The following is a 72,089-nucleotide window of genomic DNA, read 5'->3' on the forward strand; positions in this document are numbered from 1 at the left end:
TCCAGGGAACTATCATTGCTTTGTTGCAGAATCATAAAACCCAACGAGATCTTGACCTTGGTCCGAAGCTATTTTAATCTTGTCTCTTTTAAAGTGACTCGTTTTTCTTTAATCCTTTAAATCTTCCAGGGTCTATGATCGAGTGGGCTCTTATTATATCGGAGTGTCTACGTTGTATGAAGGCACATTGTGTTCCTGTTGTGTTTATATTATGCTGGAGTGATGGCATTGTGGTTACGTATTAGATTTATACATTTGCCCAGTGTGCATTATGTTATATATATTAGGATACACATAGATTTAATGAAAACATAATATAACACTAGGCTATAGTAAGGACTGGATAGATAAAATATGTTACACATTATCTCTCTAGTCCCTACTATAGCTTAGTGTATATGTTTATATTAAATCTATATTTATGTGACAGATGAGTCTCATCTGAATGTTCATAGTATGTTTTTACTATATATGTTTCTACTATATCTGAGTGCAAATATTTTTCTTTTATCCTAAATGTACATTGTGTTTCTATTTTGTGTGTGTGTGGATCTGTCATATTTCTATTAAATCTGATTGTAAATCTTATGGTTTTGCGTATATCTGACTGCAATTGTGGTAATTATGCTGTTACATCTGTGTGTGTCATGTTTCCATTATATCTGGGAGTCAATATGTTGTACCCGTTATCTCTGACTGTTTATTATCCTCTCTCCCCACCACCACAGAAGAGACCTATGGAGTCTCTGTGAGCCAGACTGAAGGGAGCCGTAACATCTCCCAAGGGCACCCGGTGCTTCTGAATTGCAGCTACGAGACTTCTTTCACTGCTTTCCCCTTCTGGTACGTGCAGTACCCCACTGGGCCCCCCCGGTTCTTCCTGCGGGACACGGGAAGGGAAGACGGGGATATGGGGATAGCGAAAGGGTTCAGCGCTACACACGATGAACAGAAAAAAACCTTCCACCTGGGGAAACGGTCCAGCGAACTGAGCGATTCCGCCACTTATTACTGCGCCGCGAGCGACACAGTGACACGGACCGGCAGGGGAGCTGCGCAAAAACCGCGCCGGGTCTGTGCGGAGCAGCGGGGATGGGGGCTCTGGGGTCTTGGGGCGGCTCGGGGGCAGAAGGGAAGGAAAGTCTGCAAACACTGAACTTGGAACAGAACCCCCGCCCCCTCTCTCGTTAGGTCTCTTCCTTCTTTGCCCTAATCCGGAGTTGCACCATCTCAGGAAAGATGGTGAATGTCATGAATCATCCATTAAAGTAAAATCTGAAAAGACCAGAAAATATCCACCCTCTCCTGAACAACTCCGGTGAAAGGGGACTTCCGCCTGTTCTTGAAGGAAAGTGCCGCTTGTGCAGGGAAAGCCCCTGGTGGGCCGGCCGGTTTGTTTACCTGCCCCGTCCGCAGGTCTGATCACGGCTCCCACTGGCTGCAGTTCGCTGCTCCAGGCCAATGGGAGCTGCTGGAAGCGATGGCCAGTAAGTCCCTCTGTCTGTGCCGCTTCCTGCAGCTGCCAGTGGCCCGGAGCAGCGATCCGCGGCCAGTGGGAGCCACGATCCGATGGGGCAGTTAACAAACTGGCCCGGCCTGCCAGGGTCTTTCCCTACGCAAGCGGTGACCCCAGTTTGAGAATCCCAGTGTTACTGCATAAATACAGGTGGTTACTCTTCCCTTTGTATTGATGACAATTTGTAACAGTATGAAACCTCAGCCGGTGGAAGCCTGTGTGGATCCATTTATCTCAATGAAGCTATGGCTCTTTAGGCCGTTTGGGGATATGGTACATTAAATACCAATCCTTGTGGTGCCTATTTTTGATTATTTCTCACCTATCTGCGTTAATGCAGGGTTTTCTCTGGTTTGTAAATTGAGGTTTAACGTCACAACCCCCCCCCATTTTAAATGAAATGAGGGAATGGGAACAGCTGGTTTAAATGCTTATGGCAGAGTCAAGGGACCTGCAGCAATCCACACTAGCTGAGGATTTAGCCCCTAAAGGTGGCAATTCTGGAAGGGACCCGGGGTCACCTGTGATTATGATAACACGTAGGCGCCCCCTGCTGTGCCAGGCAAATACAGAACAAACACAGGCGGTGTCTTCCCTGACTCCACTTACACTGCAAGTGGAAGCGGAGACAACATGTGGGTGCAGAGAAACAGAGGGAGGAACACAAAGGAAACACAGAAAGGACATTGGGTAACACGACAGGCTGCGGTCTCAGCACAACAGCTGCCTAACCCGGCTCAGCATCACACCAGGCAGGTTTTACAGCTGGCTAGTATGGCTGGGGTGTTGTAAAAGAAACCGTGTTAGCGGCTGAGCAAGTTCCCCCGCGGAAGTGCCGCAAGAGGGCCCTGTTGTACCAGCCCCTCCCCCAAGTGCGGAGCTGTCATTTCACAGCCTGCTGCTTCACATGGTCTCGGATTCCCCGCAATTCCCTCCCCCCCAGCTCTCAGACACCCCGCAGAAGCCAGGGAGCCTAGTTCACGGGCAGTAGCAGGCTGCTGTGTGGTTAGCACCGTAGGCACCCAGCAGAGGAGAGCTGCACCGCAAAGAAAGCGGTGGATCTATATTCTACAGACATCTTTCCCCACTTCTCCTCACGGCTGGGGAAGGCAAGGGAGCAACTTCTTTCTGCAGCTCGGGAACAAGGTTCTAGCTCACCTGATCCCCTGAAGATGTTCCTCACCTGGGTCTCAGTTGTTGCAATATTTTCTACTCTCGGTGAGTAAAATCTCAGGTCTATTGGGCCAGATCCTTAGCTGCTGTGAATTGTCACAACTCCGTGGAAAACAGTGTGGAGTTACAAGAAGATGCGGAGTTAGCCCTAATTTCCTGTTTATAAATCGCCAGTTTATAAATCTTAGCCCCGTCGCCTCAGTTTTTCGAAGCTTGGACGGTAGATAAACATCCCAGGGCTGCTTCTATAGGTTTAATAACTCTCCATTTATGCTCAGTTTGAAGGCTTTTTACTTCTGGTTAAACAGATGTCAACAGCATGAGGGGACATCGAAGGTTTAATAATCATAAGGAAATTTGGGGATAGAATAAGCAATATCCTCAATAAGGTTCAGTTGAGAAGTATATATTAATCGTATTATATTGGAGATATGTTGTGCTGTATTCTATTCTACAAAGGAGACTAAGGGATTTGGTGCCAAGCTGTGATAGAACTGGCTTTTGAGTGCCCAACGCCTTTAAGATCCTCAGAAAATCCCATCCACAGTCAACCATTTTTTTCATTCACAGAACAGACCTATGGAAATTCGGTGACACAAACTGAAGGCACCATTACGGTCTGTGAAGGAAAACCGGTGCTTCTGAATTGCACCTATAAAGCGTCTGGGTCTCCAGTGCCCTTCTGGTACGTGCAGTATCCAAACGAATCCCCTCGCCTCTTGCTGGCAGAGTATGAAGCAACAGACGAGGAGGAGAGAAAGCGCAGGAGAGGCTTTTCTGCTAAACATGAGAGAAACCCAATATCCTTCCATCTAAATAAAAACTCCAGCGAAGTCAGCGACTCTGCTCTCTACTTCTGTGCCTTGGGTGACACAGTAACTGAAACCCACAGGGGAGCTGCACAAAAACCCACTGAGTGGCTGATCTGATAAGTGCTTGTTTGTCAGACGGAAGACCAGCCTCTCAGCTGATGTGTGTCGGTGTCACTTCATTGTCAGGAGTGGGTCAGTCGCCCATTTAAGACACGGCACCTATCAAATCCCTCTCCTTCCACATGAGAGGATTAGGATTGCAACTGGTGATTTGACTTTAGCGGAATGGTTGGCATTGTATTATCTCCCGAAGGGCTACAGCAGCATCAACCAGTGACCAACCAGCTTTCACAAAGCACAATACAGTATTTAGGCCAAAAGCACGACAGAGAAAACCTATAATAAAAACAATAAACTGCCTGCATGGAGAAACTTGATATAGGCTCACCCATCTTCCACATGGAGATCCCTCAGATACCTGCAGTAGGGTTTTGCCTTCTTGGTTAAAGTCGCATGTCAAGTAATGTTTCACAAATGGAAAATTAAAGAGTCACCTAGAACAGGCCATGGAACTTACAATACTCCTGGGGGAATTTTGCACCACTGCGCACGTGCAGAATTTATGTGTCCTGCAGAATTCCTCTCCCTCAAAGAAAATACATTCTGCCCCAGAAGTGCTGCAATTTTGCCTTTTGCTCACCAGAGGCAACTGTAGTGCCAGAAGAGTCAGCAGCATGAACACAGAATTTTTTGGTGCAGAATTCCCCCAGGAGTAAATATAATAACTCAATGCCCAATTCACACATAGGAAGGAGGCATCCCAGCCATACACCCTGCTAGTCCAGATGCAGTTATCTGGCTTCACCATCTAAATGTCAAATTATAGTTGTTGCTCTACATTTACATCAGCCATACCAAGAAGAGGATGGATCAAGTGAGGGCCAACCCTTGAATTAATTCAGGTTGACACTTCACACTGTTTGGGGCCTCTGTTCCACAAGCCTCCTGAAAAGAGGTAAAACCAGACATTGCCCCTTTCCCCAGGGGGACAAAATTTCAAAGGCTAGGGGTGTTGAGACTGGGTATTAATTATTCTGCACCAGAGGAGTAGCGAGCGCCCTCCGTACCCTCCGACCGGAGTGGGCCCTGCAAGGAAGGGGGCCCCTAAAAGTGGCAAAAATTGTTTCTGCATTGTAAGGGGCCCTGGACATATGTTCGGAGGGGGCCACGTTCTTTGTTGCTACGGCCCTGTTCTGCACTGATGCCAGATTTCTCAGGAAACCCGCCTAGTGACCCAGAAACACAAAGAGACACAGAACACTTAAATGAACCAAGTGTCTGTGAAAATCCTAGGAGCCCATGGCCTCTGGCACAGCTCAACAGAAGAGTCTTGGAGGGTTTTGCAGGCTCCAAGATCTCACTTCTAACCCACTTGGTTCCTCCGCGCCCCCCTCCCATCAGAAAAGAAAGAGGAAGTGGTTCTAAATCCTTTTCCATAAGATCAGGCTGGTTTTGCAGATGGGAGAAAAGTTTCTTAGCTGGGTCGCAAACTTTCCTCTCTTCCCACAAGGTAGCGCTCTTTCACCAACTCACGGTTCATGCCGAGGTATCAGACAGCATCTTCCTCAACTGGGCCTCTGATTCCCCTGAAATCGCTCCTCCCCCTTCCTTACAAACACCGTGTCTAAGCCGGGGACCCTACATTAAAGGCAACAGCAGGCTGCTGTGTGGTTACCACCCTAGTGTCATTCAGCAGAGGAGACCAGCTCCAGTAATACAGGAGGTGGGTATATATTAAGGCATCTCCCAGAAGAGCCATTCCTTCCCACCTCCTCTTCACAGCTGGAGAAGGCAAGGAAGAAACTTAATTTCTGGGTGTGTTGGAGCAGGTTCTACCCCACTTCATCCCCTGAAAATGTTCTTCCTCTGGGTCTCGGTTATTGCGATACTTCCCATTCTAGGTGAGTCAGAGTTGAGCAATATTACAGATCTATTTCTCCAGATCCTCAGTGGGTGTAAAGCAGTTTAGCTTAATAGAAAATCACTAGCATTTATAGGCTTTACATCAACTATGCATTTCCTTCCCTACCTCACCATGTTTTATAACTCTTCCCTCTCCTCCTTTACCTGGGAAGTTTGAAAGGGAAAACAAAATATGCTCCTGCAGAGTATAAAACAACCTGTAGTTGAGGGGAGTTTTGTTTTCCAAAGTGGTTGGTTTTTTTTAACTGAAAAAAAATTAATGAATTGTTGATGATTTTTTTTTCAGGATCATAGAATTTTTCACAGGAATGAGACAACCACCCAACCCTCCAAAAACAAACACAAACTACATACAACGCTAAAAACAAACAACCCCTCGCCCCAAATAGGTCTGGCAGTAACCTATTTTACACCCACTATCATCTGTCCCTAAATTTCTGTCAATGGCAGATATTAATGACCGGATGTTTCCTAAGAACTCCAATTTTACTGCATTTGAAGAGGATTTAGGTGCCTAAATCCTTTAGGATCCTTTGCAAATCCTAACCCTAACCATCTTTTATATTTAAGGTGCGAATGGCAATTCTGTCACACAGACCGAAAGCAGCGTGGCTTTATGCGAAGGGGAACCGGTGCTTTTGAATTGTACCTATCAGACCACCGGCTACCCAACTCTCTTCTGGTACGTGCAGTATGGCAGCCAAGCACCCAGGCTATTTCTGAGAGATGGTTCCGCTGACCCGGAGGAAGGTAATAGGAAAGACTTTTCTGCTCATCACAAGGATCGAACCTATCATCTCCGCAAACTTGCCTCCCAAGTGAGCGATTCCGGTGTCTATTACTGCGCCATGAGCCCCACAGAGAGTCATATGCACTCACTGGCAGCACAAAAACCAATTCACAGTGTTTGCCAACAACTCCTCTCAGAAACACAGGCGTTCCCTGGCTGGATCAGACCAGGTTAAAAACAGTCTCCTCGTAATGGAAATGGCCAAAGAATGAAACAAGTGAAAGCACAAAAAACTCTTGAATTGGGATAATCTGGCTCTATGGAATATCTCTCCCTAACTCCTACTGGCTAGAGGGTGGTAAATACCTTAAAGCAGGCAGATTTGTAGCCAACCCAGACGTCTAGAAACCTTTTAAATGTAACCAGGGATATTCTCATTACCGTTAGATAATGAGATAATATTGCCTGGACGGGCACTGATCTGGGGCTCAGGAGACTGAATTCCTGGCTCGGCCACTTGCACAAGTCACCTCACCTCCTTCTGTCTCAGTTCCCACCTCTGTAAAATAGGAATAAAATTACATCCCACTTATGTAAAGCACGTTGAGATCTAAAGATGAAAAGACTATAGAAGAACTAAGCATCACCATCACCGAGATGGGGATATAAAAATTAGAAGAGGAACAAGGACTAGAATAACGTAGAAAACAATAATCCTTTTCGAATTATGCTAAAGTCTTGACACCAATTACATCTTGTAGCAATGAATTCCACAGGCAAACTGATGGCCACGTTATGGTATTTCCATGATATAAGGTAAGTTGTCTTGGCAGAATTCGATTTCTATATATCGTTTAAAATCTCACTGTCATAAACAGACAGTTAAGGGTTAATGCCTCTTTTACCTGTAAAGGGTTAAGAAGTTCCCTAGCCTAGCTGACACCTGACCAGAGGAACCAATGGGGAAACAAGATGTTTCAAGAGAAAGGAGGGAAGTTTTCCTTTGTCTCAGTGTTAGTTTCAGTTTTGTGCCTGAGTGAAAAGACCCAGGAGTCAAACAGGGTAGTGAGTATTAAAGAAGGAATAAATTAGTTTATTTTCTTTTGTGACTTGTCTTGTGCATTAGAGGGATAATCAAACTGGGTCTTCTTTTCTGTAACTAAGGTTTTGCCCAGGGGAACATCCTTGTGTTTTGAATCTGTTTGTCTGTGAGAGTAGCTTGTATGCTAATCTCTCAGAGGTATTTCTTTTACCCTTTTTCTTTAATTAAAAGTCTTCTTTTTAAGAACCTGATTGATTTTTCCTTGCTTTAAGATCCCAGGGGTTTGGATTGGTGTTCACCAGGAGTGGTGGAGGAGTCTCTCAAGATTACCCAGGGAAGACTTACAGTACTTGGGAGGCAGAGATTTTTTGGGGGAAGACAGAGTTTCCCAAATGACTCATAAACAGCTGTTTGAAACGATGTGGGTGGTGGCAGCAGACTGATCTACGCTGGTAGTTAAGCTTAGGGGTTCTCATGCAGGTCCCAACATCTGTACCCTAAAGTTCAGAGTGGAGGTGAAACCTATGACACTGACAATGAACAAATTCTTAAAAGTAAACATTGATATTGTGTGTATATATATTTACAGTTTATTTTTAAGCATTCTTCATTGTCAGCTTAAATTTTCACTGAAAATTTTCAGGAAATTCGTGGGGGATGGGGTGGTCAGACAACTGGTGGGTCAGACAATAATTATTTAATGACAGTAGAGGAGAAGATTCAGAAAGTTAAATCTTTAGAAACATTGAAACACAAAAATTGTGATCACATGCCAAAATATTCACAATAAATATCCTTAAATAAAACTCTAATGAGTTCTCAAGAAGCATCTTTTCTTACTTTTCTTACTTACTTCTTACTCTCTGTACATTTCAACCATCATGGATGGAATAGTTGTCCTGTGCAAAGCTGTATATACTTACAGATAGATTTTTAGCATTTGTGTGCATGTGATGTGAATACCCACTCTTCTCTTTTTGCAAAAGAAGGGTGGGTATTCACTAGCTCTCATGCAAAAAAATGTGTGTCTGTCTATCTAGCTGCCAGATTCTTTGCTGCTTTTACAGAATCAGACTAACACGGCTACCCCTCTGATATTTTTAGTTGGTTTGTGTGCCGGTGGTATCAACATTTACCCATAAAAATCTAATTCTTCCAACTCTGAAGATAACCCTTATAAATGCCTCCCCCATTCTTTGATATATCCTAATATTAAGGGATCAAACTCTCAGCTAGTGCAACTCAGTGCGGCGCCCCGGGAATCAGTGGGGAAGACATCCCCCATCCATTCTCTCTCTCATTTGCTCACTAGGTCGCAGTGTTGCATCCGCAAAAATACATCCTATCAATGGAGCACATTGCATTTCAGCCACTATCCATTTCTGAACCCTGCCTTCTACAGTCCCCACCTCCTCCTGCAGCTCAGAGGCTGTGAGAAAGAATTCAAGGGAAAGTGCTCATAAGAAAGAGACACTTGCATATGCTTGCAGAATGAGCATCTCGAGAGATGCAATATAGGTGCTAAAGGCATCGCCACAAACACAAGAGTTTCACCTTACCCTTGTTTTTTTCTGGTAAAGGAAGAAGTCGCAGCTTCCTTTTTGTGCATAGGATCAGGGGACGGGGATTATTAAAACACCAAATTATTACAATGAAAATGTCTCTTACTTTCTCTCTGCTGATTGTATTTTTTTTTGTTTAAAGTGAGTATGGTTTCATTCCAGGGCATTAACTATTTTGTTTTCATTTTATAATTGGTGGTTCTATTCTCTTTTCTTTTAATCTATTCTAGTCTATTTCTTACACCTGTCAACCTGCCAGTGGCCAAATGGGAAACTCTGAGAGCTGGGAAAGACCAAAGTGGAGGTGTGTGTGTGGGGGGGTCCGAAATAAAATTATTTACTAGGCAAAATGAAAAAAAATAGATGGGATTTCTTTTGAGTAAATGGTTCTTTATTTCTGATTTAAATAAATTTCAACAATAGAAAGAAGCTGGGCACCCTGTTTTTTGAGGGGAAGGTAAGTAATTGTGGAAGTAAACTGAATGAGGTCTTTGCGAATGGGGTACACTTGAAAGGATATTTTGTTATGATAATGTCGTGTTTGGCTGAGATTTTGAAAAGATTTTAAAGCAGTGAGGAGCCCTTTTACGGTTAAATTTGGGCTCCACCTGCCTTAACATATGAAAATTCCAGCCCTAACCAATTTTGCTTTCTTTTGCAGAAAGGACCTGTGCAAACCCAATGAAGGAACCCGAACGCATCATCACGATCCATGAAGGAAAACCAGTACTTCTCCACTGCACTTATAACTCCTCTGTGGTTCAGTCTCTCTTCTGGTAGGAGCGGTATCCCCAAGAAGCCCCTCGCCTGTTGCTGACACAATATGAAGCATCGGACGAGGAAGAGAAGAGACATTGTCATAAACAGACAGTTTAGGGTTAATGCCTCTTTTATCTGTAAAGGGTTAAGAAGTTCACCTAGCCTAGCTGACACCTGACCAGAGGAACCAATGGGGGAACAAGATGTTTCAAAAGGAAGGAGGGAAGTTTCCTTTGTTTAGTCAGTTTCAGCCAGAGTGAAAAAGATCAAGGAACCAGCCTCTTATCAGAGTAGTAAGTTTAGAAAGGAATAAATAGGTTTATATTTATTTTCTTTTGTAACTTGTCTTGGTGCAATTAGGGGAATTATCAAATTGGGTAGTCTTGTGTGTATTAAGGTTTTGCCCAGGGGAACATCCTGTGTCTTCAATCTATTGTCTGTGAGATTAGCTGGTATGCTGTCTCCCAGAGTGTTTTTTCTTTCTTTTACCTTTCTTTTCTTTAATTAAAAACCTTCTTTTTATGAACCTGATTGATTTCTTCCCTGTTTTTGAGATCCAAGGGAAATGAATCTGGACTCACCAGGATTGATGGGGGGAAAAAGGGAGAGGGAAGGAGTAATTCTTCCTTGTTTTTGAGATCCAAGGGAATTGGATCTGGACTCACCAGAGAATTGGTGGAGGAGTTTCTCAAGGCTACCCAGGGAGGGGAAGGTTTTTGGGGGAAAGAGAGTGTTCCAGGTACTCAGAAAATCTGGATGGTGGCAGGAGACCAGATCTAAGCTGGTAATTAAGCTTGGAAGTGTCCATGCAGGTCCCCACAGCTGTACCCTAAAGTTCAGAGTGGGGGTGAGACCTATAACAGACGCAGGCAAAGGTTCTCTGCTAAACTGAAAAAAAACCTCCAAATCCTTCTCCCTGGAGAAAACCTCCAGCGAAGTGAGCGACTCTGCTGCCTATTACTGTGCCATGAGAGACACAGTGAGCAAAGCCACCTGGGGAGCTGTACAAAACCCCCACTGGCTGAGAAACACAAATGACTGAAATAGCCGAGACTTTGGGTGTCCCAGGAGCTTGAAGTGCAATGTTCTGGATCCAGAACTGGACACAGAATGCAGATCCCTATTCTTAAAAACTTTCAATAACCCTGACATGTTCTAATCCCCATTCTTTATTCTAGTCCAGGTGAGGGGTAGGGTAAAAGGTTAGGGGTTAAGAGCTTGGGTTATTGCGTGTATGGCAATGAGTTAGAATTTAGGGTTACATTTATTGTTATTGGTAAGGATTAGGGATTAGGGTTATGGCTATTTAAGGTTATGGTTAAGATTCAGGTTGAAGCTTTAGGACTGAAGCGTGGTTAGAAGCTAGAGGATGGAAATTGGTGTTAGGACTATTTTAGGGTTAGTGTTTTAATTTTGGGTTTGGGATTAGTGCTAAGCAGTTAGTGCTAGCAGTAGGTTAGGGATAGGATTGTGTTTGTAGTTACCCTTTTCTCTTATGGTTACGGTTAGATAAATTGTTGTGGCAGGTTAGGATTTAGGGTTAGAACTAGGATTAGAATTAGGATTGGGTTTCCATTTAGTGTTAGGGTCAGAGTTAATTTTTTTTGTGAGGGTTGGGGACAGGATTAGAGGAAATTAGGATTAGAGTTAGGAGCTGGCGTTAGGGTTAGGTAAGGGTAGTGGTACAGCTAAGGTTAGAGTTAGGTTAGGGTGAGGGTTCTGGCAATTTTTAGGTTAGGTTTAAGGTTAAGGTTTATGTTCTGTTTAGGGTTAGGATTTCAGCATTAAGTTTTGACTCTGGGGGAATTAGAGTAAGGGATTGGGATAAAGATTCAGAGTTAATAGCAGGGATGGGGGATAGATTTAGCGTAAGGATTTTGAGTTAGGATTTAAGATTATAGTTAGGGTTGAGCACTAAAGTTGATCATAGTTTTAAAGGAAACTAGGAAATGCAGGTTCATAGTGGATCAGGCTCCACTTTGTCCAGTATTCTGTCTCCAGAAGTAGCCAGTACAATATGCTTCTGTGGAGGTACAAGGGACCCTTCGCTGAATGGACATGGGGCAACCTGTCCTTAGGAAAAATGTCTTTCTACCTCCCCCCATTCAACATTATTTTATTCCCTGGAGCAGGAAGTTTACTTCCTCAGATAATATTTTAATTAATACCTCAGTTTTTATTTTGAGTAAAACAAAGTGACCCTAAAATCCCCTCTGCACTGGTTAACAGATTAGCACACAGAGGGTCGCTGTTACACCTGTGAGACCTATTCCATTTGTCTGTGATACAAAGAGTCTTTCCTTTCATGACCTCTGCAGTCTTCTCCTGTAACTCTTCTCCTCAAAGTTCGAGGGGTATTGCAGACAGACAAGGGACCAGCATACCGCTAGCACAACTGCTAAGCCTTTACAAAAGCAGAGATATAATCACTTTCAAAGGCATCACATCCAAAGCAAACTTTTGTCTTTGCTCTTCTGTGCATCAGGGAACGAAAAGGACACAGCGGTGGATGTGGAAAAGGACAGATTTTGCAAGATTATTAAACAAATTATTAAAACGGACATGCCATTCTCTCTTTCTCCTTCATGGTTTTGATAATTTTTTGTTCGAGTATAATTTGTTTTAAACTATTTTATTGTTTTCCATTTTATAAGTTATATTTTTGCAGGGATCAAGACAGTCTATTAATTTTTTCTTACCTTTCAATCTTTCAGTGCCTAAATATGAAACTGAAAGCTGAGAGAGATGCAACATGAAGGACATATAACATTATTCACATGAAAAATGAAAAAGAGATGGGATTCCTTCTGTAAATGGTTATTTCTGATGTAAATAATTTAAGAATAAAAGGAATTTTTAAGGATTGGGGAGATAGGTAATTGTAGTAGTAAATTGAATGAGATCTTTGGACATGAGGAATACTTGACAAAATGTTTCATGTTATGTTTGGCTGAGATTTTGGAAAGATTTTAAGGAAGCGAGGACCCGATCTACAGTTCAGTTTGGGACCCCAAATGCCTTAAGATATTATGAAGCCCCTGGAGAGCTGCACGCAATCCCCACTGAGTGAGAAACACAAAGGGCTGAAATAGCTGAGACTTCAGGTGACTCAGAGTGTAATCTCTATTCCTTAATATCTCTCTTTTATTCTTCACCTCCCCCCCTTTTTTTACCCTAGACCTAGGTAGCATTTAGGTTACAATTAGGAGAAAGGGATTAAAGGTTACTATGATTACACGTCTTGCTTAGAATGTAGGTTAAATGTATTTGTATTATTGAGGTTAAGGATTAGGGTTGGGATTAACACTTTGGGTTGGGGCGCAGTCAGGAGCTAGAGGGGTGGAGATTGGAGTTAGACCGATTAAGAGTTAGTATTTAAGATTAGGGTGTAGGATTAGTGTTAGGTTCAGGTTATGTATATAGTTAGCTATGGTTGGGGTAAATAAATCTTAGTGTTACAGTAGGGGTAGAAGTTAGTGTGCTGGTTAGGAGAGGGGTTATGTTTAACTGAGACCGCCGACCAGGGCAATAACCCATTTCCTTCCCTGATGGATCAAGGGATGCACCCCACCCATATACTTATCTGCTACACTGATACTGACCTGGAATTCTTATTCATCCCATGGGTGACGTACCAGAGCCCACTTATCCACTGACACTTTAAAAACCTTGCACCCCAATCTGGGTCTATGCCGGTTATGCTATATGTATGTATGTATGTTTTCAACCTTGCAAACGATATCTGTAACCCCTCATAACCCAAGCCTGACCTCAGATGTACAGTACCTTCCCTCTTAGTTCATGTATATTTCATTTCAAACATTCACTTTAATAAAGTATTAGGGTCAGGGTTAAATTTATAATTAGGGTTAGAAGAAAGTTAAATTTAGGAGTTAGTTTTAGGATTACTGTTTCAAGTTAGGTTAGATTGAATGCTAGGGCTGAGGTTATGTTTATGATTAGGCTTAAGGTCAGGGTTTCTCAAACTGGGGTCGACGCTTGTGTAGGAAAAGCCACTAGCGGGCCGGCTGGTGTGTTTACCTGCCCGGTCCACAGGTCCGGTCGACTGTGGCTCCCACTGGCCACTTATAACTGCTCCATGCCAATGGGAACTGCTGGCTGCGATCGGTGGGAGCCGCGATCGGTGGGACCTGCGAGCAGAGCAGGTAAACAAACCTGCCAGCCCACCAGGGGCTTTCCCTACACAAGTGAGGATCCCCGTTTGAGAAACCCTGCTCTATATTGTCTCATTAGGCACCTTAATACCTATAATAACTGAACACTAAATGACTTGCCCAAAGTGACCCAGAAAATTTGTGGCAGAACCTGGAATCAAAGCCGGACTAATTTGCATCTTTTGGGGGATAATTTTCAAAAATTGCTAACCCTCCCGTAATTCAGACATAAAACAATACCCTCATTTTCACAAATCCTCTGGAGAGAGAAACCAGATAAAATGTCCTATGAGGGACAGAAGATTTTCACAAGAGATGAGCGCATGATTTTCTTGTTGCTTCATTTGACATCCACTAGAGGGCGCTTCAAACCTTTACACCATCCATATTTTACATTATGTTGTGTGTGTAGCAAAGTAACTTGGAACCAGAAGCTAAATGAGTTTTCCTCTTTGTGTAGCGTCGCAAGTCGAGAGGGGGGGACAAAGGTCACGGAGGAAGCAGGTTTCATCTTTAGGACATGAATTATCATTTTCAAAATCACAGGGGAGGAAGAGGAGACATTCTATAACGAGCTGCAGATCTCGTAACAACACCAGGATAACCCGAAGCTGCAACATGCTCCTGTACGTGGCTGTACAGCTCTGGCTTCTACTTCCGCAGCCAGGTGAGACTAAAACCTTTCATTTGAAATGAAGGCATTTACAAAGAAAAAAATAAAGGTCTCTGAACAAAGAAATCATGGGAGAAATTTTGTTTTCCTTTGCAAGAAGAAGTCGAGGTTAGCATCACAAACCAAGTCATCAGTGTGCAGGGAGCAGAGAGAGAGTGAGGGGTCCAAGTCCCACGGAGTTTAAAAGTTCCAGCCACGCATACACAGATGTTTAAAGTCTCTCTTTCCCTCCACAGGTCTTGCACAAAGTGACTCCGTGGACCAGTCTCCTCGAGAAGTGAGAGTCTTAGCGGGGCAAAGTGTCACTTTACACTGTAACTTCACCACCGCTGGCACAAACCCGTATCTGTTTTGGTACCGGCAGTATCCGAACCAGCCTCCCCAGCATATACTGACTAAAGCGAAGTTTGATGCTCTGGATCAGACGCTTGTCCAGGGAAAATTCTCAGCATCTTTGTACATGGCTAATAGGACGGTTCCCTTCAAGATTGAGGCTGTTTCTCACCAGGAGAGCGCTGTGTATTACTGTGCCCTGAGACCCACAGTGGGGGAGAACTGCATCTCCGCTCTACAAAAAGTGAGCAGGGGGCTGTTTATGGCAATATGACAGAATCGTATAAACACAGGGCTGGAAGGGACCTCGAGAGACATCTAGTCCAGCCCCCTGTGATGAGGCAGGACCAAATGTACTTGGATTATCCTGGACAGGTGTTTGTCTAATCTGTTCTTTAAAATAAGCTGTTTTTTACCCCATCTGATAGTCTGTTAATCCTCTCGAACACAATTTAGTTCCTGCATTTTGCCCTACAGTATATTCCTCTATTTATTATTATCAGTGAAGATGCTTTGGATTAAAATAGTTTTTTCGATAAAAAATGTAAACCAGAAAGGACAAGTGTTAGACCGAGGGTAAAAATTTAGTTTAACTTTTAATAATATTTTGTCAGTTCTATAATTTCATATGAAAGATAGATTAAGGAACTCTCTCCCAGTCTTATGCTACGTATCAGATAACAAATTTATCAAAACAAATCTGACCCTCTTAGAGAAGAGGAGAACTCTAGAAATAAACGTGTAACAGATAAACTACAATTTGTCTGTGTTTACAACATCTTATGTGGCAACAAGACGCGTGGTCCTGCGTTCACCCCTCTCCCCCAGGAAATCCAATTCACCTGAGCCCGTTTTAGTACAAGCCAACCCTACTTAAATGAATCCAAACTGGCTGAACTCTTTATCCAGCTGAACCGATCCCAACACAATCCAATCCAACCCAACCCAAAGCAGTGCAACCTAACTCAATTAAATGAAATTCAACCCCAAACCCAACTCAGGGGATTACAGCCCAAACCAACCGAATACAAATCCAGCACCCGGTTCAACTCAATCCATTAAAAAAAAACCCTCAGAGAAACCCAGCCCAGTCAAATCCAACTCAATGCATTTCAGACAAACAAAAGCCCAACTCAAATTAAAATGGAAAATTTTCACAGCAAAACTGAAGTCTTTTCAATTTAATTAATGGCAAAGGTTGCACTATTATTTCCCACTGACACCCATCTCTCCCTCTCTCCCCAATCACAGTTGAAAACAGATCCCATGGTTTGTAACAACCCTAAACGTTTACATCTGGACGGTTGGTGCCCAGTTCAGGAATTCCTTTCTCTGCCTGATCCCACAAAGCTCAAATACTCGGATATTCAGGGAATCCTTTGAAGTCTGTGTGCATTAACCCAGATTTTTCCTGAAATGAGCTCCATGTACGCATTGGGGTGTAATTTATCCTCCAGGGGTCGGGGTGTTTGGCGAGTGATTCAACTTGAATATTTAAATGTTATATTTGTGGAAGTGGGGATTTTCCGAGGCACCAAAGCTATAAGCACAATTCCTATTTGGGAGGGAAAAAATTCAGTGAGACTCTCTCATCACTGTGCACCAGTAAACAAGAAACCTTGAGAAATTGGTCGTAGGGAGGTGGGGTCTGTGATGTTATCTGATTAAAATATGACTATATAGATCATTGTTGCAACCTCTGTTATATATATTATTGTACAAAGGTTGTCAAGTGATGTGTCTATTAAAAGGTTCCGATTTGATGCTTATGATTATGCTATCTGTGTGCATGTGTCATTCTGGTATATGAAGTTATAAGTATTGGCTCTATACTTCGATTTCAAATGTTTGTTCCTGTGGTAACGACCACAAGATAATACCCAGCACATCTTGGAGGGACTATTCAAATGAATTGGTTCATCAAGAAACACTTGGTTGACAATGGACCATGGGAGATGCACATCTACACTGAGTGGACTGTCATGTAAGCGTGCTGTCTGGAGTGTAGGTAATGGCTTCCTGCAATGACTGAGGGAAATTGGGCATGAACATGTAACTTGCCTATGTGATGCCAAACTCCATCTTGTTGCTGTAATTTTCCACAGTAAGAACAATGGGATGCCCTCCATATGGAAAAAGCTATAAAAGGCCTGGAAACACCTCAATTTGGTCTTCAGTCCTGCTTCTTACAGCTGGAGGAACCTTGGTACAAACTGAAGCTCTGAACAAAGGACTGAATGACCCATCCATATTGTGGATGTACTCCAGAGACTTGACTTAAGGCAGCAGTTTATTCCATCACTGCTACAAGCCTGAACCAAGAACTTTGCCATTTTTGTATGTAATTGATTCCTTTAACCAATTTTAACTCTTCTTTCTTTCTTTCTTTCTTTCTTTCTTTCTTTCTTTCTTTCTTTCTTTCTTTCTTTAAATAAACCTTTAAATTTTAGATACTAAAGGACTCTTCATCAGTGTGATTTTTGGGTAAGTTCTAAGTTATATATTGACCTGGGTGTGTGTCTGGTCCTTTGGGATCAGAAGAGCCTTTTATTTGATGAGGTTGGTTGTAAAGAACCACTGATCTCTGAATCCAGTGTTTTTGATGGTGGTGTAAGAACTGGAATGCCTGAGGAAACTGTCTTTATGTTTTCTAGTTAGCCAGTGTGGTGAAACAGAAGTTTATTTTTGTTTCTGGTTTGGTATATTCGTCCTGAATTTGGCATCCTCAATTGTGACCCAGTAAGGCACTGTTAGAGGATCCTAGATTTATCATGTAATTTACTCTATGTACAACCCCAATCACTGTGTTTCCTACTTAATGTAACAGCTTGCAAAGAGAGTCACACTTACAGAAACTCTCCCCTTCCTTTCACCTTCAGGGGCTCTGAATGGAAGAGGGGCCAGAGAGAACCACTCCATAACCCAGCATTCACCCTCAGTGAGGGATGCAGTGCTGGGTCACAGCTCAGACAGACAGACTCCCTGCTCAATATCCCACTGATAAATTACAGTACACACACACACACACACACACACACACACATTGCAGAATTCCTGTAGGGTCTTTTGAAAATGCCACACATCAAAACACATAGATACATGCATTCATAAACTAATGTGATTCAATGGATGCCTTCCTCAGGCTCTTAAATCCGATCCTAATTTTTTAAACTCTTCACAGCAGGGTCTGTCTATTTCAGCGTTGCTGAAGCACCCAGCACAATGGAGCCCTGATGTCAGCTGAGGCCCCTTATCATCATCATCGTCCTCATGCCCCGCACTCATCACAAAACTTAGGCGATTTACACAATTACTTAATGACAGAAGACATTTACACAATTACTTAATGACAGAAGACACCCAAGAGTCAAAAAGTTAAAGTGATGTGACCACTAAAACATGATGTTGACAATTCATATGTCAAATAAAAAGTAAATAGCCTTACATCAAATGCCAATAAATTCTCAAACAGCATTTTTATTAACTGAACTTCACATCTAGGCAAAGATTTATCAAGGGAAGTATATTTAACTGGGGTTGTGTGTGGTGAAATCCACATTTATTGACTTTTATGCTAAAAATCGAATCCTTCCAAGCCTACATATAAGGCATATAGAACACTCATCTCACGGATTTATTTGGCAAAGTTTACGGTTGGCTGCCAGCCTAACGCCAACTCTTCTGACGCCAACTCGTCTGCTTTTTAAACAAGGCTTGGGACTGGCTATGGCAGAGTTACAACCACTAACACTCTTCATAATTTACACTAAGCACGTTTTCAATGGGGAACTCTAGTGAGAATATCTTTTTTTCTTAAGAAGAAATGAAACACTTTCCCTAAAGTCCTGCAACTAAGGAATGGCTTCTAGGAATAAGCCAATATTTGAAATAATCTCTTCTGGAGATAAGAAATACAGATATTAACAGATTTCTAAGGTCAATGGGAAGAATTATGCCCATTCATTTTTACCTCCTGCATAACAAGAGCCAGAGAATTTCTCCCAATGACTCCTGCACCAGACCCATAGTTTATGATTGCCCTAGAGAAACGTGAGATATAAACTCTGTGAAAATAAACGTTCCCCCTCCAGAGAAATATCTGAATGGTTCATGGAGGATAGGTCCATCAATGGCTAGTGGCCAGGATGGTCAGGGATGCAAACCCATACTCTGGGCGTCCCCAAGCCTCTAACTGCCAGATGCTGGGACCGGATGACAGGGGATGGATCACTGGGTGATCGCCCTGTTCTGTTCAGTCCCCGTGAAGAACCTGGCATTGGACACTGTTAGAGAATAGGACACTGGGCTTTATGGACCACTGGTCTGAACCAGTATGGCCGTTTTGTTTTCTTGCTCAAATTTGCCTGTAGGATTTACCATGTCCAAGAGGGGGCGCCTGACTTTCTGGAAATTACATTTCACATTGTCTTTTATATATTTAAGGTGTAATTGAACCAGACACTCCCTGGATAGCATTTCTTTTGTGACTCTCATGTCACGAAGAGGAGAAGGAAGGAAGGGGTGAAGTCAAAGAGAGGGGATTTTTACAGCAGACACATTCTTTTAATATCAGAGAGGTAGCCGTGTTAGTCTGGTTCTGTAAAAGAAGCAAAGAATCCTGTGGCACCTTATAGACTAACAGACGTTTTGCAGCATGAGCTTTCGTGGGTGAATGCCCACTTCCACTCTTGCATCCGATGAAGTGGGCATTCACCCACGAAAGCTCATGCTGCAAAACGTCTGTTAGTCTATAAGGTGCCACAGGATTCTTTGCTATTCTTTTAATACACACAGCAGAAGGAAGAATTATTTAATAATTCCATAAAGAGCCTAGCAAAAAAATAGCAGAATTTGAAGCTGCAAAATGGTCTTTTGCCTTGCTCTACAGATCTGCCTTCTAACTTGTGAAGTCAGGTCAAAGACATGTTAATTTGTATTGAATTTGTTGCATTTCTTAAGAGCTACAGAAGGCCTGTTATAACAAGCTAGGATTTTCAAAGAAGTCTAGGGGAATTAGGCATCCAATTTCCTAACAATCTTTTGAATATCCCACACAAGTTTAAAAAATAATATAGATTCTCTGAACTAAAGAACTTTATGGTTTTATGCTTTCCTTTTGAGGTACTTTGCTTTAAAATGGAAACCAGTTTCTACATGAGATCACTGAAGACTTTTGTGTAAAACTATGAACGCATACATATAGTTTCATTACATTTCTTTATTTTTCTTTTGACAAGACGTTCAAAGTAATTCTGTGTTTCAGTCTTCTGCAGAAATGAAAATATCAGAGCAGCAACCCACTACTTTGCAGTAGCAGCAAAGAATCCTGTGGCACCTTATAGACTAACAGACGTTTTGCAGCATGAGCTTTCGTGGGTGAATACCCACTTCTTCGGATGCAAGTAGTGGAAATTTCCTGGGGCAGGTATATATAAGCAAGCAAGAAGCAAGCTAGAGATAACGAGGTTAGATCAATCAGGGAGGATGAGTCCCTGTTCTAGCACTTGAGGTGTGAAAACCAAGGGAGGGGAAACTGGTTCTGTAATTGGCAAGCCATTCACAGTCTTTGTTTAATCCTGAGCTGATGGTGTCAAATTTGCAGATGAACTGGAGCTCAGCAGTTTCTCTTTGAAGTCTGGTCCTAAAGTTTTTTTGCTGCAGGATGGCCACCTTAAGATCTGCTATTGTGTGTCCAGGGAGGTTGACGTGTTCTCCTACAGGTTTTTGTATATTGCCATTCCTAATGTCTGATTTGTGTCCATTTATCCTTTTCCTTAGAGACTGTCCAGTTTGGCCAATGTACATAGCAGAGGGGCATTGCTGGCATATGATGGCATATATTACATTGGTGGACGTGCAGGTGAATGAACCGGTGATGGTGTGGCTGATCTGGTTAGGTCCTGTGATGGTGTTGCTGATGTAGATATGTGGGCAGAGTTGACATCGAGGTTTGTTGCATGGATTGGTTCCTGAGCTAGAGTTACTATGGTGCGGTGTGCAGTTGATGGTGAGAATATGCTTCAGATTGGCAGGTTGTCTGTGGGCGAGGACTGGCCTGCCACCCAAGGCCTGTGAAAGTGAGGGATCATTGTCCAGGATGGGTTGTATGTGATGGCCAGTGGAGTCCTGTTGGTTTCTTTCTTGGGTTTGTCTTGCAATAGGAGGCTTCTGGGTACATGTCTGCTCTGCTGATCTGTTTCCTTATTTCCTCGTGTGGGTACTGTAGTCTTGAGAATGTTTGGTGGAGATTTACTAGGTGTTGGTCTCTGTCTGCGGGGTTAGAGCAGATACGGTTGTACCTCAGTGCTTGGCTGTAGAGAATGGATCTTGTGGTGTGTCCGGATGGAAGCTGGAGGCATGAAGGTAGGCATAGCGGTCGGTAGGTTTTCGGTATAGGGTGATGTTTGCACCGTGGTGTCTAGGAAGTGGATCTGCTGTGTAGATTGGTCCAGGCTGAGGTTGATGGAGGGGTGGAAGCTGTTGAAATCATGGTGGAATTTTTCCAGAGTCTCCTTCCCATGGGTCCAGATGATGAAGATGTCATCAATGTAGCATAGGTAGAGAAGGGGCGTCAGTGGACGGGAGCTGAGGAAGCGTTGTTCCAGGTCGGCCATAAAAATATTGGCATACTGTGGGGCCATGCGGGTGCCCATAGCGGTGCCACTAATCTGGAGATATATATTGTCATTAAATTTGAAATAGTTGTGTGTGAGGATAAAGGCACAGAGCTCAGCAACCAGCTGTGCTGTGGCATCATCAGGGATACTGTTCCTGACAGCTTGTATTCCATCAGTGTGTGGGATGTTGGTGTAGAGAGCCTCTACATCCATGGTGGCTAGAATGGTGTTTTCTGGAAGGTCACCACCAATGCATTGTAGTTTCCTCAGGAAATCAGTGGTGTCACGGAGATAGCAGGGAGTGCTGGTAACATAGGGTCTGAGTAGAGATACTTTGCAGTGTAATTTCACATCCACTTTCAGCAGCTCAAATCTCTTCTGGTTTCATCAGTATCCGAACCAACCATCCCAGCATATATTGACAGCATAGCAGTCTCCACCTGAGAAGAACATCTTCACTTCTGCAAACTTTTCAGCAGTTTTGTTCATCGCTAATAAGACAGTTATCTTGAAGATCGAGGCTGTGTCTCTGCAAGACAGAGCCATGTATCAGTGTCCTCTGAGACCCACACTGGGGCAGAGTGGCATCTCCGGCGGTACAGGAAGTGATCGAGGTGCTCCCACACACTGAGGGTGTCAAAGACTGTTTTTCTACCTGACCCTTTTTTTATGGCCCGTCTCTGCCAAGTTCAGTTCCTTCTGCTCGTCCCATGTCTGGGAGGATCTCTCCATTTCTATCCCTGTGTAGTGTTATACCCATCATGCTGTGCAAACCAAGCCCGATGCCTTATTATCTCCGTTATATTTATAAAAGCAGCAAAGAGTCCTGTGGCACCTTATAGACTAACAGACGTATTGGAGCATGAGCTTTCGTGGGTGAATACCCACTTCGTCGGATGCGAATTAATATAAGCATGAATTTGTAAACTTTATATAAAATATTTCTTCTCTGTAAAATAAACCAGCTAACAAGCAAAATTTGGAAAATTGTACCAGGATTTCCTGCAGCTGGCAACGTGCTGGAAAAGACACTGGGCGAGGTTCTGATCTCTGTCTCATCACCTCAACTCTGGTCTAACTCTGTCGGGTCAGGTTCTTAGCTGCTGTGAAGCGTTTTAGCTCCGCTGAAATCAGCATCCATCCCTCCAGTTCTCTCATTTTGTCTTTCTGTTTCCCCGGCTTCTTATTCAAGCACATGCCTCATCGGGGAATCACAGATCCCAATAAGTCCATTTCAATGTCTAAACATTTTATCTGTTGCATAGAGATAGTCACAGCTACAACCAAACCTTCTTGAAAGCTGGGGTGGGTAGAAGAGCCAGGAAACAAACTCTTTCACAGAGAAATCAGAAGCAAACACCACTCCCCTTCCCTCATTTACTCGGGGCTTGGGCATCGGGTTCAGATCCGCCCCCCTCGACTTTTCAGGGAGAAATCTTGGTCGGTTTAGAACATTCAGCCAACGATCCTGTTGCTTCCTTGTTGTGTTTTACCTGCCTCTTTCTGACTCTAAAGAGCAGAGTCTGCTAAACAATGACTATGTGTTTTGTTCTAAACCTTTTTACATTCATTCTTTATCCAGGTAATTGAGCTGTTAGCTTTGTTCATGCAGCCTGGCTCGCTGCTAATTAAACCCTCTCTCTCTCCTCCCAAACCCAGAACCAATCCACCAGCTTCATCCACTTCTCTGCAGCACTTTCTCCTTTTCAGTCTATCCGCTGTTTTATATATGTCCCTCGGCGCTATCTGCCTAGTTTTATTCCCTTTTCCCCTTCCACGCTCCCTCTCTCGGTTCGGCACTCCGCTTCTCGGGAACTGGTACATCGTATTTATTTATTTATTTCTTGTCGCAGGTGTTGCGCTGGGTGATTCGGTCCAGTCCAAGGAGCCCCAAGTGTTTGGAGTAGAAGGAGGCTCGGTAACACTCAGCTGTTCCTACAATACCACCGATTCTACGGGCGTCTATCTCTACTGGTACCGCCAGTCTCCTACCCGAGCCCCGCAGTACATTCTGCGGAGAGGGACGAAGCTGTACTCTGCTAATAGAGATACTGCGGATTTCGCCCAGGAGAGGTTTTCTTCCCAGGCTGAAGAGAGCTCCACAGGTCTGAACATCACAGCCCTGGAGCTGGCGACACAGGGGTGTATCTCTGCGCCCTGCAGCGGGCACAATGACGGAGCCACATAACAGAGCTGTACAAAAACCCTCTCTTCCTTCCCATTCACCGGCCCTGCACTGGAGAGAGACCAGAGACAGGCGTCCCCAAAGCCCATCAGTCTCCCCCCAGTCGCAGGTACAGATACAGTTCTGCTCTAGGTGACAGGCAATTACAGACAGGGGCTGCCCCAGCCCCCAATTCTTCCTCACTGGCAGGAAGGCTTCAGGCTGAGGAATACGGTTAAATTATTTCACCCATAGAGACCTGGGCAAATGAATAGAGGTGAGATTGTAAAGGTATTTAAGTGCCTCCTGTGATTTGCAAACATACCTACGTGCCTAACACCCATTGAAATGAACGAGACTGAGACACCTATTTGCTTTTGAAAATCCCACCAGGTGCCTAAATATCTTTAAGATCTTCCCCCTAGTGGAGTGGCTCTCAATCTTTCTAGACTACTGTAACCCTTTCAGGAGCCTGATTCGTCCTGTGTACCCCCAAGTTTCAATTCACTTAAAAAACTTGCTTACCGAAATAAATAAATAAAATAAAACCTAAAAATGCAAAGGTGCCACAGCCACACTATTACTGAAAAATTGCTTCACTTTCTCTTTTTGTCTGTACAAAGTTTTAGTTTGTACTGACTTCGCTAGTGCTTTTGATGTAGCCTGTTGTAAAACTAGGCAAATGTCTAGATGAGTTGATGTATCCCCTGGAAGATCTCTGCACCTCTGGTTGAGACCCACTGCCCTAGTGGGATTTTTAAAAGCACCTAGAGCAGATTTTTTAAAAGCGTGTAAGCGCGTTAAGAAACAGACACTTGCTATCTACGTCTTCAGGCATGCAAAATGCCACTACAAATCTGCTCTTAGTGTAGTGGGATTTTGAAGAGTACCTAACTACCTTAGGTGCCTAACTCCCCTTGGCTTTCATTGGAGTGCCTAAGTGCTATAGTGATCCATAACAATATCTTATTTATCAACACCCATCACAAAGGGTCTCTCTCTGCTTGAGCTAAACACCGCACATCTACACACACAGATTTTAAGGGCGGAAGGGAACACTGTGACCATGTAGTCTGGTCTCTTGTAAAACACAGGCGAGAGAATGTCACCGACATTCCTACCGGAAGCCCGTGCTTTGCGGCTGATCTAGTGCAACATGAGAAATTCCATTTAAAAACAAGTCTTTGTGGTCTCAGAAAAGTCTCTGAAATGGCTTTCTTGCAGGCTTTTGGTAGGATGTAAGGTAGGTATGTTTTCTTGCATGGTGTCTTACATCCACTAGTGGGCGCCCCTGACTCACATGGTGACATTTCACGTGTTTAGATATTTCTTTCTGTAACAATATCTGAGTCAGAACCTGATTGACAGAAGTTATCTTGTGACTTCAGCATCATACAACGAATAGAGAATAGAGGAGGTGGCCTCATAAAGAGCAGATCTAACGTTTAAAGCCGGAATTAACATTTAATAAAAACGAAGAGGATGAATTTTATAATTAACAAAAGACTCCTGGGGATGGAGGTGGGGATAAATATATACTACAAAAATGCTTTACTGCTGGGCTCTACGGCTCTATCTTCTGCGTGTTTACTCAGATGAGAAATGTTTACTTGGACTGAATTTAGTATATATGTTACTTAAAAGCTACAGAATTCCTATTATTACAGTATAGATTTCAAAAGACCCGAAAAGTGTTGGGCCCCCAGCTTCCTTATGGTCACACAATACTTATTAACAACACAGAATATTTTAACCAGAATAACGAACTTCATGCAATTTTTCTGGAGGAAAACTTTATCTTCGTGGAAAACAAAGCTTGGTTTCATAATGGAAGCCACTTTGTATATAAACTAGTACTGAAATTACAGACATTAGAAATAAAAAGGAAAAGGAAAGTTTTTAAATGACCGTTTATTCCCTTTACGGGTTTTGTTGAAGGTGATTCTGTGTTTCAGTCTCCTCTGGAGGTGACAGTCTCAGAGGGTCACGATGTATAATTACAGTGCAATTTCACCACAGATTTCACCAGACCGAATCTCTTCTGGTACTGCCAATATCCGAAGCAATCACCCCAGCATATACTGACAGCCTATAAATCAGCTGTTGAGAAGAACACGTTCACCTCTGGAAAATTCTCAACCGTTTTGTTAGACCATAATAAGACGGTTCCCTTGAAGATCGAGGCGGTGTCCTTTCAAGACAGAGCCCTGTATCACTGTGCTCTGAGACTCACTCTGGAGCAGAGCTGCGTCTTCGAAGATACAAGAAGTAATCGAGGTGATCACACACAGTGATGGCGCAGAGAGTCTTTTTTCTATCTGACCGTTTTTTATAACACGGCTCTGCTAAAGTCAGTTCCTTCTACTCCTCCCATTTCTGGGATGAAGTTTCTATTCCCGTGTAAAAACAAGGAGTCTGGTGGCACCTTAGAGACTTGGCTGCACTTTAGAGTTACAGCACTGTTGGTGGCTTTATAGCGCTGTAACTCACTCCTTGTCCACACTGGCAAGGCACATACAGCACTATCTCCGTGGCTACAGCGCTGCTTGTACTCCACCTCCCGGAGAGGAATAAAGAGTATAGCGCTGCTGCTGCAGTGCTGGGGCAACAGTGTAAACAGGGAATAATCTTAGTATGCTGTGACTGACCTCAGGAAGCTTCCCATAATCCTTTTGTTTTGTTGTGAACTCCGGGCTCCCAGAGCTGCTTATCAAAAGAAAACAAACAAACAATCACAGCTCTTGTTTGTTGTGAATGAGCAGAGGCAGGGGGGGTCCCTTTGGAACGCCCACAGCTAGTGTTTGCTTGAGGAGAGAAGCAACGCAGCGGGCGGGAGGGAGAGGGGGGTTCCGTTTCTGCGAGGATGCTTATCTGGTCTGTGAGGAAAAAAACAGCTGTTGTTTGCTTTCAGTGAGTGAGAGGGGGTGGGGGAGGGGGTCGGAACTTGCAAGGCAGGGAGCTGACAGTGTCAGCTCCAAAAATCCACTCTCTCTCCCCCCCACGCTCCCTGTCACACTCCACCCCACTCCCTTTTGAAAAGCATGTTGCAGCCACTTAATGCTGGGATAGCTGCCCATAATGCACCGCTCCCAGTGCTGCTGCAGATGCTGCAAATATGGCCACGACAGTGTGCTGGTAGCTGTCAGTGTGGACAGACTGCAGCGCTTTCCCTACTCAGCTCTAGGAAGACAGGTTTAACTCCCAGCACTGTACAGCTGCAAGCTAGCCAAGGGCTTGTCTACACCGGCACTTTACAGTGCTGCAACTTTCTTGCTCAGGGGTGTGAAAAAAACACAGGGCCGCCCAGAGGATTCAGGGGGTCTGGGGTCTTTGGCCGCCGAATTGCCACCGAAGACCGGGCACTTTGGCTGTGGGTCCCGGGGCAAAAGGACCCCCTGCCGTGAGTCTTCGGGTCACTTTGGTGGCAGGCCCCGGAGTGGAAGGACCCCCCACCACCGAATTGCCGCCAAAGACCTGGAGCGGAAGAAACTCCGGGGGCCGTGCCCCATGAGAGTTTTCCGGGGCCCCGTAGTGAGTGAAGGACCCCGCTCCAGGGCCCCAAAAAACTCTCATGGGGGCCCCTGTGGCAAATTGCTCCACTGCCCCCCCCTTTGGGTGGCCCTGAAAACATCCCAATAACTGCTGCAAAGTGGCAGTGTAGATAATGCAGAAGCGCTGGTAGCTATTCCACTTTCGGAGGTATTTTCTTTAATATTGCTGGGAGAGCTCTCTCCCAGCGCTATGCCGCGACTACACAGCTAGTGAAGACGTGCCCTTAGATGTCTAGTTCTCCTTGCGCCTTGGGAAAAAAAATCTCAGATTTCATTCTTCTGAAAAAATACTATCTAGTTACAGGTCCCCCTCCCCAGTAACTACTGAGCACCGCAAGATATTTATCCTCATAATCCCCCTGGAGCTGGAAAACTATTACAAATATTGGAATAATGGAAAACTGAGGCACAGAACTTGCTTGTCCCAGGGCAAACACGGAGTCGGTGGCAGTGGTGGGAACTGAAGCCAGGTGTCCTCAGTCCTACAACAGAAACTGACTTACAAACCCTCCTTCTTCCCTGAAGCGCCCCGTGATTTCAACTTCAGACTAACCTGAACACAGCTTGGTTCCCGTGTTTGTTACCACCAGCCAGCCAAACTCCTCCCTCTTCCACTCGGGGGGTTTCTGATTAACCTTCCCCACTCGGAGCTGCCCTCACGGGACGTGAAGGTTAGATTTATTTTGTCCCAGCAGCTGTATCTGGGAAGTAGAAATTTGGTGGCTGTACAGAAGGAGGCACCATGGAGAGGCGCGTTATTCTCTGGTTTTGGATAGTGAATCTCCTAGGTACCCGGACTCGAATTTTCAGAGAATTCTACAGGAATTACACACTCATTGCACAGTAAATTGGAAGCATAACCCTAACCCGTGCAGTATAGATTTCCTTAACCTTAGCCCTTACCCTAAACGTTCAGGTTTTTCTCCATGGTCGCCCCTAGCTCTTTAATTCCTTTGGCGTTGTTTGGCGCATAACGCCCTTACCTTCCTTCGAAATTCCCCACCCTCAAACTGCCGCGCACCTGGAACCGCTTCCATGGGTCAAGTGCAATTGAAGGGTGTCCCTGAGCTTGATTGTCTTGTTGCAGGTGCTGCGCTGGGCGACTCGGTCCGATCCAAGGAACCCGAATTGTCTGGGGCAGTACGAGAGACTGTGACACTCAGCTGTTCCTACAATACCAGTGACGTTGCCGGCGTCTCTCTCTTTTGGTACCGCCGGTTTCCCTACCAAGCCCCTCAGTACATTCTCCGGAGAGGAACAAAAGCATACAGCGCTTTCACCGATACTGCGGATTTCGCCCAGGAGAGGTTTTCCTTTAAGGCTGCTGACAGCTCCACAGTTCTGAACATCACAGCGCTGGAGCTGGAGGACACCGCGGTGTATCTCTGCGCCCTGCAGCGCGCACAGTGACAGAGCCACACAGCAGAGCTGTACAAAAACCCTCCGAGCTCTGCTGCAGTGGCTGTTACAGACATTAAACGTACAGCAACGGCTTGGAAGCGAGGACTGACGCTGCTTAAAAATACAAGTGCCCGTAAAAGTTAAATGTGTATTTAAAGAACTAATTTAGACATCGCTCTTGGATAATATAATGGGCATGATCGTTATTTAGGGAACTATTAACTCGTCTTTGCCTAGTTTAGGAGATGATTTGTATCGGTGTCGTGTGTGTGCGTCTGTGGGGGGAGGGGGAATAATTTGTAATAAAAGAAGGGTTACAATTATGGGTAAAATAAAGACAACATGAACTACTGTTGGGAAAACAAACTGAGATAAAATGTGACTGAAAATGTCATTGAAAAGCGAACAATAGACTTTTAAAATACTCGTTATCTTAACTGTATATTCTCCCTATGGTGAAATGGGAGTAAAATATGCAAGTTGAAATATAGGGAAATAGTTAGAAATGCCCATTTTTGAGAGATGGAGTCCAGCTGCAGTTACCAACTCACCAGTGTTCCAATCAATACTCCTATTTTATAGACATTTACATTTGGGGCGGATTTGTTGGGAAAAACTATTTAATTGCCACAAACCTTTGATAAGAATATATGATGAGAGTCCTGAACTCTAAGTACCTTAAAGACTAACAAATTTATTTTAGTATTAGCATTTCTTCTTTAGCTCACGAAAGCTCATGCTAAAATAAATTTGTTAGTCTTTAAGGTGCCACAAGTACTCCTGTTTTTTTTTTTGCGGATACAGACTAACACGGCTGCTACTCTGAAACCTGAACTCTAAGGTTGTTCTACCTGCTAAAATTATGACAAAGCATCGCCACCTGCCGGTGGAATATATACACACAGTTTGTCATTTGAAACCCTTCCAAGCTGATCTTCGGTTTAATCTTCAGGATGCCAGCAAAAAAAAATTATTTCAAGAGTTATAGCTGGGCATTTCAAAGGAGGCTAGCAGAGAGGGGCGTCTCATCCCGTACATTTTCTGGTGATAACCCCAGACATTATTACTGGCAAACATATTAATGCCCCATACCAAAGATATCTGAATGCGTCAAAAGATCTGAAAATTCCCTAAAGAAACTGGAAACCCGCACCCCCATTTTACAGCAAGGGAAACTGAGGAATAAATTATCCATCGTCACACACTCAGCGTATGTGGCAGAGCAGGTTTCTGAGTCCCAGAGCAGACCCTTGTCCACAAGTCCATCCCCCTCCCTTTAACAGCATTAATATCTCAGTATGTTCTGGTCAGCCTGCAACTGTGTTTCCTGGATCTGTGATAAGTTCCCCGAACTCCTCCCTCTTCCTCTCCGTTGGTTACACAGTTGTAGCTGCCCTCACAGAAGTGAAATTTATATTCCTCTCAGGCAGCAGTATCTGAGAGTTTGAAACTTGGTGGATAGAGAAGATACTATGGAGACGTGTTTTACTCTCAGCATTTGGATATTCAACCTCCTAGGTAACTGGGCTGGGATTTCAAAGGAAACTAGACAATCAGTTCCCATTTTACCCTAAACCTAACCCTCTACTTAACCCTTACCCTGAATTATAACCGAAACGCGAATGCTACAACCTGACAGTTCACCCTCACCACAACCCTAAACCCTTGTTCATACCCTCGCCTTAATCCTAACGATAAACCGCAACCCTTCCCCTTCTCATAACATTAATGCCTGTTGCGTTTGGCGCCTAAATCCCTTGGACTTCTTTCAAATTCCCTAAACTGCAATACAGGGGGAATCATTTCCACGTCTCAACTACAGGTGAAACGTCCATGAATCTGTTTGTCTCTTTTTGCAGGTGCTGCGCTGGGAGACTCGGTTCAGTCCAATGAACCCGAAGTGTCTGAATCAGTTAGAGGTTCTGTGACACTGAGCTGTTCTTACACCACCAGCGCTGCCTATGCCTATCTTTTCTGGTACCGCCAGTATCCTAACCAAGCCCTGCAGTACATTCTCTGGAAGGGAGCGAAGTCCGCCAACGGTACCAGCCACACTGAAGATTTCGCCCAGCAGAGGTTTTCGTCCCAGGCCGATGACAGCTCTACAGTTCTGAGCATCACCTCCCTGGAGCCGGCAGACACAGCGGTGTATCTCTGCGGCTTGCAGAGAGCACCGTGACAGAGCCACATAGCAGAGCCGTACAAAAACCCTCCCTTCCCAGCTGCAGATAATGTCGTTGTGCACATTGAGGTTGGAAGCGGAGCCCTGGCTAGGATGTGGTGCTGTCAGATGACTCCTTCCTAATCTCTCCAAAGCGCCAAAGTCTTATTCAAACATCTGCATTAAAACAGTGGCTTCCATGTGAGGAGAGACTAATAAGACCGGGCTTTTTTCGCTTGGGAAAAAAAACGATTAAGGTGATGTGACAGAGGTGTATAAAATCTCGACGGGTGCGGATAAAGTCAACAGGGAAGTGTTATTTATTCTTCCCTTAACACAAGAACCAGGGGTCACCCAATGAAATCAATAGGCAGCAGATGTAAAACCAACAAAAGGAAATATTTCGCCCTGCAGTTAGCATGTGGAACTCTTAACGTCAGATGATGTTGTGAAGGTCACGACTATAACGGGGTTCAAAAAGGCACTAGATAAATACATGTAGGACAGGTCCATCAATGGCTATTATCCAGGATGGGCAGGGATGGTGTCCCTAGCCTGTTTGCTAAACGTTGGGAATGAGAGACAGGGAATGGATCACTTCGTGATTACCAGTTCTGTTCATTCCAACTGGGGCACATGGCATTTGCCACTGTCAGAAGACAGGATACTGGCCTAGATGGATCTTTGGTCTGACGACATTATGGCCATCCCTATGTTCTTATGGTTCTCAACCTTTCCAAACTATTCTTACTCCTTTCAGGAGCCTGATTTGTCTTGCGTACTCCAAGTTATACCTCACTTAAAAACTTCTTTCTAACAAAATCAGACTTAAAAACAGAAGTTTTACAGTCCACTGTTACTGAAAATTTTCTTTTTATTTTTACCATTAATTATAAAATCAATCAGTTGGAAATATGGCACTTACATGTCAGTGTATAGAATACAGAGCAGTATAAACAAGTAATTGTCTATATGAAATTTTAGTTTGTAGTGACTTCCCTAGTTCTTTTTACTGTAGCCTGCTGTAAAACGAAGCCAATATCTAGATGAGATGATGTACACCCAGGAAGACCTCTGCATATTCACAGGGATAATCCTACCCCTGGTTGAGAACCACTGCACTGAAATATCACCACTGGAGAATATAAATGGCAGCGGTCTAGTCAAAAAACGTATTTAAAGTATTTTCTCACCCTCTATTGCGGTTCTTAGTAATACCATAAATCATGTAAAAACGCGAACTTGTTGCAAAACGGAGGTTAAAAGTGATGGGTAAAATAGCTCTTTGTAAATGAGAGTAATGTAAAGAAATCATTGGCTCCCAGTGTTCCAGAACTAAATCACTGTTCAAGCATCAGGTAAGGTTCTGCTTTGACGTCATTTGTTAGAAAAACCTTATTCCCTCGCATATCTTTTCAATAATTCATATTAAAACAATGCCTTCCAGGTATACTGTGAAAGCAGCTGAATGGTCAGTTGAAAAGTGTGAATACTTATTGTCGTTCGAAATGCCTTTATGCTTAATTTCATAATTTCTATCGAGTGGAGCAACAATGGCTGAAGACGAAAAAGCCAAATAAATAAATAATTATTTCAAGAATGATGTCCGAAACTTTCAAAGAAGACAGAGAGTTAGATGTCTAGTTCCACTGCTCCTTGAACAATCTCAGATTTCATTCAACCGAAAAAAATATTATATAATAATATGATCCTCTCCCAGTAACCGCTAATCACCCCAAGATATTTATCCTCATAGTCACCTTGGGAGGTGGAGAAATATAACAATATATATATATTTCATGTAGGGAAACTGAGGCACAGAGACATTAACTGGCTTGCTCCAGGGCAAACAGGCAGTCGGTGGCAGAGGCGAGAACTGAAGCCAGGTGTAATCAGACTAACTGACTCACAAACCCTCCTTCTTCCCTGAACCGCCCCGCGATTTCCGCTGCAGACTAACCTGGACACAGCTTGTTTCCTTTGTCTGTTAGTAGCCCGCCAAACTCCTCCCTCTTCCACTCAGCGGGTTTCTGATTAACCTTCCCCAGTAGTAGCTGCCTTCCGGGAACGTGAAGTTAAGATTTATTTTGCCGCGGAAGCAATATCTGGGACTTGGTAGAAAATTGGTGGTTGCAGGAGACAGCATGGAGACGCCGGTTATTCTTGGTTTTTGGATAGTGAATCTCCTAGGTAACCGGGCACGAATTTTCAGAGAATTATACGGGATTAAACATTCCTTGCGCATTAAAACCGAAGCACGATCGTAAACTGTCCAGCACAGATTCCCCTAACCTTCGCCCTTGTCCTAAACGCTAAGCCTTTCCCCTAACCTTCGCCCTTGTCCTAAACGCTAAGCCTTTCCTCCAGGGGCGGCTCTAGCAATTTCGCTGCCCCAAGCACGGCAGCACGCGGCGGGGGGCGCTCTGCGAGACGTCCACCGGAACCGCCTGCCGCCCTCCCGGCGACCGGCAGAGCGCCCCCCCCCCCCCGCGGCATGCCGCCCCAAGCACGCGCTTGGCGAGCTGGGGCCTGGAGCTGCCCCCGCTTTCCTCCTTTGTCACCCCACCCTCAATTCCTTCGGCGTTGTTGGGCGCATAACGCCCTTACCTTCCTTCGAAATTCCCCACCCTCAAACTGCCGCGCACCTGGAACCGCTTCCATGGGTCAAGTGCAATTGAAGGGTGTCCCTGAGCTTGATTGTCTTGTTTCAGGTGCTGCCCTGGGCGACTCGGTCCGATCCAAGGAACCCGAAGTGTCTGGGGCAGTACGAGAGACTGTGGCACTCAGCTGTTCCTACAATACAGTCAGTGACACTGCTGGCGTCTCTCTCTTTTGGTGCGGCCGGTTTCCTAACCGAGCCCCTCATACGTTCCCCGGAGAGGAACAAAGACACACAGCGCTTACAGGGATACAGCTGATTTCCCCCAGGAGAGGGTTCCTCTCAGGCCGCCGAGAGCGCTACAGAATTGAACCTCACAGCCCTGGAGCTGGCGGACACCTCGGTGTATCTCTGCGCCCTGCAGCGCGCACAGGGCGAGAATCTCTTCGCAGAGCTGTCCAAAAACCCTCCCAGCTTTGCTGCAGGGGCTGTTACAGACATTAAAACGGTCAGCAGCGCCTCGAAAGAGAGTATTTGTATTACAAAGATACAACTCCCCTTAACAGTTGTATGTTTATTTTAAGAGCTAATTTAAACATCGCCCTTGGATAATATAATAGGCCTGACCTTTAATTAGGAAATTATTAACGCGCCTTTGCCTAGTTTAGGACATGGTTTATATGGTTCTCCGCTTGTTGGGGGGAGAGATAGCTCGGTGGTTTGTGTGGTGTCCCCCCCGTAAACCCGGGGTTGTGAGCTCAATCCCTTGAGGGGACCACTTTGGGGAGTAGCAGGGCTTAGGGCTAGATGATTTCCTGAGGCCCCTTCCAACCCCGATATTCTATAGCAGTGTCTGTGGGGGAAATTATCTGCAGTGAAATAAGGGATAACAATTTCCGTAAAATAGAGACAAAATGAACTACTGTTGGAAATACAAATAAAGAGATAAAAAGTGAATTAAACATTTCATTGAAAGGGGACAATAGACTGTTAAAAAACTCGTTATGTTAACGTATACCGTCCGTTGGCTGAAATGGGGGTAACATATGCAAGTTGAAATATGGGGTAATAGAAATACCCATTTTGGGGGTAACAGGATACAGCTGCAGTTATCAGCTCCCCAGGGGTCACACCAAGACCCCGCTTGTATAGACATTTACATTTTGGGCGGATTTGTCTGGAAACTATTTAATTGCAATACAATTTTCCCAAGGATATATATTGAGAGCCCTGAACTCTAAGCTTGTTGTAGGTGATACAATCATGGCAAAGCATCGCTATCTGCTGATGGAAAATATAAACACAGGTTGTCATAAGAAACCTTTCCATGCTAGACTACAGATCTTCACTTAAATTCAGGTTGTGGGCAAAGGCAGCAGAGGAAAGACGAAAATAATTTAAATAATTATTTCAAGAGTTCTGGCTGGGCAATTCAAAGGACGAAAGGACGTTAACAGAGTGGGGAGGGGGGCGCCTCATCCGATTACATTTTTTTTGTGATAACCCCGGACATTATTGCTGGTAAACACATTCATCCCCTATCCCAATGATACCTGAGTGTGTCATGAAATATCAACAGTCCCTATATGAGTTAGAATAAACCCCTCTCTTTTTTACAGATAGGGAAACTGAGTCATGGAGGATTTCCAATCATCACACACCGGGTCTGCGGTAGAGCAGCTCTCTGAATCCCAGAGCAGACTCTTGTCCACAAGGCCACCCCCCTCCCCTTAACAGCACTAATATGTCAGCTGCAGGCTGACCTCAACCCACTGCATCTGCGGTGAGTTCCCCGAACTCCTCCCTCTTCCTCTCCGTCGGTTTCTAATGGATTTCCGCAGTTGTAGCTGCCTTCACACAGACGTGAAGTGTATGTTCCTCTGAGGCAGCGGCAGTAGCTGGGAGTCTGAAACTTGATCGGTATAGATAGAAGATACTATGGAGACGTGTTTTATTCTCAGCATTTGGATATTCAGTCTCCTAGGTAACTGGGCTGGGATTTCAAAGAAGCCTAAGGGAACTGGATACTCAATTCCCATTGAACCATGAACCGATCCCTACACTTAAGCGTTACCCTAGACTGTAACCAACACGCGAATGCTACACCCTGACCCTCACCATAACCCTGAACCCTTATTCTTACCCGCTCCTTAATCCTAACGGTAAACACGAATCCTGCCTCTGCTCATAACAGTCATTCCTATGGAGGCAGGCGCCTAAGACCTCTCTGAAATTCTCTTAAACTGCAATGCAGGTGGAATCATTTCCACATCTCAATTACAGGTGAAACGTCCATGAATCTGTTTGTCTCTTTTGCAGGTGCTGCGCTGGGAGACTCGGTTCAGTCCAACGAACCCGAAGTGTCTGGATCAGTTGGAGGCTCTGTGACACTCAGCTGTTCTTACACCACCAGCGATACCTATGTCTATCTCTATTGGTACCGTCAGTACCCGAACCGAGCCCCGCAGTACATTCTCAATATAGGAGCGAAATCCTACAGCGGTAGCAGCCACACTGCAGATTTCGCCCAGCAGAGGTTTTCGTCCCAGGCTACTGACAGCTCCACAGTTCTGAGCATCACAGCCCTCGAGCTGGCGGACAGCGCGGTGTATTACTGCGCCCTGCGTCTGGCACAGTGACAGAGCCACATAGCAGAGCCGTACAAAAACCCTCCCTTCCCAGCTGCAGATAATGTTGTGCACATTGAGGTTATAAGCGGAGCCCCTCAGGCGTTCTGCTGCACTGTTAAAAACACACATTCTGGCTCGGATGTGGTGCTGTCAGATGACTCCTTCCTAATCTCTCCAAAGCGCCAAATTCTTATTCAAAACAGCTGCATTAAAACGGGGGCTTCCATGTGAGGAGAGAGAAATAAAACTGGGACTTTTCAACTTGGAAAATAGACGACTACGGGGGGATATGATAGAAGTCTATAAAATCTGACTGGTGTGAATAAAGTAAATAGAGAAGTGTTATTTATTCTTCTCTTAACACAAGAACTAGGCGTCACCGAATGAAATAAATAGGCAGCAGGTTTAAAACAAACAAAAGGAAATATTTCTTCACACAATGCACAGTCAAAATCTATGGAACTCTTTGTCAGAGGATGTGGTGAAAGCCAAGACTTGCATCCGACGAAGCGGGTATTCACCCAGGAAAGCTCATGCTCCAAAACGTCTGTTATTCTATAAGGTGCCACAAGACTCTTTGCTGCTTATAATAAATAATGTAAATATGCTAATTCGTTGCAAAATGGAGATTAAAATGCTTGGTAAAATAATTGTAATAAAATAGCTCTTTGTAAATGCCTTTAAGGGAAATAAATTATTGGTTCCTAATGTTCTAGAACTAAGTCACTGTTCAAGCATCAGACAAGGTTCTGTTTTCATGTCACTTGTAGAAAATCCTTATTCCCTCGCATTTCTTTTCAATAATGCATATGATTAAAATAATGCCTTTCAGGTATATTGTGTAAGCAGCTGCATGCTCTGTTGAAAAGTGTGACTACTTGTTGTCTTTTGAAATCGCTCTGTGTACCTTTCATTTTAATTTATAGCAAGGGGGAAATAAAATATAATTATTTCATTTTTTTTGTCTGAAAACTGAAAGGAGACTAAGAGAGTTAGATGTCTAGCTCTCCTTCCTCCGTGGTCAAGGTCAAGTTTAATTGAATTGCAAAAAAATCGAGGTGGTTATATGACCTAGTTACTACTGAACATCGCAAGATATTGATCTTCATAATCCCCCTCGGAGGTGGAGGAATATTACAATCTCCATTTTACAGATAGGAAAATTGAGGCATAGAGCGATTAACTGCCTCATCCAAGGGCAAACAGGGAGGCAGGTCAGAGTTAGGAACCGAACTCAGATGTCCTCAGTCCCTAGCTAGAAACTGACTCACAAAGCCAACTTCTTCCCTGAAGCACCCCGCGATTGTCTGTTACGAGCCCCCCAACCTCCTCCCTCTTCCACTCGGCGAGTTTCAGATTAACCTTCCCCAGTCGGAGCTGCCTTCAGGGATGTGAAGGTTAGATTGTGTCGCAGCAGCAATACGAGAGTAGAAGTTTGGTGGCTGTACAGAAGGAGACACCATGGAGACGCGGGTTATTTTCGGGTTTTGGATAGTGAATCTCCTAGGTAACAGGTTTCGAATTTTCAGAGGATTCTACGGGAATTAGACACTCATTGCGCATTAAACCAGCAGCCGCATCTTAAACCGCGCATCATAGATTAGATTACCCTAACATTAGCCTTTACCTTAAACGTTTTCTCCATTGTCACCCCTAACCCCACCCTTAATTCCTCTGTAGTTAGGTGCATAATTCCCTTAAATTTCTTTGAATTCGTTCCTTAAACTGCCGTCCACTTGGTACCGTTTCTATGGGTCAAGTGCAATTGAAAGTGTGTCCCTGAGCTTGATGGTCTTGTTGCAAGTGCTGCGCTGGGCGACTGGGTCGGTCCGGTCCAAGGTACTCGAAGTGTCTGGGTCTGTAGGAGAGACTGTGACACTCCTACAATACCAGTGACACTGCTGGCGTCTCTCTCTTTTGGTACCGCCGGTTTCCTAACCGAGCCCCTCAGTACGTTCCCCGGAGAGGGACAGGACACACAGCGTTTACAGCGGTACTGCAGATTTCGCCCAGGAGAGGTTTTCCTCCCAGGCTGAGGAGCGCTCCACACTTGTGAACATCACAGCGCTGGAGCTGGCGGACACCGTGGTGTATTACTGCGCCCTGCAGCGCGCACAGTGACAGAGCCACGGAGCAGAGCCGTACAAAACTCTCCCTTCCTCACAGCGGAAAGTGTTGCAGACATGACAGCTGGGGGCAGTGTTCTGAAGGAGACTGTTTACACTGTTTTAAAATGCGCCTTATTGGTCTTAAAAGTCGTTTCTTAGGCTATGGCTACACTTAAACTTCAAAGCAGGGGCACAGATTGCCCAGGTGTGGTACAAATGTGGGTTAAAAGTCTGATACTTATAATACTGTTAACATTACCTCAAAGAGGTAAAAACGAGAGTAAAAATGTGAACCATGGGGAACATGAATAGACCTGCGGAGGGAGGGTGGGGGGGCTTCGACGAGTGAATTCAGTAATGTAATCTAAGACAAACATGCATTTTGTGCTGATTTCCTGGGAGCCTCTCTTTCAGGAGCATCGTTTTTAAAAAGGCCCGCACGATTAAAGCAATGCTCTGTATGGTGGGTGGTGTACTCATGGGAAAGCAGCGTCACATACTGGTAAAAAGTATAGATAAATTGATTTTTGAAAACTCGTCCCTGTTGTGTTGTATTTTAGGTTTTTAATCAGTGACAGCAAAGAGAGCGGACGAAAGAAAAAAAATAAAGTAATTCTGCCAAGAATTTCAGCAGGGATTTCCAAGGCCCAGGTACCTCTGAATTCATCCTCTTCAAATCCCACTCTATCCGTTTAATGAATTTTTCTATGGAATTTTCTGTGGAATTATATCCCCCTACAGTTGCATATAAGCTCCTGAAAACTGATTAACTTCAGAAATCACATGTGATTTAGCGATATTATTTCCCCTCCTTCCCCGCTCAATGTAAGTGAGGAGTTAAAATTACTTGCCAAGGGTTAGCAAGATAATCTAGTTAGGGAATCTGAAGTGAACGCAGGTGTCCCGAGTTTAAATCCAGGGGCATTCACATCTAGGTTAATTTTTCCGTCAAGGTAGGTTGCCATTCCCACACCTGCTTCAACAGGAGGTTCACCGACACTGGGAACACGCTGAGTTCAGGTCGGGAGTTCCCCAAACTCCTCTAAAGTCTGGCGTTTTACTACAGTTCCCCAAATGTAGCTGCCTTCGGAGACGTTCAGTTCAGATTTCTCTTCTCAGCAACATCAGAGAGCCTCAAACTTGGTGGCTGTGGGAGACATGATGGGGACATGTTTTATCCTTAGCATTTGGCTAATTAGCCACCTAGGTGAATAGACGGAGATTTTCAAAGGAGTGTGGGGAAGTTAGACGCCCATTGAAACACAACTTTTACATTTTCCTTACTCAGAGACCTATAAACCCTACCCCATTCCATGAATCCCAACCCTAAGGTTTAACTTAAGCCATAACATTATCCTTATGCTCAACTGAACCCTGAAACATAACCGAACCGTATGCTGTATCCCATTGGGTTTGGGTGCCTAGCTCCGTTAGAATTCCCCGCCTCCAACTGCAATGCGTCCAGGAAGGTCTCTGCGTCCAGGGCTGGCTCCAGGGTTTTAGCCGCCCCAAGCAGCCCCGCCCTCCAAAATAAGCGTCAATCACGATCTGTGGCACATCAGCGGGAGGTCCTTCGCTCCAAGAGGGAGTGAGGGACGCGCCGCCGAATTGCCGCCTAAGAGCCGGAGGAGTAGCCCCTCTCCGGTGTGGCCGACCCAAGCACCTGCTTGCTAAGCTGGTGCCTGGAACCGGCCCTGTCTATGTCTCAAGTGCAGTTGAAATTAGGCCCTTGAATGTGATGGTCGGGTTGCAGGTGCGGTGCTGAGTGACTCAGTCCAGTCCAAAGAAACCCAGGTGTCCGGAGCTGTTCTTACACTACTAGTTATACTGGGTCTGTCTATCTCCACTGGTACCGCCAGTATCCGAATCAAGGCCTGCAGTACATTCTCTGGAGAGGAGCCAAGGATGCCAGATCTGTCAGTCACACCGCAGATTTCGCCCAGGAGAGGTTTTCTTCCCAGGTTGATGACAGCTCCACAGCCCTGGAGGTGGCAGACGGAGTGGTATATTATTGCGCCCTGGGTCTGGCACAGTGACAGAGCCACATAGCGGAGACGTGCAAAAACTCTCCTGTCCTTGCTGCAGCTGAGGTTAGGAGCCCCCTGAAGCGGAAAGCAGCTTCCCTCTCAGAACATGTCACAACATCACAGCAGAGGCTTTTGGGGAGGGATTGCATTGGTTTGGTGTGACTCCGGTGGACATAGTGTACTTAGATTTCCAAAAAGCCTTTGACAAGGTCCCTCACCAAAGGCTCTTACGTAAATTAAGCTGTCATGGGATAAAAGGAAAGGTCCTTTCATGGATTGAGACTTGGTTAAAGGACAGGGAACAAAGGGTAGGAGTTAATGGTAAATTCTCAGAATGGAGAGGGGTAACTAGTGGTGTTCCCCAAGGGTCAGTCCTAGGACCAATCCTATTCAATTTATTCATAAATGATCTGGAGAAAGGGGTAAACAGTGAGGTGGCAAAGTTTGCAGATGATACTAAACTACTCAAGATAGTTAAGACCAAAGCAGATTGTGAAGAACTTCAAAAAGATCTCACAAAACTAAGTGATTGGGCAACAAAATGGCAAATGAAATTTAATGTGGATAAATGTAAAGTAATGCACGTTGGAAAAAATAACCCCAACTATACATACAACATGATGGGGCTAATTTAGCTACAATGAGTCAGGAAAAAGATCTTGGCGTCATCGTGGATAGTTCTCTGAAGATGTCCACGCAGTGTGCAGAGGCGGTCAAAAAAGCAAACAGGATGTTAGGAATCATTAAAAAGGGGATAGAGAATAGGACTGAGAATATATTATTGCCCTTATATAAATCCATGGTACGCCCACATCTCGAATACTGTGTACAGATGTGGTCTCCTCACCTCAAAAAAGATATTCTAGCACTAGAAAAGGTTCAGAAAAGGGCAACTAAAATGATTAGGGGTTTAGAGAGGGTCCCATATGAGGAAAGATTAAAGAGGCTAGGACTCTTCAGCTTGGAAAAGAGAAGACTAAGGGGGGATATGATAGAGGTATATAAAATCATGAGTGATGTTGAGAAAGTGGATAAGGAAAAGTTATTTACTTATTCCCATAATACAAGAACTAGGGGTCACCAAATGAAATTAATAGGCAGCAGGTTTAAAACAAATAAAAGGAAGTTCTTCTTCACGCAGCACACAGTCAACTTGTGGAACTCCTTACCTGAGGAGGTTGTGAAGGCTAGGACTATAACAATGTTTAAAAGGGGACTGGATAAATTCATGGTGGCTAAGTCCATAAATGGCTATTAGCCAGGATGGGTAAGAATGGTGTCCCTAGCCTCTGTTCGTCAGAGGATGGAGATGGATGGCAGGAGAGAGATCACTTGATCATTGCCTGTTAGGTTCACTCCCTCAGGGGCACCTGGCATTGGCCACTGTCGGTGGACAGATACTGGGCTAGATGGACCTTTGGTCTGACCCAGTACGGCCTTTCTTATGTTCTTATGTTCCTTCAAAAAAACCTCTCAGACTGAAACCCTTAATCCTAGATTATAAAGCCAATAAGGGACCTCACTGATCACCTAGATCAGGGGTCGGCAACCGGTGGCTCCCGGCTTGCCAGGGTAAGCACCCTGGTGGGCCGGCCCGGTTTGTTTATCTGCCGCATCGGCAAGTTCGGCCGATCGGGGCTCCCACTGGCCGCGGTTCACGGTCCCAGGCCAATGCGGGAGGCAGGAAGCCGCGGCCAGAACATCCCTCAGCTCGCGCCGCTTCCTGCCTCCTGCATTGGCCTGGGACCGTGAACCATGGCCAGTGGGAGCCCCGATCGGCCGAACTTGCCGACGCGGCAGATAAACAAACCGGGCCGGCCCACCAGGGTGCTTACCCTGGCGAGCTGGGAGCCACCGGTTGCCGACCCCTGACCTAGCTCCACCTCTCTCCCCCACTCCTGATCAGGTGTTTCAGTTCCCTGCCTACACTGGGATACCCCCAGCAAGCCAGACTGCCCAAGAGGCCAGCTTCCTGTGCCTTGCTTTCTCTCCAGAGGAATGAACAGTGTCATTGACATAGTTACAAGTTACCAGGCAGCTGTTTCTAAGACAGCACATGTATTTTTAGGGTGAAACCATTACAGAAATAGCCCATTAGAACAACCAAATAACCTACCCACGTGCTAAAAGGCTTATCAGGAGTTACCCCTGATTCCAACCTAGGTATCAGTCCTTTTAAACCCAGAATTGGGTTTTCCCACGTGGGGCATAACTGCCTCTGAACTCTGATCCAGAACTAGAACAAGTAATCCAGTCTTTCCTTTATATAGTTTGGGCCTTTAGTCTTGCCCACATGTAATAGCTGATAAGAACAGGTGTCCTGGCTCAGACCAAAGGTCCATCTAGCCCAGTGGTCTGTCTTCTGGCAGCGGCCAGTGCCAGGTGCCCCAGAGAGAATGAACAGGACAGGTAATCATCCAGTGATCGATCCCCAGCCGCCCATTCCCAGTTTATGACAGACAGAAGCTCGGAACACCATCCCTGCCCATCCTTCCTAGCTAATAGCTCACCAGACACAGGCCTACTCCTCAGGCTATAGCTTCAAAAGGCTGGGTTTCTGCTGAGGAATTTGCATTCACCTCTCCCTAGACGTTGCCCAGGAAAACACTCAACACTTTTTTGTTCCCAAAGTCCTTTTTGCTCCTGCACTTTCTTCAATATAGACTTTGAATGCCCAGGTCCCACATCACATCTCTCCCCTAGAGAGGTTACATACAATACTGGCCCACAATAATGCATAAAATTTGCATTTAATACAATGGACCCCTCACAGATACTTAAACTTAATACACCAAGGTTTTCAAGGATATTGAAGGAATTTGCCATATCTGTCACAACACACACCATGTGACTTCCCTGAATTAATTCCTGTTTGTGCAACGACACAGCTTTTCAGGGGAGAAAAATCCCACCCTGATTTAAAAGTTGCAACACTTCCTAAATCGTTCCAGTGGCTAATTGATCTCAGTGTTGAAAAATATAATTTAGGCAACCTTCTGTCTCTGCGCCATCTGGTGGTAAGAAGTATAAATACGCATTGCAATTTGAAATCCTTCCATACACCCTTCTTTTCAGTTTTTATTCGGCAGCCAACAAAAGCAATTTAAAACAATTCTTCCAAGAATTTTTGCTGAGAATCTCAAAGGAGGCTAAGGGGGTTAGGCTCGAAAATCCCATTAAGTTTCTCCTTTGAAAATCCCAGATTGCATTCCTACTAAAGCTGTGTGAGTAGTAATGTGATCCCAATTACAATATAATTGGAGTGACTGGAGATATTTATACTCAAACAAATCCAAAATGAGTTAGAGAAGTATGATGATGACCATCCAGAGAAACTGAGGCACGGAGCTATTAAGTGACTTGTTTAAGATCACATAGGGAATCTGTGGCGCAGCCAGGAACCAGGTCTCCTACCAGCGTACTAACCACAAACCCAACCTTCCCTCGCTAGTCCGCTGTCAGCTACAGACCAACCTGAACCCAGCGTGTTTCAAGTCCCGAACCCCTCCCTCTTCCTTTGGGCTGGTTTCTGATGAACCTTCCCCACCTGCAGCCGCTTTCAGAGGCGTGAAGTTAATTTTCCTGTGAGCAGCAGCAACTGCTGAGAACGTCAGATTCGGTCGCTAGAAAAAAACCCATGGAGTCGCGTTTCATTATCAGCATTGGGCTGTTGATTCACCTAGGTAAGCAGCCTGGGGGGTCTTCCGAGCATCCTAAGGAAACCAGGCACCCAGGGCCGGCTCTACAGTTTTCGCCGCCCCAAGCAGCGCGCCGAATTGCCGCCCTGGGCCCTGGAGGGGGTGTGTGTGTGGCAGTCCCTGTGCCCTTAGGGCGCCAGGCGCGTTTCCGCGGAGGCGGCAATTCGGCGGCAGCCTCTATGTTTAGCTGAAGCCGCCCCGGACAGCTAAACATAGAAGCTGCGGCCGAATTGCCCTCACTGCGGAAACGCGCCTGCCGCCCTAAGGGCACAGGGACTGCCCCCGCCCTTTGCGGCGGCAATTCGGTGCACTGCTTGGGGGCAAAATAACGGGGACTGCCGCCCCTTGCAGAATGCCGCCCCAAGCACCAGCTTGGCATGCTGGTGCCTGGAGCCGGCCCTGCAGGCACCCAACTCTCACTATAATTCTAAAACTTTTCCTAACCCAAACACTAACTCTAAACCGCTACTCTACCACTGAACTGTATCCCTCACGCTATCCTTAATTCACCGGGTGCTGGGCGCCTAAACCCCTTAGTCGCCTCTGAACTGCCCGCCTAAAGTGCAGCACACCTGAAACCCTTTCCCTGGCTCAAGTGCAATTAACTTGCTGTACTTGTGTTTTTATCTCGTGTTGCAGGTGCTGCGCTGGATGACTCGGTCCACTCCAAGGACCCCCAAGTGTCCGGAATAGAAGGAGGCTCTGTGACCCTCAGCTGCTCTTACACTACCAGCTATACCGGTTCCCTCTCTCTCTACTGGTACCGCCAGTATCCCAGCCAAGCCCCGCAGTACATTCTCCAGAAAGGCGCTAAGGGAAGCAGGTACCAACATACCGCAGGTTTCGCCCGGCAGAGGTTTTCTTCCCAGACTGATGACAGCTCAACGGTTTAAACCATCACAGCCCTGGAGCTGGCAGACACCGCGGTGTATCTCTGCGCCCTGCAGCGGGCACAGTGACAGAGACACATGGCAGAGCTGTACAAAAACTCTTCCAGCCTTGCTGCAGCTGAGGTGAGGCACACACACACTGAGGCTGGAAATAGGGGCCCTTGGCAGATTTGTTATCCTGTTAAGAAACTCATAATTAGGAATAGTTTTGGTGGTGTCAAGGTATTCCTTCCAATTCCTCCCAAAAGCAATTTACTGTGCAAACATACGAACATAAGAACGGCCATCCTGGATAAGAGAAAAGGTCCTTCTAGCCCAGTATCCTGCCTTCCGACAGTGGCCAGTGCCAGGTGCCCCAGAGGGAATGAACCAGGCCGGCTCCAGGCACCAGCTAAGGAAGCAGGTACTTTGGGCGGCCAATACAAAGGGGCGGCACTCCAGCCGCTATTGGGGCTGCCCATATGGGCCTTCCGTGGGAATTGGGCAGCAGGTCGCTCAGTCCCTTTCTTCCTCTTTGAGATGCTGCCAAAGTGCCGCTGAAGAGGAAGAGTGGGAGTGAAGGACCCGCCGCCTAAGAATGGAGCACTGCAATTGAGCTGCCGCCGTAGTGCCGTGGATCCACTTTTTTTTCCTGCTTGGGGCGGGAGAAAACCTGGAGCCAGCCCTGGAATGAAGAGAATAGGGAATCGTCAAGTGATCCATCCACTGTCACCCATTCCCAGCTGCTGGCAAACAGATGCTAGGGACACCATCACTGTCCAGTCTGGATATTTGCCATTGATGGACCTGTCCTCCATGAATTTATCTAGTTCATTTTTGAACCCTGTTATAGTCTTTGCCTTCACAATATCCTTTGGCAAGGAGTTCCACAGGTTGACTGTGGGTTGTGTGAATAAATACCTCATTTTTTTGTTTTAAATCTGCTGCCTATTGATTTCATTTCTTGACCCCCTAGTTCGTGTGTTATGAGGCATAGATAACACTTCTTTATTTACTTTCTCAACTCCAGTCATGCTTTTATAGACTTCTGCCAGTTTTACAGAGCTATAAATAGTTGCATTATAATATCGCCCTTGGAGAATATAAACGGGATGAAAATAGCCAGGGAATTTGTTTCTGTGTTTACACTGGTCTAGTTGTAAAAAAAAAACAGGTAATGTAAAAAAATTCCAATTGTCACAAACTATGTGTTAAAATTTGGGTGGGATATTTTAATAAAATATTCTCAGTTTTGAATGGGTATAGTGCGGTTAAGTTACATGTCCCAACTGTCACAGAGTCAGATCACTATTAAAACATAAAACAAATCTTGTATGCTGGAGTGGTTTGTTAGAGTTCTGTTGTTCCTTTGTTTTACTTTTAAATAATGTGCAGGATTAAAGCAATTATCTCTATGTATATTTGGGGAAAACAGAGATTTGATCATTGAGAACTATTAGGTAAAATGTATTTTAACAAGGAGGAGAGAGGAAGGGAGGGAGAGAGAGAGAGACCCGCTCACAGTTGTAGAAAAAGACAAACTAATATTAAAATAATTGTTGTAAAAATGTGGCAGGAATCTAAGGCCTGGTCCACACTAAAAAGGGGGTTTGAATTGAACTACTCACCCATCCAGGTCGACTCCACCACCGCTTGCAGTGGTGGAGAGTTCGAACGATCGCATCTAGATCAGACACGATAGTTCGAACTCCGAGAAGTTGAACTCACCGCGTCGACCCGGACGGTGAGTATGGACCTGCCCTAAGTGAGGTAGGCATCCAATTCTCATTGAACTTATGTTTTGAAAATTCCAGATTTCATTGTTAAAAATCTACTTACTTGTATGGTTCTTCTTCGGAATGATACCGGACGCTTCAAGATATCTATCCTCACAATGCCCCAGTGAGGGGGAGAAACATGTCCATCTCTCTTGTACGGGTAGGGAAGGGGAGTCACAGAGATATTAACTGGCTTGCCCAAGGTCAGAGAGGGGGGTCTGTAGCAGACCTGGGAACGGGTGCCAGGTCGCCTAAGTCCCAGCCCAGAGCTGTAACCACCAATGTCACCACGTTGACAGCTGCAGACTGAACAGAACTCGCCGCATTTCCTGTGTCTGTTACGAGTTTCCCAACCCCCGTCCTGGCTCCACTAGGTCGGATGCTGATGAACCTTCCTCAGCTGTAGCTGACTGCAGAGCACTGAAGTTTAAGATTCTTCTTAGCAGCGATATCTGGAGTGTCCCATTTAGTCACAACAGGGAAAAAATCATGGAGATGTTTTATATATTCAGCATTTGGCTATTTAATCACCTAGGTAAACAGGCTGGGGTTTCTGAGGGTCTAAAGAAGTTAAAATTCCCACTAGCATTCAACCTTATCTGGAACCCTGACTCTCAATGTGACCCTAAACTCCAAAGCTAACCCTAAACCGAATGGCAATGCCAAACCCTTACCTCTAGTCCAGCCCTAGATCTAATTTAATGGCCCTTGGGCACCTAAACCTTTAACGTTCTTCGAAATTGCCAGTCTAACACGGCAATGCACCTAAAGCCGCCTCTGCGGATCAGGTACAGGTCAAATTATGTTCTCCAACTGGATTGTTTTGTTGCAGGTACTGCGCTGGGGGACTCAGTCCAGTCCAGGGAACCCCACCTCACTGGAAGAGAAGGAGACGCTGTGAACCTCACTTGTTCCTATGATACCAGCTCTACCGGCTACGTCTATCTCTACTGGTACCATCAATTTCCCAACCAAGCCCCACAGTACATTCTCCGAAGAGGAGTGAAGCAGGCCAGAGGTCAGAGCCATACTGCAGATTTTGCCCAGGAGAGGTTTTCTTCCCAGGCTACTGACAGCTCCACAGTTCTGAGCATCACCTCCCTGGAGCTGGCAGACACCGCCGTGTATCTCTGCGCCCTGCGTCTGGCACAGTGACAGAGCCACATAGGACAGCCGTACAAAAACCCTCCTCTCCCTGATGCATTCGATTTTCAGAGATTAATGCTGACTACAAGAATATATGTTGAGAGTCCCAAGCTGATGAACTCCACAGTTCTGAACATCACAGCCCTGGAGCTGGCAGACACAGCGGTGTATCTCTGCATCCTGCAAAAAGCACAGTGACAGAGCCACGGAGCAGAGCTGTACAAAACCCTCCTTTCCTTGCTGCAAACAGAAGTGAAAAACACTGAGGTGGGAATCAGCGCCCCTCGGGGGACTTGATACGCTGTTAGGCCTGGTCTACACTACGATTTTATACCGAATTTAGCAGCGTTAAACCGAATTAACCCTGCACCCATCCACACAACGAAGCCCTTTATTTCGATATAGAGGGCTCTTAAAACTGATTTCTGTACTCCCCCCCGATGAGGGAATTAGCACTGAAATTGGTATTGCCATTTTGAATTAGGGTTAGTGTGGCCACAATTCAACGGTATTGGCCTCTGGGAGCTATCCCACAGTGCACCATTGTGACTGCTCTGGACAGCAATCTGAACTCGGACGCACTGGCCAGGTAGACAGGAAATGCCCTGTGAACTTTTGAATTTCATTTCCTGCTTGCCCAGTTTAGAGAGCTCATCAGCACAGGTGAGCACACAGAGCTCATCAGGTAACAATGCAGTCTCCTGAGAATCGAAAAAGAGCTCCACCATGGACCGCAGGGGAGGTACTGGATCTGATCGTTGTATGGAGAGAGAATTCCATGCTAACAGAACTCCGTTCCAAAAGACGAAATGAAAAAACATTTGAAAAAATTTCCAAGGCCATGATGCAGAGAGGCCACACCAGGGACTCAGTACAGTGCCGTGTGAAAGTTAAGGAGCTCAGACAAGCCTACCAGAAAACCAAAGAAGCAAACAGAAGGTCCGGGGCAGGGCCAAAACCATGCTGCTTCTACGCTGAGCTGCATGCAATTCTAGGGGGGTCCGCCACCACTACCCCACCCCTGTCCGTGGATTCCGAGGTGGGGGTGGTAATCGCAGCCATGGCTGAGGATTCTGTGGACGGGGAAGATGAGGAGGAGGACGAGCTTGTAGAGAGCACACAGCACTCCGTTCTCCCCAACAGGCAGGAGCTTTTTCTCATCCTGACGGAATTACCCTCCCAGCCCTCCCAAGGCAGTATCCCAGACAATGAAGTCATGGAAGGGACCTCTGGTGAGTGTACCTTGTAAATATAAGACATGGTTTAAAAGCAAGCGTTTTTTAATGATTAATTTGCCCTGAGGACTTGGGATGCATTCGCGGCCAGTACAGTTACTGGAAAAGTCTATTAACATGTCTGGGGATGGAGCGGAAATCCTCCAGGGACATCTCCATGAAGTTCTCATGGAGGTACTCCAAAAGCCTTTGCAGAAGGTTTCTCGGCAGGGCAGCCTTATTCCATCCTCCGTGGTAGGACACTTGACCATGCCATGCATGTAGCAAGTAATCTGGTAACATTGCATGACAAAGCCTAGCTGCGTATGGTCCTGGTGATTGCTGGCATTCAAGTAACATCCGTTCTTTATCTCTCTGTGTTATCCTCAGGAGAGTGATATCGTTCATGGTAACCTGGTTGAAACTCAGGAATTTAATTAAGAGGACAGAGAGGGCCATTCCTACTGGGCTGTTTGCCTGTGGCTTAAAAGAAATCCTTCCCTGCAGGTAGCGAAGCAGGGGGAAGGGGGGGGGTGATTGGTGCTGAGCTTTTTTGCATTTGGCTAGCAGGGATCTTCCCTGCTACCAGCCACACGTTGGGGGGGGGGAAGTGGGGTGTTTAGCAGTGATCTTCCATGATACCAGCACGCAGTGGGGGGAGGGGTAAAGCAATCATCCCAGATAATTGGATGGGGGGGTGGTTTCTGCTGCTGTATGTTAACAGGAAAGAAGCAGCACTCAACGGGCTTTGCTTGGTATTTGGGAAAGGAGGGCACTGGGTATAACTATTGTTCTGTAAAACATATCTTTTTAAATACTTCTCTCCCTTTTTTCCCTCCCTCATGCAGCTGCAAATTTTTCAAGCCTCCCTACTCCGTCCCGAAGGCTATCTCAGATAAGGCATCGGAAAAAAAAGACGCGAGACGAAATGTTTTCGGAAATCATGGAAGTGACCCGCAATGAAAGAGCTCATCTGAATGAGTGGAAGGACGTGGTATCAAAGTACAGGAAACATGCCAGTGACCGTGAGGACAGGAGGGACCAACATGAGGAGAGGAGAGATGCTTGAGATGAGAGGAGAGATGCTCAAGAGGAGAGGTGGTGGCAGGAAGATCAGCGGTGGCAGGATGCAACTCTGGGCCTGCTATGTGATCAAACTGAAATGCTCCAGCGTATGGTGGAGCTTCAAGAATGGCAGCAGTATCTTAGAGTGCTGCTGCAGCCCCTGTATAACCACCCTCCCCCCTCACCATGTTCCTTAGCCTCCTCACCCACCAGACAAGTAAGAATGCGTGGGGGGAGGATCTGTGCACCCGCCCACTCCACCCCAGTGGACAGCCCAACAAAAAGGCTATCATTACTTTGAAATTTTTTTAGTGGGCTTTTCCTTCCCCCCTATCCTCCTCCCAAACCACACCCGGCTACTTTGTCAGTTCTCTCCCTCTTTTTATAATTCATTAATAAAGAATACATGATTTTTAAATGAGAGTGACTTTATTTCCTTAGAAAGTAAGCTGTGTTCAAAGGGGTGTGTGGCTTACAGGGAATGAGTCAATCAAGGGGGGGGGCGTTTCATCAAGGAGAAAGAAACAGAACAGTCACACTGTACCTTGGCCAGTGATGAAGCTCGTTTTCAAAGCTTCTATGATGCGCACCGCTTCCTGGTGTGCTCTTCTAATCACCCTGGTGTCTGACTGCACGTAATCAATGGCCAGGTGTTTTGCCTCAGCCTCTCACCCCGCCATAAAGGTCTCCCCCTTACTCTCATAGAGATTGTTGAGCACACAGCAAGCAGCAATAACATAGGGGACATTGGTTTGGCTGAGGTCTGAGCGAGTCAGTAATGTGCGCCAGCGCGCCTTTAAACGGCTAAATGCACATTCTACCACCATTCTGCACTTGCTCAGCCTGTAGTTGAACAACTCCTGACTACTGTCCAGGCTGCCTGTGTATGGCTTCATGAGCCATGGCATCAAGGGGTAGGCTGGGTCCCCCAGGATAACGACTGGCATTTCAACATCCCCAACTGTTATTTTCTGGTCTGGGAAGTAATTCCCTTGCTGCAGCAGTTTAAACAGAGTAGTATTCCTGAAGACCCAAGCGTCATGAACCCTTCCCGGCCATCCCACATGGATGTTAGTGAAACGTCCCTTGTGATCCACCAGTGCTTGCAGCACCATTGAAAAGTACCCCTTGCGGTTTATGTATTGGGTGCCCTGGTGCTCCGGTGCCAAGATAGGGATATGGGTTCCATCTATCACCCCACCACAGTTAGGGAATCCCATTGCAGCAAAGCCATCCACTATGGCCTGCACGTTTCCCAGAGTCACTATCTTTTGTAGCAGCAGCTTAGTGATTGCTTTGGCTACCTGCATCACAGCAGCCCCCACAGTAGATTTTCCCACTCCAAATTGATTCCTGACTGACCGGTAGCTGTCTGGCGTTGCAAGCTTCCAGAGGGCTGTGATCGACACTCGCTTCTCCACTATGAGGGCTGCTCTCATCTTGGTATTCTGGCGTTTCAGGGCAGGGGAAAGCAAGTCACAATGTTCCATGAAAGTGCCCTTACACATGCGAAAGTTTCGCAGCCACTGGGAATCGTCCCACACCTGCAACACAATGCGGTCCCACCAGTCTGTGCTTGTTTCCTGGGCCCAAAATCGGTATTCAATGGCTAGAACCTGCCCCATTACCAGCAGGATCTCCAACGCGCCGGGGCCCGCAGTTTGACAGAATTCTGTGTCCATGTCCTCATCACTCTCGTCGCCGCTCTGCTGTAGCCGCCTCCTCCTCACCTGGTTTTGCAGGTCCCGGTTCAGCATTGACTGCACGAGAATGCACGAGGTGTTTACAACATCCATAATTGCTGTCTTGAGCTCAGCAGGGTCCATGATTGGCATGCTATGGCGTTTGCACAGTTCACCCAGGATAAAGGTGCGAAACAGTCGTCTGCTGCTTTCACGGAGGGAAGGGTGAGGCTGTACCCAGAAGCACCAGCGACAATGTTTTTTGCCCCATCAGGCACTGGGATCTCAACCCAGAATTCCAAGGGGCGGGGGAGACTGCGGGAACTATGGGATAGCTATGGGCTAGCTACCCACAGTGCAACGCTCCGGAAATCGACACTAGCCTCGGTACGTGGACGCACACCACCGAATTAATGTGCTTAGTATGGCTGCGTGCACTCGACTTTATACAATCTGTTTTACAAAACCGGTTTCTGTAATATCGGAGTAATCCCATAGTGTAGACATACCCTCAGTGAGGTCAGTCAGGGTCACCTGGACATAAATGGGAGTGACTCCAGGTCATTCTCTTCTTTAAGTTTTGTCTAATGGAGATTCAGTCCTTCCTGGAATATCAGGAAAGCCTATCAAAGAACCAGAGAGGAAAACGACCACTCGGGGTGAGAGCCCCAGACATCCCACTTCTATGATGAGCTGCTGCCATTCTAGGGTATGCCCCTACAACTACCCCACCGCTGTGCTTCCCTCCTCTCCCACCCATCCCAGGCTACCTTGGCAGTTATCCCCCAATTTGTGTGATGAAGTAATAAAGAATGCATGAATTTGAAACAGCAATGACTTTATTGTCTCTGCAAGTGGAGATCAAAGGGGGGAGGGGAGGGCAGTTGGCTTACAGGGAAGTAGAGTGAACCACCATTCTGCACTTGCTCAGCCTATAGTTGGACTGCTCCTAACTACAGTCCAGGCTTCATGAGCCATGGGAGCAAGGGGCAGGCTGGGGTAGGTGCAACCGTGTGGTGCTGCCGACTGGGAGAGCAGCCTGAGGCAGAAGCCTCCAGCTGGCATCATATTCCAGGCAGGACTGAATCTCCATGAGATGAAACTTAAAGAAGAGAATGACCTGGAGTCATTCCCATTTTTGTCCAAATGCCCCCAACCGACCTCATCAAGGCTGGTCAGGAGCACCCATGTCTCCACAAGTGCCCCTGACAGACCTCCCCAAAGTCGGCCAGGAGCACCCATGGGACGATGATGATGCTTAGCAGTCATATTGTACCATCTGCCATCCACAGGGAAAGGCAAGGAGATGCTGCTGTGTAGCACTGCAGTACCGCGTCTGCCAGCAGCAGCCAGGAGACATACAGTGACAGTGAACTGAGCAGGCACCGTGTTGCCATGGTATATCATCTGCACTGATAACCCAGAAAAAAAGGTGAGAAATTTTTTTTCCATTGCTTTCATGAGGGCGGGGGCTGATTACATGTACCCAGAACCACCCATGACAATGTTTTTGCCCTATCAGGCACTGGGAGCACAACCCAGAATTGCAATGGGCAGCAGAGACTGCGGGAACAGTACAGTAAGCCAACCCTGTAAGCCATGTCATCAGTCGCCCCCCCCCCTCGCCCTCACCCTGCATCTCAGTGAGAGCAATGGCTGAGAATCGTTTTGCACCTTTTTTTCCACGCAGACACCATAGCAAGCATGGAGCTGGCTCAGATCGCCCCAGCAGTGATGGCCACTGTAAACAACATGTGCATTATCCTGCAGTGTATGCAGCACCAGAACCTGCAAAAGCAGGGCGAGGAGACGACTGTGGTGACGTGAGTGATGAGGACATGGACACAGACTTCTCTCAAAGCATGGCCCCCTGCAATTTGGCCATCCTAGTGGCAATGGGGCAGACTCATGCCATGGAATGCCGATTCTGGGATTCGTGAAACAAGCACTGACTGGTGGAACCGCATAGTGTTGCAGGTTTGGGATGATTCCCAGTGGCTGCTCAGCTTTTGCATGCATAAGAGCGCTTTCATGGAACTTTGTGACTTGCTTTCCCCTGCCCCGAAGCTCAAGACTACCAAGATGAGAGCAGCCCTCACAACTCACAAGCGAGTGGTGATAACCCTCTGGAAGCCTGCAACACCGGACAGATACCGGTCAGTTGGGAATCAATTCAGAGTGGGCAAATCTACTGTGGGGGCTGCTGTGATCCAAGTAGCCAACTGTCATAAACAGATAGTTAAGGGTTAATGACTCTTTTACCTGTAAAGGGTTAAGAAGTTCACCTAGCCTAGCTGACACCTGACCAGAGGAACCAATGGGGGAACAAGATGCTTCAAAAGGAAGGAGGGAAGTTTTTTCCTTTGTTTAGTTTCAGTTTCAGCCGGAGTGGGAAAAAATCAAGGAACCAGCCTCTTATCAGAGTAGTAAGTTTAGAAAGGGATAAATAGGTTTTATGTTTATTTTCTTTGCAACTTGTCTTGGTACCATTAAGGGAATTATCAAAATTTGGGTATTCTTGTGTGTATTAAGTTTTTGCCCAGGGGAACATCCTCTGTGTTTTGAATCTGTTGTCTGTGAGAGTAGCTGATAAGCTAATCTCTCCCAGAGGGTTTTCTTTTACCTTTCTTTTCTTTAATTAAAATACTTTTTTCTTAATACCTGATTGATTTTTTCCTTGTTTTTAGATCCAAGGGGTTTGGATCTGTGTTCACCAGGGAATTGGTGAAGAGTCTCTCAAGGCTATCCAGGGAAGGGAATTAGTGCTTGGTAGTGGTGGCAGCGATACCAGATCTAAGCTGGTAATTAAGCTTAGAAGTGTCCATGCAGGTCCCCACATCTGTACCCTAAATTTCAGAGTGGGAAAGGAACCTTGACACCAATGCGATCACTGAACTGCTACTATCAAGGGTAGTGACTCTGGGAAATGTGCAGGTTATAGTGGATGGCTTTGCTGCAACGGGATTCCCTAACTCTGGTGGGGTGATAGACGGAACGCATATCCCTATCTTGGGACTGGAACACCAGGGCAGCCAGTACATAAACCGAAAGGGGTACTTGTGATGAAGTGGGGGATTTTCTTGTTTTCTGTGGTTTTCCAATGGTTTGCATGCAGAGGGGGTGAGACTCAGTGTCCCTGGGTGTTACTGGTTTAACGAGGTGAGGGGAGAGGGAGTTTGTTGTTACAGAGGACTGGAGAGGGACTTGGGACCCAGCCAATGACCTGGAGAATTAATACCCCAGCAACTGGTGACCTGATGACCCGGAGACCCAGCTCAGGAGTCGCAGCTGGTTCTGGCCAGGGGGAGGACAATGGGCTGTGAAGAGAGGACCCCAGTGACCTAAGCAGCCGGTTCCAGCCAGAGGGGGCCAGAGGACAGAAGCAAGGAGAGGAGGTCCAGGTGACCGGTTTACCGGTTTATTCTTTGCTTCAGTCTTCACAGCTGAGGATGTTAAGGAGATTCCCAAACCTTAGCTGGCTTTTCTAGGTGACAAATCTGAGGAACTGTCACAGATTGAAGTGTCACTAGAGGAGGTTTTGGAATTAATTGATAAACTCAACATTAACAAGTCACCGGGACCAGATGGCATTCACCCAAGAGTTCTGAAAGAACTCAAATGTAACTATTAACTAAGGTTTGTAACCTATCCTTTAAATACCCAATGACTGGAAGTTAGCTAATGAATATTTAAAAAGGGCTCTAGGGGTGATCCAATTACAGACCGGTAAGTCTAATGTCCAAATTAGTTGAAACAATAGTAAAGAATAAAATTGTCAGACACATAGAAAAACATAAATTATTGAGCAGTAGTCAAAATGGTTTCTGTAAAGGGAAATCGTGTCTTACTAATCTATTAGAGTTCTTTGAAGGGGTCAACAAACATGTGGACAAGGGGGATCCGGTGGACATAGTGTACTTGGATTTCCAGAAAGCCTTTGACAAGGTCCCTCACCAAAGGCTCTTACGTAAATTAAGCTGTCATGGGATAAAAGGGAAGGTCCTTTCATGGACTGAGAACTGGTTAAAGGACAGGGAACAAAGGGTAGGAATTAATGGTAAATTCTCAGAATGGAGAGGGGTAACTAGTGGTGTTCCCCAAGGGTCAGTCCTCGGACCAGTCCTATTCAATTTATTCATAAATGATCTGGAGAAAGGGGTAAACAGTGAGGTGGCCAAGTTTGCAGATGATACTAAACTTCTCAAGATAGTTAAGACCAAAGCAGATTGTGAAGAACTTCAAAAAGATCTCACAAAACTAAGTGACTGGGCAACAAAATGGCAAATGAAATTTAATGTGGGTAAATGTAAAGTAATGCACATTGGAAAAAATAACCCCAACTATACATACAACATGATGGGGCTAATTTAGCTACAACGAGTCAGGAAAAAGATCTTGGCGTCATCGTGGATAGTTCTCTGAAGATGTCCACGCAGGATTTTAGTAATCATTAAAAAGGGGATAGAGAATAAGACTGAGAATATATTATTGCCCTTATATAAATCCATGGTACTCCCAAATCTTGAATACTGTGTACAGATGTGGTCTCCTCACCTCAAAAAAGATATTCTAGCACTAGAAAAGGTTCAGAAAAGGGCAACTAAAATGATTAGGGGTTTAGAGAGGGTCCCATACGAGGAAAGATTAAAGAGGCTAGGACTCTTCAGCTTGGAAAAGAGAAGACTAAGGGGGGACATGATAGAGGTATATAAAATCATGAGTGATGTTGAGAAAGTGGATAAGGAAAAGTTATTTACTTATTCCCATAATACAAGAAATAGGGGTCACCAAATGAAATTAATAGGCAGCAGGTTTAAAACAAATAAAAGGAAGTTCTTCTTCACGCAGTGCACAGTCAACTTGTGGAACTCCTTACCTGAGGAGGTTGTGAAGGCTAGGACTATAACAATGTTTAAAAGGGGACTGGATAAATTCATGGTGGCTAAGTCCATTAATGGCTATTAGCCAGAATGGGTAAGAATGGGTCCCTAGCCTCTGTTTGTCAGAGGATGGAGATGGAAGGCAGGAGAGAGATCACTTGATCATTGCCTGTTAGGTTCACTCCCTCTGGGGCACCTGGCATTGGCCACTGTCGGTAGACAGATACTGGGCTAGATGGACCTTTGGTCTGACCCGGTACGGCCTTTCTTATGTTCTTATGTTGACCCTGTTTGCCTGGAGAGAAGACAATGGACAGAGGGGGCTTGGGGCCAGTGATATCAGATGCCCAGCTGGGAATCAAGGGGGCTCTGGGTTTGCAAGAGGAAGCAGGCAGAGCCCTCCTGGCTGTGGGAGGCCAGGCTTGAGGCCGGAGAATTTCCTGTGCTGTGTTCAATTCTCAATAAACCCTCCTATTTTACGCTGGTTGAGAGTCACTCCAGTCTAGAGAACAGGGTTGCATCAACCCCTTCAGTGGGGTGGAGGCCCTGGGGATCCAGAGCAAGTGGACTCCCTGAGGGGGCACATGGCAGAGACAGACGTGCTAAGGCTCAGAGAGGTGCGGCTCCAGGACGTGCAGGGGCCTGACCCCGAGAGAGAGTGGACCCCCGGGAAAAGGGCTGTCTCACTGAAAGGGGCACCCCTCCCATGGACCACATGGGGCCAAGAGTGAGCACGATCTGTGAGTCTGTGAGAGTACTTTTCAATGGTGCTGCAAGCACTGGTGAATCACAAGGGATGTTTCACCAACATCAACGTGGGGTGGCCGGGAAAGGTACATGATGCTTGCATCTTCAGGAAGTCTGGTCTGTTTGAACAGCTGGAGAAAAGGACTTACTTTCCAGACCAGAAAATAACCATTGGGGTTGTTGAAATGCCTATAGTTATCCTTGGGGACCCAGCCTACCCATTAATGCCATGGCTCATGAATCCGTACACAGGCAGCCTGGACAGTAGTCAGGAGCTGTTCAACTATAGGCTGAGCAAGTGCAGAATGGTGGTAGAATGTGCCTTTAGATGTGTTTAAAAGCTCTTGCATCCATCGAAGTGGGTATTCACCCACGAAAGCTCATGCTGCAAAACGTCTGTTAGTCTATAAGGTGCCACAGGATTCTTTGCTGCTTTTACAGATCCAGATTAACACGGCTACCCCTCTGATAAAAGCTCACTGGTGCTGTTTACTGACTCGCTTAGACCTCAGTGAAACTAATATTCCCATTGTTATTACTGCTTGCTGTGTGCTCCACAATATCTGTGAGAGTAAGAGGGAGACATTTATGGTGGGGTGGGAGGTTGAAGCAAATCGCCTGGCTGCTGATTACATGCAGCCAGACACCAGTGCAGTTAGAAGAGTGTAGCAGGGTGTGCTGCGCATCAGAGAAACTCTGAAAACCAGTTTCATGACTGGTCAGGCTACCGTGTGAAAGTTCTGTTTGTTTCTCCTTGATGAAACACTCCCCTCCCCCTTGGTTCACTCTACTCCCCTGTAAGCCAAACACCCTCCCACCTTTGATCACCGCTTGCAGATGCAATAAATTCATTGCTGTTTCAAATTCATGCATTCTTTATTAATTCATCACACAAATTGGGGGATAACTGCCAAGGTAGCCTGGGACAGGTGGGGGAGGAGGGAAGCACAGGGGTGGAGTGGTGCAGGAGGGGAGGAGGGAAGGACAAGGCCACACTGCACTTCAAAACTTATTTATTGAATGCCAGCTTTCTGTTGCTTGGTCAGTCCTCCGGGGTGGAGTGGTTGGGTGCCCGGAGGCGCCCCCACCATGTTCTTGGGCATCTGGGTTAGAAGGCTATGAAACTTGGGGAGGAGGGCGGTTCGTTACACAGGGGCTGCAGTGGTGGTCTGTGCTCCTGCTGCCCGTCCTGCACCTCAGCAATACACTGGATAATATCAGTGAGCTCAGAGAATATTTCATCGCGAGTGCATTTTTTTCACCTTCTAAACTTTGCTAGCCTCTGGGATGGAGATGATACGGGGAGCATTGAAACATTTGCAGCTGTGGGAGGAAAAAAAAGGGAGAGTAGTGTTTAAAAAGACATATTTTAGAGAACAATGGGTAGACTCTTTCACGGTAAACCAAGCTGTTAACATTACATAGCACATGTGCTTTCTTTTAAGGTCACATTTTGCCTCTTATATTGAGGGCCTGCTGGTTTGGTGTGAGAGATCATAGATGCAGGGCCAGCGGGCAACAGAATTCGGCTTGCAGGAAGACATGATAAGCCACAGTATTTTGGCTTCTTTAACCTTCATAACATGTGGGAATGGTTTCAAGCAGCAGCGCCCTTATGTTCCATACCAAGCACCCATTGGGTTGGTCATTTAAAAGGAGGGGTTCCAGTTTTCGGGATAATGTGCAGCACAAACCCAACTAAACCCATCCACCCCACCCTATTCTCTGGGATGATCGCTTCATCCTTCCCCCCCCCCACCATGTGGTGCACAGCAGGGATGATTTCTGTTCAGCCACAGGCAAACAGTCCAGCAGGAACGGCCACCTCTGAATGTCCCCTTAATAAAATCCTCCTATTTCAACCAGGTGACCATGAATGATATCATTCTCCTGAGGATAACACAGAGAGATAAAGAACAGATGTTTCTTGAATGTCAGCAAACACCGGGACCATACGCTGCCATGCTTTGTTATGCAATGATTCCAGACTTTGTGCTACTGGTCTGGCATGGTAATGGAGGATGGAATAAGGCTGCCCTCCCCAGAAACCTTTTGTGAAGGCTTTGGGAGTACATCCAGGAGAGCTTCATTGAGATGTCCCTGGAGGATTTATACTCCATCCCCATACACGTTAACAGACTTTTCCAGTTGCTGTACTGGCCGTGAGTGCATCCTAAGTCTTCAGGGCAAATTAATCATTAAACAAGCTTGCTTTTAAACCATGTTTTATATTTACAAAGGTACACTCACCAGAGGTTCCTTCTCTGCCTTCTAGGTCCATGAGCCTGCATTGGGTGGGCTGGGAGAGTACTAGATCCAGGGTGAAAAACAGTTCCTGGCTGTCAGGGAAAATGGTTTCTCCGCTTGCTTGCTGTGAGCTATCTTCAATCTCCTCCTCATGACCATCTTCCTCATCCCCAAAATCTGCATCCCTGTTGAATGAGAATCCATTGACAGAGTCCACACACAGGACTGGGGTAGTTGTAGGGGCACCCCCTAGAACGGCATGCAGCTCATCATAGCAGCGGCATGTCTGGGGCTCTGACCCAGAGCGACCATTTGCTTCTCTGGTTCTTTAGTAGGCTTGCCTCAGCTCCTTAAGTTTCACATAGCACTGCTATGGGTCCCTGTTATAGCCTCTGTCCTTCATGCCCTTGGAGATTTTTTCAAATATTTGGGCATTCCATCTTTTGGAACGGGCGTTCGGATAGTACGGATTTGTCTCCCTATACAGTGATCAGATGCAATACCTCCCATTTGGTCCATGCTGGAGCTCTTTTACGACTCTGGGACTCCATGGTCATCTGTGTTGTGAGCTCTGCATGGTCACCTGTGCTGATCACCTCGCCACAGTGGCCAAACAGGAAATGAAATTCAAAAGTTCGCTGGGCTTTTCCTGTCTACCTGACCATTGCATCTGAGTTGAGAGTGCTGTCCAGAACGGTCACAATGGAGCACTCTGGGATAGCTCCCGGAGGCCAATATCATTGAATTGCATCCACACTACCCCAAATTCGACCCAGCAGGGTTGATTTCAGCGCTACTCCCCTTGTCAGGGAGGAGTACAGAAATTGATTTTAAGAGCCCTTTAAGTCAACAAAAATGGCTTCGTCGTGTGGATGGGTGCAGGGTTAAATCGACCTAATGCTGCTAAATTTGACCTAAACTCATAGTGTTGACCAGGGCTTAGAGTCCTTTGAAACCCCCAGGTGTGAGCTGCATCCATGTGTCAAGCCCAGCTGAGAGGATGTCCTGCAATGTGATGGTCTTGTTGCAGGTGCTGTGCTGGGTGACTCAGTCCTGTCCAAGGAACCCGGAGAGTATGGAATAAAAGGAGACTCTGTGGCCTGGTCTACACTAAGGGGGGGTCGAAAGAAGACGCGCAAAGTTCAGCCGAAATAGCGAGCTGAAACTCGAGTACACCCTAGTCGACTGACTTACCCGTCCAGACGTGGCGGGGTCGAACTCCGCGGCTCCAAGGTCAACTCCACCACTGCCATTCACGGTAGTGGAGTTCTCAAACTCACCATGTCGACCCGGACGGTGAGTATAGACCTACCCTGTGACCTTCCACTGTTCTTACCATACAAACTGTACCGCTTCAATGTAATTGAACTGGTGCCGTCAATATCTGAATCAAGCCCTACAGTGCGTTCTCTCAAGGTTTCATCCGTACTGCGGATTTCGCCCAGGAGAGGTTTTCTTTCCAGGCTGATGACAGCTCCACAGATCTGAACATCACAGCCCTGGAGCTGACAAACACAGCGGTGTATTACTGCGTCCTGGGGAGGGCACAGTGACAGAGCCTCACAGCAGAGCTATACAAAAACCCTGTTCTCCCTACATCTCTGGAGGTTGCAGACATTAAATCTGCCCAGCAGCTCTCCTGAGGAGACTGAGCACTCATTTAAAAACACAGATATTAGCTTCATTAAGTTGTTTAAGCAGCTCCATTAAAATGACACCACTGGAGAATCAGAATGGTCAGCTGGAATTGACTTCCAGTCCAGTTCCCTGCACTCATGGCAGGACTAAGTATTATCTCCTAGACAATTCCTGACAGGTGTTTGTCCAACCTGCCTTAAAAACCTCCAATGAGGGGGATTTCACAACCTCTCTAGGCAATTTATTCTGGTGCTTAACAACCCTGAGAGGGAGTTTTTCCTTAATGTTCAACCTAGACTATAATCTTGCTGCAATTTAATCTCCTACCTTCTTGACCTAGCCTCAGAGATTAATGGGAACAATTTTTCACCTTCCTCCTTATAACATCATTTCTTGTACTTGAAAACTGTTATCATGTACCCTCTCAGACTTCTCTTCTCCAGAAACCCATTTTTAAATCTTGCCTCATAAATAATCTTTTCTAGACCTTTAATCATTTTTGTTGTTCTTCTCTGGACTTTCTTCAATTTCTCCACATCATTCGTGAAATGTGGTGTCCAGAAACTGGAGACAATACTCCAGTTGAGGCCTTCCAGTTGAACAGAATAATTACTTCTGGTGTCTTGCTTACAACACTCCTGCTAATACATCCCAGAATGATGTTTGCTTTGGTTTTTTTTATTTATTTTATTTTTTTTTGGGAACAGTGTTACATTGTTGACTCATGTTTAGCTTGTGATGCACTATGATTCCCAGATAACGTTCTGCAATATTCCTTCCTAGGCAGTCATTTCTCATTTTGTTTGTGTGCAACTGAATGTTCCTTCCTAAGTGGAGTAATTTGCATTTATCCTAACTGAATTTCATCCTATTCAGGGCCGCCCAGAGGATTCCAGGGGCCCAGGGTCTTCTCCCTCCATTCCGGGACCCGCCGCCAAAGTGCTCAAAAGACCCACGGCGGGACTCCTCCGCGTGCAGCCCCACCGTGGGTCTTCGGGGCACTTTGGCGGTGGGTCCCAGAACAGGCTGCACTCCGGCGGTGGGTCCCGCTTCGGCAGTAATTCGGCGGCGGGGGGGTCCTTCTATCCCGGAGAGTAAGGACCCCCCCGCCAGCGAAGACGGGGAGCGAAGAAACTCCCTGGGCCCCAGAGCGAGTGAAGGACCCCAGGGGCCCAGAAACTGGGGACTGGTCTGGGCGGCCCTGATCCTATTTACTTCAGACCATTTCTCCAGTTTGTCCAGATCATTTTGAATTTAGTCAAGATATACCACATCTACGCTTTCCCCCATCCACAGGGTTTGTTATTCTGTCAAAAAAGGCTATTAGGCTGTAAAAGTCATCAGTTTACATCAGCTTCCCAAGGGTCACATACGTGTTTGATGAGTTAAAATAAACAAACAACATTTGTACTAAAAATGAGTAAAATATCACATCAGTTTATACAGCTTAAAATATTACAAATTACCAATTTATGGCAACTTGTGGAAAGAAAGAAAGAAAGAAAGAAAGAAAGAAAGAAAGAAAGAAAGAAAGAAAGAAGGAAAATATCCATTGTGGTACAGTAGAGATAAAACAATGCAAATTAAAAGCTATAGATAAATAATACTATTAAATACTCATTTTTGTGGCAGAAAATGACTTAAAATATGGGGAAAATATACTGTTAAAATACGCAGATGTAGGTGTGTGTTGATGGGAATAGCTACGGTTTGGGACTCCCCTAGAGACATATCGCTGTTCAAATTTAAGATAAAATTACATTTCTGGCTGATGTTTTATGAAACTGTTAGTTCTTTGTAACTATGCACGATTATACATGGGCATAGTAATGCGTTCTGTGCAGGTTATGGTAAAGCAATGATAAAGCAGCGACACCTGCTGGTGACAAATGTAAATACACCGTGTCCTTTAAAACACTTGTATGTTCTTTATATTTTGAGGTTTTCATCATGATCACAGCAAAGGCCATAGAAGAAAGACATTAACAATTATTTCAAGAAATTGGACTGAGAATTAAAAAAAATATATGCTATTAAACTTTTCTTTTGAAACGCTCCAACCTAATTCCTGATAAATGTATCCATTTCCTTAAAAGGACACCACAATAATTAAGGAGGGCCTCAAGATATTTATCTTCACAATCCACATTTGGGGCAGAGAAAAATTATTTTTATAGGTAGGGAAACCCAGGAAAGAGACTGGCTCATTGCCTTGATCAAGGTCACAAGGGAGCCGGAGGGAGAGGTGGGAATTGAAGCCAGCTCTCCCTGCAGCCAGAGACGAGCCTTACCCACAAGCCTATTCTTCTTCCTGCAAACTCAGCACAATGCCATCTACACACTAATCTGAACGCAGCGTGCACCCAACCCCCTCCCGCTTCGTCCAGCCCGGGTTCTCTTGAACTTTCCTTAGTTGTCACTACCTGCAGAGAGTAGTCGCTATTTCCCTCTTCGCAGCAACATCTGAGCGCGCAGATTTGGTAGCTGTGGACACACCATGGAGACGTGTGGTGTTCTCATTATCTGGATATTTAACCTCCTGGGTAAAGGATGCTCTGGGATTTTTGAAGTATTTGGAGGAAGTCAGGCATACAATGGAACCCTGACGCTAATTCTTTACCGAGCCCTAATCTTTACTCTGCCCCTAACCCCTAACTGAAACCCCGATCCTAATCCTAGCGGTGAGCGCTGCTTTTTACCTTTACACTAAACCCTAACACTGTCCTCATCCTTAACTCTAATATACTAACCTCTCAGCCCAACCTGACCCCTACACCTAACCTTCATCTGTTAGGAGCGGGGATACGTTCTGATCCCCAGCCGTGCGCCTAGAGCCATCCCCATGGGCCAAGCGTACTTGGAAAGATGTCCTTACATGAGGTTCTCTTCTTGCAGGGGCTGCGCTGGGCGATTCGGTCGAGCCCAGCGAACCCGCAGTGTCTGGAGGAGAAGGAGACGCTGTGACACTCACATGCTCTTACAATACGGACTATTCTGGTGGCATCTATCTCTACTGGTACCGTCAGTATCCGAACCGAGCCCCGCAGTACATTCTCTGGAGAGGAGCGAAGTCCTACAGCAAACTCAGTGATACGGCAGAGTTCGCCGAGAAGAGGTTTTCTTCTCAGACTGACGACAACTCCACTGTTTTAACCATCAAACCCCTGGAGCTGGCAGACACAGCGGTGTATTACTGCGCCCTGCAGCGGGCACAGTGACAGAGCCACATGGCAGAGCAGTACAAAAACCCTCCTTTCCTTGCAGCAGCTGAGGTTATTGAAGCTGGAAGGAGAGTCCCTCAGAAGACTTGTTACGTTGTTAAAAGGACTCATTTCAGGGTGCTTGTGAGAGTGTCAAGTTATTCCTTACATGCACCCACCCCAATGTAAAATGCTCACTGAACAATTTACACTAAAAAGTACAAAAGGCAGGAACTTAAATCAGGAAACCTGTTAGACACCTTCCGGCAGCATATTCTGGGGGCATTTTGTAAAAATAAATTGTAAAAATACCAATTTGTTACATGTGATTAAAATTGTGATGCAAAATTGTAACAGTTGTTGATAGATAGAGTGAGGTTATATTTACAGTTCCAAGTCTACAGGAGTTAAATCACAATTAAACCAGAAGACAACAAGCTTCTATTTTGGGGCGAAATGTTAGAAAACTCCTTATTAGTAGATGCCTAGATTCCATGGCCTGACGGGACCAGTGTGATCATCTTGTCTGACCTCCTGTGTAACACAGGCCCAACACAATTCCTAGAGCAGCTGTTTTAGAAAAACTTCCCGTTTGGGTTTTAAAATTGCCAGGCATGGAGAATCCACCACAACCCCCTTGGTAAATTGTTCCAGTTGTTAATTACCCTCACTGACAAAAATTAGCACCTTATTTCTGGTCCGAATTTGTGTAACTTCCACTTCCAACCATTGGCACCTGTTGTATCTTTGCTTGCTAGGTTGTAGGGACCATTATTAAATATTTGTCTGTAATAGACTATAATCAAATCAGCCCTTCACTATCTCTTTGTAAATAGCTTGAGTTTCTTGAGTCTATCACTATAAACATGTTTTCTAATCTTGTAATCATTCTCACAGATCTTCTCTGAACACTCGCCAATTTATCAACCTCCTTCCTGAATTCTGGACGCCTGAACTGGACAAAGTATTCTGGCAGCGGCCCCAACACTGCCAAATACAGAATTAAAATAACTTCTCTCCGCTCTTATTTGGCGCTGTCTCTCTCTTCTGGTACTTCAGTACCGTAACCATGGCCTGCAGTGCACTTTCCAGAGACGAGCTAAAAGAGCCAGTGATGCTGCAGGCTTCGCCCAGGAGAGGTTTTCGTCCCAGGCTGATGACAGCTCCACAGTTCTGAGGATTACAGACCTGAGGCTGGCACTGGCAGACACAGCGGTGTATTACTGCGTCCCGCAGCGCTCAGAGTGACAGAGCCACATAGCAAAACTGGGCAAAAACCGCTCCCATCCTTGATGCAGCGGAAATTAGGCGCCCTGAGACTGGAAACAGCTGCCTTAGGAGAATTGTTAAGCTGCCAAGAAATACATATTTTCTGGCAGTGGTTCTCAAACTATTGTACTGGTGACCGCTTTCACACAGCAAACCTCCGAATGTGACCCCCTTATACATTAAAAACACTTTTTAACATATTTAACACCATTATAAAGGCAAAGTGAGGTTTGGGGTGGAGGCTGACAGCTCACGACCCCCCATGAAATAACCTCGCGACCCTCTGAGGGGTCCCGACCCCCAGTTTGGTAACTGGTGTCAAACTGGTGTTTCCTATCCCCTGCAAACCAAATCTTTATTCAAATCTTAATACTAATACATCAACCTTGGATCATAGAATGGGCATGAGGTTATTCTGTTAACATCTTGGGAATGTTTTTCTCCTCATAGACTATTGTATTTTTCAAATAACGTGTAGTAGAACTACCGTTTTTTTAAAAACGTGTGTTAAAATCGTGTAGTTAAATGATTTAAATGAAGATAACCTATTTATGAGTGTGCGTGGGAGATTTAAATGACTAATTGCAAGTCTGAGACTGTCACAACCTATAAAGCACGTTCTGTTTTGGTGCGATTAGTTAGAAATTTCGTATTGCCAATGCTTTGTATGACATTTTAATAATGCATGTGACTAAAGTAACGCTGTCCAGGCAGATTTGGAGGAAATAACAAGGTAGCGCAACCTACTGGTAAAAAGTATAATACACATGTGATTTTAATCTTTCCATGTTCTATTTATTTTAGATTTTAACCGGGGAGGAAAAAGAGACTTTTAAAACATATTGCAAGAATTCTGTCTGGGACTTTTTAAGGAGCCTCTGTGAATGAAACACCCATATTTCATTAAAATCATCCTTTGCAAGTCTCTACCTTCATTACTGGTAAAGCTATCTGAGTATCTATCTACTTATATCACCCCATCACAAAAACATGAGTGCTTCCAAATATGTGTCCTCACAATCTAGGTGTGGTAGAGAAATATTAGGATCTCTGTTTTACATATGGGGGAAACCTAGGCAGAGAGATTAACTGCCTTGACCAAGTTCTCAAAGGGGTTCTTTGGTGGAGCTGGCAACTGAAACCATCTCTCTTGAGTCTCAAATCAGAGCCTCAGCCACAACTCCGTCCTTTCCCCCGCAATCTCAGGAGGATGTCAGCTGCTCATCATTGGTACCGACTATTCTCGTACCAAACCCTAATAGACCATCTAATCAGTGGGCACCAAAAAAACACCCCCTGTAAAATAGTGCACAGACTGGACATCACGGCGGGCAGGAAGTACTTGCAACCTGGGATTTAAATTATGGTATTAAAAACAATGAAGATGCTGCCACCTGTTAGTGCGCTGTTGCACAGTGGTAAACGCTGACTCTTTCTGTGCAAAAATGCACCCAGGAGCTCAGATTGTGAGCTCTTCCGGGCTAGGAGCAGCTTTCCTCTCTGTGTCTGTGCAGCACCCAACACTATGGGGTCCTGGCTCATCACTGTGACTTACTGGTGCTGCCATCACTACCAGCACCATAATAATCATCATCATAATCAAGTCTGACAAGAGAAGTGTGAGGCAACCCAGAATAAACAGGGCTCTCACTATATGATGTTTTATGGCTGAAATGTTCAAATCAGGTAGTGTCTGCAAGCCTCCCAGTCTTTAACGCATGCATCCTGACAGCACCCTGTGAGAGGGGAAAGTGCTGTTACCCACATACAGTTGGGGCACTGTGGCACAAAAGTCTTTTCAAAAGCATCTCAGTGCTTTAGGAGGGTAAGTCCCATTGCAAATTACAAGCAAGGCACAGTTTTTAACAGAGAGGGTGATTCACTCTTGGAACAAACTCCCTAGGGAAGAGATGGACCCTCTATCTCTTGGGGTTTTCTGATCCAGACTGGAAGAGTTTCTGGAGGATACGGGTTAGATAAACACAGATTACTCAAGAGAGGGGTAACAGCATGACATTTTATGGTCTCTGAAATGTAGGGGATCAGACTAGAATCCTACATGATCTATTGGTTCCTTTTGGCTGTAAAATACATTTTAGAAAGTGGTTTAGGAAACAAAAAAACGATTTACCTACAGTAATTATCTGCCCCCCCCCATTACCAGGACCATCACAATATTTTATCCCCCCAAAATCCCTGTGAGATAGGGAAGTCCCATTTTACAGATGGGGAAACAAAGAACAGAAGGACTAAAATACTCTCTCAGGATCACGAAGGGAGTCTATGGCAGGTCTATCCCTCCCTGGCCTGTACCTTAGCCAGAAAGACCATCCTTTGTTATTCCAAGGAGAATAAGATTTCACCCTTTTCTGGAAACAGTTGTGAGATTAAACAAGAATTGCTGGTTTGTTGCCTGAATTGGAAAGTTTGCTTAACTCCACTAACCATCAGAGGGTAATGCTATAGTTTAATAGGTACTTAAGTGTAGGTTAATAGATTTAAAGGCCAGAAGACCACTAGATCATGACCCCCTGTATAACACAGATCACAGAATTTCATCGTGTTTCTCCTGTATTGAGCCCAATATTTTGTGCTTGACTAAAGCGTATCTTCCTCAAGTATCACTGCTGGGGCATCCCACCAATTGGACGTGGAGACCAATTATAATTATTATTGGTGTGTCTCAGAGATTGCATTATTATAGCGCCTAGCAGCCAAATTTGAAAATGTATTTCGGTGCCTAATTCACATTGATTTCAGCGGAACGTACTGACCTTTAAAATCTGACCCTTAGTCCCCCTGAGCCTCAATTCCTTACCTGTAAAATGGGGATAGAAGTCCTTCCTTAGACTATTTAGACAGTAAATTCTGCCAGAAAATGTTTTGGGTTCTTTTTATTGTGTGTCTGTGCAGCGCCCTGCACAAGGAGGTCTTTATGTGGTACTGCTATATAGAGAAGGGTAATAATGCTATAATGATAATAAATGTAAAGCCGAACACCCGCACGCCTTCAGCGAGCAAGCCGTTCTCCATCTCTTGAGGATGAAAGTTTAAAGAGACCTTTGATGAGCAACATCTTGTGATATGTTCGAAAAAACACCCTCCTTAATCCCCTATTTCCTTTACTGCCACAGCAACCAAACTGCCATGCAATCTTTGCAGATAAGGCAGAAGTGGTGAGGGGTTGAATGCACTCGGAATCTAGTTCTGCCGTAACAGGCGGTGTTATCTCTCTGCCGCCAGCGACAGCAGCAAGCTTCGATCTACGAACAGAACAAAATACCCTGCGGAGTGCCATGAATGGGCGCAGCTGTCTCTTCTTATCCCTGTTCTGTGAGTAACGCCGCTTATTGTCTATTTTAAATGCATTGTTGTTATAGTAACACCCACTGCCTCCAACTGAAATCAGACCCCATTGTATTGTGTTGAGCTTTGTATAGATACGTACTGAGAGTCAGTCGAACCCCAGAGAGAGTACAACTGAGAGTTACAAAGATGCCTAAGGTATTTAGAGGCCAAATCTCCGCTACTCTTAAAGGTAACCGAGTGTCCAAATCTTTTAGGTGTCTGATGTTCTCAGCCCAGATGAGTTGCTGAGAGTCACCCAGAGAGTTGGTAGCAGGGCTTGAAGTTAAATCCAGTGTCCTGAGCCCCAGTTCAGTGCCCTCCATACCAGACACCTTCCTCTGCCATCACCATTGCAAGCTAACCGAGTCCAGTTCATGTTCCTCTTGTGCTGTGCATCGCTAGCCCACGCTTGTTGTTTAGTGTTTTATTTAACTCTCTCTCATTCCCTGCCCCGAGGTGGTATCTGCCTGTCTGATGTAACCCAGTCCCCCGACCAGTGCCGTGCTACGTTGACTGATGCAAAGATTCAATGCACCCATGACATTCCGGCTGGGAATTACGATTCCATTTACTGGTATTACCGGAAGGCCAGCACTGAACTGACTTACATCGCTCACAGCTACAGTGGCGAGAGAAATTCAGGGCGTTTCCGAGTCTATGTTGACCGTGCCAACAGCTCCAGCGTTTTAACGATCGGGACTTTACAGCCGGGAGATGGTGCTGTATATTATTGTGCCTTGCAGCGCACAATGCTTCGCCTGCTGTAACACCCTGAACAATAACGTGCCACGGAAGGAGAGCTGGATCCAAAGACCATTGAAGACAATGGAAAGACTCCTGTTGGATTCAGTGGTGCAGCTCAGGAGATTAAGGAGAACCGTGGGCATAAATTCCCGCAGAAAGAGAATTCTCGTGCCTAGCAATGTCTGGGGTTAGAGATGGACTGGATTCCTCAGGAAGGTTGGTCAAAAGTTAGAAAATAAATAGACAAGGTGGGTGAGTCAATATCTGTTATTTGACCAACTTCTGTTGGTGAGAGAGACCAGCTTTCACAGAGCTCTATGGAGAAGAGGTTCGGCCAATAGAAGATTTAAAGTTTATTAGAGAATATTTAAAAATAAACGATACAAAGTGTTTGAAGCTCAGTTATTGTGTCATTGGGGGTAACATACAGGTTGTAGGGGGATGCTAGCGTTTTGGTATTGGACGGCATATCCATATACACAGTCTGTCATGTCATCAATGCGGAGTATACGGTGGGTGAGTTCAGGGTACAGCCAGCAAGCAGTGAGGGTACATCACTCATACAAACGGGTTATGGATAGTCGTGGGCATGAATAAATGAGCGGACTGGGTAATGATGATAGGATGACCCTCACAGGGCAGAGTTCAGTTTGGTTGGTCAGGGCTCAGGGGATAAAGTCCAACAGGGGAAGTTTTTATTACCTCTCCCACCTTTTCTCTTTCTTACCCTGGACCAGCACAGCTACCAGAACACACTGCAAACAAAACAGAAACACAGATAATGACAAGACACTGACCAAACGCAAATGAGTCTTTTCAAGACAGGACATGCAGGTCATGAATGAGATTTGTTAACCCATGTATGGAAAGTTCATCTACGTTAATAATGATAAAATCAAGTGGTTAATTAAAATAATTCCTAGTCAAGTTCTGGTCACCATGTTCAAGAAAGATTAATTCAAAGTGGAAGGGGTGGAGAGGAGAGCTACTCAGATGTTCCTGGAAATGGAGAGCTGATTTTAGGAGAGGCGATTGATTATTCAGCCTAGCAAAACAAAGGCTGACAGGGGATGCGCCGGGATGGTGTCCCTGGCCTCTGTTTGCCAGAAGCTGAGACTGAGCGACAGGGGATGGATCACTTGGTGATGACCTTCTCTGTTCATCCCTCTGGGGCACCTGGCACTGGCCACTGTCGGAAGACAGGATACTGGGCTAGAAGGACTTTTGTTCTGACCCAGTCTGGCCGTTCATATGTTCTTATGAGGATCTGACTGCTCTTTATAAATGCATCAGTAAGATAAACACGAGGGAGGGAGAAGAACTATTTAAGCTACTGGACAATGTTTGTAGAAGGACAACCGCTTATAAACTGGCTGTGAATAAATTTAGGCTGGAAATTAGAAGATGTCTAATCATTAGAGGAGTGACTGTGAGGTTACAGAACAGGTGATAGGAGGAGTGGGCTTGAACAACCTAACTAGTTTTAAGATGGAGCTTGATAAATTTATGAATCAATTTGTAAAAAGAGGTCACCTGAAAAGCTCTATGACCCAGGATGGAGGTCCCTTCCAGTCCTATTCCTAGGTTCCTATGGATATTAATTGTTTAACTATATTCTGTTTTTATTAAAATATTGGGAAAATTAATTGTTTTTTGCAAATAAAACCAATATTTTAAATATTACCGCATATAATATAAATGTTATGAAATAACTGTTTATTTTAACTGTATTTTGCATGTATCAATCAAAAGAAGCTGTCTTCATTAAAAAGCCTCACCCCCCCCAAAAAAAAACTGATTAAAAACAGTATTTAAAAATAAGTGGCTATAACTTAGAAAAATGTGAATTTTATTAAATTATTATTCCTTTTAAAATTGTATGTTTTGATTAAAAGATGTCTTCGTTTAGCAGTACTGAAAAATGGATTTCACAAGAATTGTCAAGAAGAACCGTGTGTGTCTGTTATTGGGAAATTCATTTTTAGTTTATATTTATATTAACAATTGAGAATTTATTAGAATACAGGAAATGAAAGTACAATAAAGGACATGGGAACATGATACAATACAATACAATACAAGAAATGAGACTAGACTAGAGTAGACTACAATGTCCTTTAATGATTGTATTGGTATCTTTAAATCATTGGATGGAATATGGACTGGAAAAGAGATTTGGATTCCATGATGGCTAATACCTGATAACACATGATCTATCTATCTATCTATCTATCTATCTATCTATCTATCTATCTATCTATCTATCTATCTATCTTAACTCTTAGGACAATGAATCACCTCTCTTCCCTTCTTGAGAAGAGATATGGGGCATTTCCTTTTTGCTGTCCCTGGGTATAGTGCAATGCAGTACAATTTTCATAAGCTTTATTCTTGTCCACATTCATGGTGCAATATATTTATCTAACAGGCCTGATCCATTGACCTTGAAGTGGATGGGAAGAGCCTGTTGACTTCAAAGGACTTTGGATCAGGCCCGGATGAGTCACCTTAAGCTGAACAAGGCATGCACGTAAGAAAGAAAAGCACC

The 72,089-nt window shown here is 45.3% G+C and overlaps 5 gene segments (V, D, J or C); all 5 read left to right on the top strand.

Moving 5' to 3' along the window:
* The first annotated feature begins 14,221 nt into the window (after positions 1 to 14,221).
* Positions 14,222 to 15,032, top strand: LOC120380719. The segment is given in 2 exon segments: positions 14,222 to 14,419; positions 14,662 to 15,032. Coding segments are annotated over 2 exon segments (420 nt in total).
* Positions 15,033 to 27,733: 12,701 nt separating this feature from the next.
* LOC120380720 lies at positions 27,734 to 28,500 on the top strand (the record flags this gene model as incomplete). The annotated part of the segment is given in 2 exon segments: positions 27,734 to 27,761; positions 28,178 to 28,500. Coding segments are annotated over 2 exon segments (351 nt in total), but the record flags the coding sequence as incomplete, so codon positions are not given.
* Positions 28,501 to 29,929: 1,429 nt separating this feature from the next.
* On the top strand, positions 29,930 to 30,670 carry LOC120380721. The segment is given in 2 exon segments: positions 29,930 to 30,009; positions 30,351 to 30,670. Coding segments are annotated over 2 exon segments (366 nt in total).
* Positions 30,671 to 35,144: 4,474 nt separating this feature from the next.
* On the top strand, positions 35,145 to 36,127 carry LOC120379829. The segment is given in 2 exon segments: positions 35,145 to 35,235; positions 35,571 to 36,127. Coding segments are annotated over 2 exon segments (366 nt in total).
* A 27,307-nt stretch (positions 36,128 to 63,434) lies between these two features.
* Positions 63,435 to 64,198, top strand: LOC120380722. The segment is given in 2 exon segments: positions 63,435 to 63,523; positions 63,876 to 64,198. Coding segments are annotated over 2 exon segments (369 nt in total).
* Positions 64,199 to 72,089: the final 7,891 nt, after the last annotated feature.

This window comes from Mauremys reevesii, linkage group 13, assembly GCF_016161935.1.
Source record: "Mauremys reevesii isolate NIE-2019 linkage group 13, ASM1616193v1, whole genome shotgun sequence".
In the NCBI taxonomy this organism is placed as follows: Eukaryota; Metazoa; Chordata; order Testudines; family Geoemydidae; genus Mauremys; species Mauremys reevesii.